The sequence below is a fragment of the Gossypium hirsutum genome, chromosome D09, assembly GCF_007990345.1.
Source record: "Gossypium hirsutum isolate 1008001.06 chromosome D09, Gossypium_hirsutum_v2.1, whole genome shotgun sequence".
NCBI classification, from domain to species: domain Eukaryota; kingdom Viridiplantae; phylum Streptophyta; class Magnoliopsida; order Malvales; family Malvaceae; genus Gossypium; species Gossypium hirsutum.
Genome location: NC_053445.1, coordinates 27864149 through 27936237, shown reverse-complemented (window position 1 = coordinate 27936237; position 72089 = coordinate 27864149). Strand labels below are relative to the sequence as shown.

The 72089-nt window shown below is 32.5% G+C and overlaps 1 protein-coding gene, 1 long non-coding RNA gene and 1 other non-coding gene across 3 annotated transcripts; 1 reads left to right on the top strand and 2 right to left on the bottom strand.

Annotated features, from left to right (window-relative positions):
- Nucleotides 1–17004: 17004 nt before the first annotated feature.
- LOC121221526 (small nucleolar RNA R71) lies at nucleotides 17005–17111 on the bottom strand. The gene has a single exon (XR_005918917.1). It is a non-coding gene; the product is annotated as a small nucleolar RNA R71 (small nucleolar RNA).
- A 21566-nt stretch (nucleotides 17112–38677) lies between these two features.
- LOC121221169 (uncharacterized) lies at nucleotides 38678–40576 on the top strand. Its single transcript, XR_005918642.1, has 3 exons — nucleotides 38678–38790; nucleotides 39492–39568; nucleotides 40056–40576. It is a non-coding gene; the product is annotated as an uncharacterized lncRNA (long non-coding RNA).
- A 16054-nt stretch (nucleotides 40577–56630) lies between these two features.
- Nucleotides 56631–58696, bottom strand: LOC107892806 (transcription factor MUTE). The gene is made up of 3 exons (XM_016817855.2): nucleotides 58510–58696; nucleotides 57990–58379; nucleotides 56631–56875 (listed from the first exon to the last, which is right to left on the bottom strand). Exons 1-3 carry the CDS (start codon nucleotides 58603–58605, stop codon nucleotides 56783–56785), a joined length of 579 nt encoding a protein of 192 aa, XP_016673344.1. The 5' UTR covers nucleotides 58606–58696; the 3' UTR covers nucleotides 56631–56782.
- Nucleotides 58697–72089: the final 13393 nt, after the last annotated feature.

Sequence of the window (72089 nt, the reverse complement as noted above, 5' to 3'; positions counted from 1 at the left end):
TGTTTTTGACCTTATTATAACTAAATAAAAAGAATTTTGGTACGGAATAAATAAGGCCAAAAGCAATATTAACAAAACAAGGGCAAATTAATTAAGTGTACAAATATCAGAAAAATGATTCAAATGTCAAAGTTTATGTCAGTTTGACCAGAGGAGAAAATCTTGTTGTCGGAAATATTTTTTCCCCCATCAAATCTAATAAAGTTGTTTGATCTCTTTATCTCTTACAAATCTCCTTTTTATAATCAATTTTTGTACATTCACATATTCCATGTGATATCGTTTTTAAATTCGATGATTTTGAATATGATAAAATAATTATAATTTTATATAATATAAACTAGAATCAAGGATTTAGAGAATTTGTAATATATTGACTTTAATGATCCTTTCATACAAACAAGTGTATGTATTATATCTACTAATTGGTTATATATAAACATTAAATTATTTTATAATTTTTATAAATAATATAAGAAATAATTTTAAAATATTATTCTAAAATTAAAAAAAAATGTTAAAACTACTAATAATATTATTGAGCAAAATGTAAAATAGACAATGTTACTTAAAAATAATTAATATCAATATTATAAATATTTTATTATTAAGTGAATATCCATCAAGATAAAATTAAGTTTGATACACTTTAAGATTCTAATATTTATTAGAAGTAGAGCTTTATTTTATTTATAATTCTTATCTCTATAAATATAGACTTTGGAGAAGTATTCATTAACATCCCTATTTGATTAATAAAATATCATACTTCTTTTGCTCTCCCATTTTTTTTACCTTTTTTATTTTATAATACGTTATCGGCATGATTATATGATTTCCTTTAAGTCTCTCTTTAAAATTTTTTCTGAAAAAAAAAAATCCCCCCTTTAACCTAAAAAGTTTCAAACCTCAGTGTCAAGAAAATTTGCTTAACTACTTCAGCCATTTGTGAAATTTATAAAATCCATTACTATCGGAAAAGAGAACAAAGCCAAAAGCTAGTAAACATAAGACTAGAACCCACGTCCTCTAAAAATTTCATCACCTTCTAACCACTCGGCTACCTTAGAGATCAAAAGAATGAACACCAAGGAATATATATAACTAGTTTTCCGTATTTGGTATGCTTTCGTCACCAACCTTTTTAGATTTTTTTTGGTAAAACTTTTCTTATATTTATCTATTAAATATATATTTCAAATATATTGGTTTATTACTATTCCTTTTTTAGTAAATTTATTATTTTGTAAAGATTCTTTTATTGTTTTGTTTTAGTGATAATTATGTCAAAAATTTCAAAACTCGAGTTTGCGGCTCTTGATATATCTAGAAAAAAACTATTTATCATGGATACTTAATGATGAAATCCATCTACATGCTAAAGGTCTTTGAAATACAATTGTGCAAGGCAATCATGGATCTAACCAAAACAAAGCTAAAACTATGATTTTCTTCCGTTATCATCTTCATGAAGGGTTGAAAGAAGAATATTTGATCATAAAGGACCCACTGAATTGTGAATAATCTGAAAGAAAGATACGACCATAAAAATGGTAATATCTCCTAAAGCTCGTTATGATTGGATGCACATTAGGTTGCAAGATTTCAAATCAAAGAGTATAACTCTGCATTATTCAAGATAAGCTCTCAATTAAAATTGTGTAGAGAGAAAATTATTAATGCAAACTTATTATAGAAAACTTTTTCAACCTTTCATTCATCTAATGTGCTATTGTAGCAGCAATATTGTGAAAAGAGTTTTCAGAATTACTCTAAATTAATCTCATGCCTTTTTATGGCCGAGAAAAATAATAAGTTGTTACTCAAAAAATCATGAAAGTCATTCCACTAGTTTTGCTCCATCCCTAAAAGTGAATGTGGCAGTACACAATACTTCCAAAAGTGAAAGAAATTATGGTTGTGGTTGCGACCGTGATTGTAATTTTGGACGTGATTGAGGATGTAATAATTATTGTTATCATGGTGGAAATATTGACCATCAAAAGAAGAATAAAATTGAAAAGAAAAAGAAAGACGGTCTAATCAATACTTCAAAAAGTATAGAAAATTTGTGCTATCAATGTTGTATGAAAGAACATTGGTCAAATACTTGACGTACACCTCATTATCTTGCAAAGTTATATCAAGCCTGCTGGAAAAATTCGGTTAAAGAAATGGTTTATAGTAATAGTGAAAGTTTAAAAATTGTTATAATCGAGCTAATTTGTGTTATTAGCAACAATAAAATTTTATCGAAAAATACATGTGTTTTGCGCGATACAGATCTAAGACGGTCCTGACTTTCAACCAAACGACCTTCTTCACCTCATACCCTAAATTGCTCTGAGTGGGGGCTCAAGCAATACGAACCAAACACATAACAAGAAATAATTTTATTACTTTTAGTAGGAAATTAATTCTCTCTATAGAAACTGATAAAGATCGCAATTCTCAAAAAATAGGATTTAATCTTAATTAATAAATTTCTACTACTTTTTGGCAGAATAACGATAACATAGATACTCAAGATGTGTGTCTTTAAGGTCAATCGATGTCATCTATTTATAACTTAGAAGAATCTTGGTTGAAAAAGGCTTAAATTGTAACGCCCTAGCCCGTATTCGTCCCCTAATTAGGGCTATAGAGTATTACCTGAGGATAACATCATTCAATGAACATTTTATTACAACAAGAAATCATAACATGAATCATAGCAATATCATCCAAAATCATTCATACAGTCCCTTTTACGAGCCCTCGAGGCCCTAAAAAGACATTAGAAAAGAATTGGTACTAAATTAGAAACATATAAAATTTTTCGAAAAAAGATAAAATTTTCAAACTGTAGGGGTCACACGGCTAAGGGACATGCCCCTGCGAACATTCGAAGTAGGGATACACGGCTATGCCCCAGCCCGTGTCCATGCCTGTGTAACTCACTGACTTGGGTTACATGGCCAAGCCATACGCCCGTGTGCCAGACTGTGTACCATTCGAAATAACCCCACACGCTCGTGTTCCGGGCCGTGTGCTAGGCCGTGTAATAGCTTGACTTGCAACCCTTTGAAAGCTACAGGGGACACACGACTAAGACACATGCCAGTGTCTCTGCTTGTGTGGACGAAAAATAGGCCATTTCCAAGCCATTTTTCTCACCTATTCAAGCATAAACCTACAACCACATTTGCACATATGATCAAGCATTCAAATTGCATTAAAACCAAGCATAAATAAGCAATCCCAATATGGTATATATACATCCAACCAATTTGCCCAAAGGGCACCTTAATCATAACATCAATTCATGTGCAATCATATACTTAAATTTGCCATAATGTTCACTAACTTCAAAACTAAATTTACATCAACATATGCCATTTAAATAACCTAAAAACCAAACATCAAAAAGATACCAATTGTATCATTCCACTACCAACACAAATAGGCTTATATGTCATTGATAGCAAAGATACCAAACCACCTCATATCAAAGATACCACAAAACATTTATAACATGCATTTTTAAACTAGCTTTTCATCTTTAATTTTTTTTCAACCACCTATCCAAGATATAAATGCTAGCATCACACTTAATTCGTCAACATTAAACCATTCACAAGTGATTGCATCCATATCATTTTTCAAGTCAAAAGATACATATATACAACCTAGAAAACAAGTGTTCAAACACATAACTTAATATTTTCATTATTATACCAAAATTAACTAGACACATACATATGTATACTTATATAGATACATATACATGCCACAATCCCAAAAGAGTTTAAAAGCTACCAACGATGATGGGTAGTGTGAGCCGAAATTTTGATCCGTCCCAAGTTAGCAAAAGCAATTTACAAAACGACACACAAAACGTATAAGCTTATAAAGCTTAGTAAATACATAGCAAATTAATTAACTTAACATTAATTGAATGAAACTCTTATTTTACTTGATTGATGTTATTGAAATGTAAACACTACACGAAAGTGCTATCAGGAGTACCAAAGTACAACAAGGGCACGTATATGCGAACAAGGGTACTGAAGTACAACAAGGGCATGTATGTGCGAGCAAGTATACTGAAGTATAACAGGGGCACATATGTGCGAACAGGGGTACCGAAGTACAATAGTTATCTACTAAATTATAAAGTACAAATACAAAAAGTAATTCAATTAAACAATTTACTACTATGAACTTACTTTAAAAACTAGTGCGTAGGAATATGATTGGTTAATCCGCGACTTTCGCCTTCCCTCGATTTAAATCCGGTTGAGGTTTATCTTGATCTAAATAAATAATTATACTCAAATAAGTGTTTCAATCAATCTCAATTATTCAATACAATCCATAAACCATATTTTTTCATAATTATAATTTCACCCTTAACATTTTAACTTTTTTACAATTTAGTCCTTAAGCTCGTAAATTGAAATTCATGCAATTTCATCCCTAACCATGTATAGCTGAATTATAAACATACACAAAAAAAATCATACATTTCATAGATTCACACATCTCGCCATGTATTTTATACGCTTCACAAATAAATACCTATTTGACAATTTCAACAAAATTCACTTTACAAAAGTTGCTTATCAATCAACAAAGATGCATTTTGTTCTTTCAAACATCAAAAATCACATGAACACATTCATGGAAAAACCCTAACCCCTTTAAAAATTTAACAAATTAGTCCCTGGGCTAGCTAGATTAAGTTATAACGATCTTGAAAACATAAAAATCATTAAAAACGGAACAAAAATCACTTACATATGAGCTAGAGAATGAACCGAAATTTCAAAGCCCTAAATGGTGTTCTTCCATGTTCATTTTCGGTGGAGGAAGAAGATGGATGAAAATGGGATTAATTTGTTTTGTTTATTTTTAACCTTTATTACTAAATTACGAAAATATCCTTTTAAATCTTTAATAATTTCATTATAACGTATCCCATAAATGTCCACTATCACTTAAATGGTCTAATTACCATATAAGTACTCTTACATTTTAGTTCTATAGCTATTTAATTCCTTTAACTACTAGAACACAAAATTTGCATCTTTTATGATTTAGTTCTTTTTATCGAATTAAGCATGCAAATGATAAAATTTCTTAACGAAATTTTTATACGATGCTACTATCATGCTCTAAACATTAAAAAATTAATAAAATAAATATTTAAAGTTCAAATTTGTCATCCAAAAACCACTGTTCCGATTTTATTGAAAACAGACTATTACAAAAATAAATAACATTATTTCAATAGAAAATATTCCCCTAGTCCAACTAGGAGATAGGTGGGCAGCACACCCTAATAAATATTACTAGAGTTTTCACCTCTCACTTTTCATATGAGGGAAATTGGACCTCTTATGTATTGGGTCTAATTATATGAGCTTTTTGGAATTTTGACCAAACAGTTTATGATTTAATCCAAACCAATATTTTTTTTCTATTTTCTAAAATAAATATTATTTATTTAATTAATGTAATTAATTACATTAACTAAATTAATTTCCCAATTAAAATTTTTCTCAATCCAATTGTATTTTTTTGTTAAAGTCATGACAACTTTACCATAAAAGAATCTATAAGGAAATATATTTAATTTCTTTATTCAACAGATTCATAATGACTAATTAATTTAATTTAATTTTAGAATTCCAGTTATTTAATTATAAATAATTAAATAATAATTCAAAAATCTTAAATTAATTATCAAGTCATTTCTATACTTAGTGAGAAAACGCATTTATTTGTGAATGCGACTAATTTCTCTAACTTCATCATTTCCATTCATTTATATTCATTTAGTTCTACATGCAATTCATTTTTGGCTTCAATGAGCTAGCAGAGGGATCGACTAGGCATATATAATTAGGTCTCAAATAATTTATAATTAAGTTCTAGCTTTTCGCCTATTAATTATAAATTTATTTAGTCACGAAGTCATTCCACTATAGTATCTTGACTGAGCTCTCCCTAATTGCATACCATTGTGAAAGCTACTTAATAAGTGTTCGTTCAATGACCTTGTCATAAGTGTGTTACCCTCATAGGATATCCTTAATCTCTTTGGGATAAATCTGTTCTCCCAATATGATCATATTTTATCTCATGGTAACCATTGCATCCTCTTTGATGAAAAGTTAATTACTATTAAATAGTAATCAAGTCATTTATCACAAAGACAAATGATCGGTGGCCACATTTACTTTTCATCTATCATGTAATGCCGATTAGAGGATAAAATTTACCTATTAGTTAGGCTATGAATTCCACTATTGTAAATGATGCTACATACTGCAGAAGTCATATACTCATTTGAACTTAGACTTTTACTTACATCAAAGCATATGAGTCATGCATACATAGTCCATCATCTACTCATGATTAAGGCATGTTATACTCTGAACACCACAAGTGAATAAATCCATAAATGATCTAGGATCTATTCTACTTGGATCCTATTTAATGTACTGTTAGTCCAGTCAGTCATATCTATGTCTCTATCTTTTGAGAGTCATCCGCTTCGATGCTCAAGGAAAAAATCTTCCCAATTGGACTTGATAGACATCATATTTGTCTTTAAATCGATTTGTTCATTTCCTATTAGACTAAGTACATGTTTAGTGTAACATCACAAAATAAGGCTTAGGAGTTTTAGCGGTATTTTAGGAATTTTGGCCTTAGAGTGCTTGAAGATTCATGACATGGTATATTAGTGATTTTTTATTATAGTTTTTAAATGGTCAAATCATTTTTTAGAAATGTGCTTTGGAAACCTTTAATTTTAGAAAAAGGATTGATTTGTAATAGAGTCAAAACTATAAGCATTTATGTTGCAGTTTCGCCAATTTTTAAAATTGAACCTATTTCTTCCCCCATCGACATGTTTTCACATTAGTTTTTCCACCTTCATTGTACTTGACGTCCCTTTGATTTCCCTAGATCTCCCCACTCAATTTTGACTCCCAAACCATGATTCTTTGATTTATACTATTATCTACGCCTTAAACATCCATAAAATCTATTTAAAAACACTCAATAACTCAATAGATTTTATCATCTTCTTTAATCGTGGGGTTTTCCGGGTTTGCATCAAAACTCATTTAATCTTCCATCAAAGCTAACCATTCATCTACCCATTAGTTTTTAATGTTATCTAGACTTCAAAACTAAGTTTTTAGTTATGAAATTGCATGTTTTGGTTAAAAGCCGAAAATTGGGTCATTAATGGTGGAATTCGAGATTGTGGATGAAAATGTGATTTAAAAGTGTTTTCAACTTGTTTTAACTTGATTAGAAGGTTCCTAAAATAAATTCAAAGTTTCGTTAAGGATTTCTCATGTTTTATTGAATTTTCGTTATTATGGCCAAAACTTGTCAAAAAATGTCGATACCTTGTAACATATAGTTTTGTGTGGTTTAAAGGTTAATGTATAGCCGTAGATGAATATTGGGATGAATGAAACTTGTTTCATGTGAAAATTTTAAGTGTAGATCAAGATATTTGTGTTTTAAGTCCGTCATGCTAGAAGGGTTTGGTTACATAAGAAGGTAGTTTAGGCTTGTGTTTTGATTAGTTTAAGTGGGTCCTTGGCTGTCATTTGGCTGTGTGTATTGTGTGATTGTTATGTGTGAAGCCTCAGATTCATTAGAGCCTTCTATGAGTTAAAGGAAGAGCTAGTTCGAGCTTTCAATTTTCTATGGAAGTTGATAAAGTGACGAGTGTTTGGAATCGCTACTCGTAGACACGAGTCATGAGTTTTTTGGGATTCCAGTAGTAGTCTAATCCCCTACTCTAAATTCTGAGTGTAAGCTTCCTTATACTTATGTTTACCTTGTGATTTATGAGCTTATGTGATAATAAATATGTATAGTGATGAGATGCTTTATCTTGTGATATGTGGTTATGATAATTGTTGTGAATCATGCAAATGTGTACGTGAAATATATATGTGAAATGATAGTGATAGATTTATGCTAAATATGTACATATATGTTGTAGTGCTGGGATAATTGGCAAGTGTTATGTGTTTGATATTGGATATTTTGGCATTGTGATCTTGAAATCATTGGATCTAGTTGGCATGCCATAGGATTGTGAGTACTCACTTATATGTATAGTGATTTTGGGTGTTGAGGCCCCGAAACATGTTGGAAGGATAAGAGAGTGTGATCTAAGCTCCATTCAACGAGACATGTGAGGGGAAATAAGGAGAGTGCTAGCTATATGCTTCACTTATGGGACATGTTTAACTCTATGAGTCCATGAGGTATGTTAGAGATTCGTGTATCCGATGAGTGATGATAGAGCTCACTTTATGTTTCATACCTTAAGTGCCAATTTATCATTTTATGTGACTTGTGTGAAATATGATATATGCTTGAAAGAATATGTGTTTCATGATATATGTTTGTGTGGGTATGTAAACACTATGTAAATGAACTAATAGATAATACATGTATAGGTACTATATGACTAGACGTAAGACTTCTGTAATTGTACTTATATATGGCTGTCTTGTGGATGCATGATGACACATTTGCAATGTGGTTATTCTAATCATTCACTGAGCTTGTTAAGCTCAAACATTCCCTTCTTTACCTATTGCAGATTAGTTGCGTACCGTTGTGGTTTTCTGAGAGGTGATCCAAGCCAATTTTATGTTATCCAGTAGGTGTTCTTTATTTATTTATGTTTTAAGGAAAAGGCAATATGGTAGACTTGTTATAGCCATGTTGGTTTCTTGACATTTTGCTGGTTTTTGATTCTGTTTATAAGGTTTACATGTTATTAATATGCTTGGTTTCATGAACATGAAATTGGTTTGATGTTACTTGCTTAGATGTGATTTTGTTATTTTGAACTGCTGATATGGTCCTTGGATGAGTACTTGCTGAAGTAATTGATGCATGATGCTTAAAAACTCATTTGAAATGAATTAATTGCATATGTATGCTGAATTTTATGGTTTGGAGCAGAGGTATTGATAATCGGGTTTTAAAAATCGATACCTCTGTGCTTGAAACATGCAAAAAGTCAGAATAGAGATTTGATATCGATACCTTTGCTTGAGTATCAATACTCGGGGTTAAAGTATTGATATTTCATGACAGGCACTAATAATTTTCGAGATTTAGGTTTTTAATCGAGAAATAGAATGCAATTTTGGTATCATTTTTCCAAGTGGTATCGATACCACTTAGAGAAAATATCGATACCCCAATGTCAGTATCGATACCTACGAACATGTTTTGGAGATTTTGCTAAATGGACCTTATGCATGTTTTAAAATGTTTATAAGACTAATTATTGTAAGATTTGCATGAAACAATGATAACTATCAAGTTTGAGTGGCTTCAAACCTTCATGAATAATGAAATGATCGATGATTTGTTTCAAATGAGCTTTTTCTTATTGTATATGACATGAAACGATGGTGTTACATCCCGTATTTGGGCTTGGCGACCAAGCCCGGTATAGGGTGTTACATTTAGGTTTATCTTTTAGTACAAGTTGTCATTTTGTATTACGATACAACCACATAGTACCGCTTAGTATTAGTTAAACGATAGATAACTGACCTACTGTTAAATGTAGTAGTTAATTCGGGTCAATTTCATACTTAAGGATCTTGTTTTCTAGGAAATTTAGGATTTAGTATTATGTTTCCAATATTTAGGTATTCAGATTAAAATTTAATAAAAATAATTGTTTTTAACACATTTTATAGTTGTTGTGACCCAATAGGCTGACACAGGCCTTAGGTTGTGCTAATTGGTTCAATTGAGTGTGTAAGATGGAGATATAAAGACCCAATTGATGTGGAGGCAAAGGTTGAGTGATGCACAAGCTTCTTAGGACATCAAAGCAACAAACGAATGAAACAAGGCAAAACTTTAGTTTCGTGTCGCACCATGCAAGGGATGTGGTGTGACACAAGGCCGACGTACTGCCCAAGTATTTGGGGTTATTTTCGTCTGTGCAATCGGACTTATTCAAAGGCTTAAGTCATGTCGAAGATCTAATTTAGGCTGCCAACACCTATATAAATAAAGACATTAGGGGTTGAATGTAATCAAGTCATCTAGACACTTTCAAAAACCATTGTAGTTTAGAATTAGTTTTAGTTTATCTTCTTTTCGGCTTTTTAAATACTTTGTTATTTTTCTTCTTGAATTAGTTTTGATTCAAGAACTTGCTTATTTAATTAAAGTATTCACTTTATATTTTTCTTTTCATTTGTTTTATTTTTTTTATTCCAATTGAGAGATTTTCTACTTTATTTCCCATTTGATATTCAATCCACGATCATTCAAATCTCTTTTCTTCTCCGGATTGGTTGTGTTTCTGTAATGGCCCAAACTCAATCTTAAAAGAGGACCCAAGATTGGCGTGCCATTGAATTTAATTTTTTTCTCTTTAAATTAATACGGGCATGGTCTTTATAAGACTACAATTCGAACAATTGTGATTTCCAAATCCTTTAAGAAATTAAATATGAATGCAGTTATACATTTCCAAGGAAAATGAAAAACAAGGTGACTCCCTTGGAAGATCTTAAAACCATGTTAGGCGTAACCCATATTTGACTACGGCGTCGTATACATACACAAATAATGAGACTGGTATTAATCATTTAACATAAATACCTTTTTACTTTGCAAGGAAACATAGTCATTTTACTGAGGTTTAATTGAACTAACAGTTTCAAAAAAGTAGTTTTAAAATAAAAAAATTCAGTCCCTGAATGACACCATCTTGACACCACCCCTATGCCATGCATAATACAAAATACTTAGAGTTCTCATGGAATAGATGTCCTCTGGCGTAGTCTTCAAGGAGGCCTTTACTTTGTCAGTGATCCTAAGAAGGAAATGTAACTAAATAAGTTCAAAGAACTTAGTGAGTTCTAGGGTAAACATATCAATAGTTATATATATAATACCAATAAACCTTTCCAACTCAACAAATCATACAATTTGCCCATTGGTGAATATCATTCCAAACAGACTTTACTACAGACACTATTCCTTTGGCGCATACACTATGCCCATGCAACCATGCGAACATCCTCCTTCGTGCTAGCCACACCCAAGTCCATGTTCAAGCCTTAGCATTTATTTCATTTATTTTATCATGATTTGTCAATTTGGTTTGTATTAACACATGCCCTAACAGAGCCTACATGATCTCTTTTCATGTATCGTGATCTGCTAGTTCAATGCTCATTTCATTAAAGACATCACCATGATTTCATTTTCATAACTCAGTTAACATAGTTCATTTAAAAAATAATAGGTGATGGCTTAAGCACGAAGAAAGGCCTTTTCTCCATTTACACAGATAGCTAACTTAAACTCATAACCACAAACCTTTATTACTCATGCACAAACACATCATCTCATGGGTTAAGGGTGCTTACCATAATCGACAATGAAAAATATAATACACATACATGGAAGTAAGAAGGAACTCACCAAAAATTGCAGCAAGATCAGATAACAAGACTCTTGCCTTTATCACATGGGTTTTCAAGAGTTTCTTGAGCTATAATATGAAGAGTTAACTTATCAGTTCATTTTACCAGAAAAATTAAACAATTTAAATATGAACATTCATAGGAAACCCAAAATCTAGAAGTTTCCTCCCTTATACCCCAAATTGACCTTAAAGCATAAAACCTTAGGGCCTCGTAAATAACCATGAAAATAAATTGAGTTTCATTGACATTTACCAGGTACCTCATGACAGTGGAGTTGGTTGAGCACAATGAACCCAAGTTATCAAGCAAATCTTAAGTCTAGGGCTTCTCGAGAGAAAAATTGTAGAGAAAGCTTGAAATGAAAATGTGGTTGCCAAAGAAAGCATAAAACTTGCTAAAGAAGTCAAAATTTGCTTTATATAGATTTACATGGATGGAAAAACTTAGTAGAAAAGTTTGATTTCCCTCGAACGCCTCATTCCTAATGGCTAAGCACTTCTCTCTCATCATAAATGCGGGTCTGATAAGTGACAGAACTTAATCCTATAGTAACCAATTCTCATTCGTCTAACTAGGTTGTTCAACCAAAAAAATAAAATAATAATTCATACAGTTCTTTCAGAATAAGGTTTTATCACTAAGGCTTAATGTTTCGTCTAATAATTGGGGTGGTGTATACTCTTCAGAAGAGTCCACCAAACCACTAGGCTCACCTAATGAAGACTTCACCTGAAGGCGCACTCAAAGAATCCTTATACTTAGTTGACTGTAATGCCTACCTACTCTGAACTTACTCTGTATGCCTTACTTCTATAAATAATATTCAATCAATAAGGCTTTGCTGGGTGAGATTTTACAGTTTCTCACATGGTTTATTCAATCAAAGTTGAGATTATGAATAACATGAGTGGCAATATCCCTTAGGGGAGATTAACGAATGGATGTGGATATGATTAATGGAAGATTTGGGGTTTCTCAAGAAGGATTAGTTGGTATAAATTATGTGTTATTTAACTGTTATGCTTGACAACCCTAATAAGTTATCATAGGGTAGGCGAGGTCAGAAAATAAGTTGAACTGAGTAAATCGTAATTTATCCAGATTGAGAAAGTAAGGTTGGGAGATAAGTGAGCATCAACTAATCGATTAGTTAATTAGAGGTTGGGAGGTAATCATTAGTTAATCAATTAGTAATCTACTCTAAAACCTTGATCTGAAGTTAGTTACAAACCCTGAAGCGAGTTAATCTTCTTGATTGGTGTATCAATTTAGTTCATTTGTTTATTTCTCGTTATTTATGTATTTATTTATTTTATTACTATTAATTTATTTTATGATTAATCGTAATATAGGAAATAATTAATACTACTTAGACTTGTTATTGTAAAAATATTTTCACTATTTATTCCATCATCTCTTAGGTACGGTCCTCGAAATACTTCCAAATATTTTATTGTAGAAACTATATTACAATTTGACTTGTGCACTTACAGACACCGTCGTTTTAATTCTTATATTTTTGGTGTTGTATTTATTCTATAAACAATAACTCGTTTATTCTATATCGGCGATCAAGTTCTTGGCACTGTTGTCGAGGAGGGTTCGGCAATAAATTTTGAAAATAAAAATTTTATAATTAATAAGATAAGTAGAAACATTTGGACCTATTTATACGATCTTAATTTTGGTTTATTTATTTTTTATCTTTAGCTGTAATGTCTTGTTAGGTCGTTTATGACCCAAAGCTTCAGCATTCCAATTGAACCTTACCTAGATTCGGAACAAATACACAGTTGCAATCACCAAATAATGGACAATGATCCACCTGCGGTGATAAATTTACCCCAAGAAAATCTGTTGTTTGAAGAGCCACGTGAACAAGAAAGAAATAATCAGGAAGAAGTCCCAATGGCTTAGCAGGTGTTGTGTGAGTATGCCTTACCTACTCTAGACAGTAGTGCAAGGAAGCATAGAACGGTCAGAGATTAACGCCAATAATTTTGAGATAAAGACGATCACCATCCAGATGATCCAAAACACACTGCATTTCTAAGGGAACATGGTTGAAGACTCGAATAAGCACCTAAAGTGGTTCCTGCAACTATGCGATACCTTCAAGTATAACTGGGTATCTAACGACGCTATATATCTATGATTATTCCCGTTTTCAATATGCGACAATGCAGCCAATTGGTTAGAATCATTAGAACCTAGTTCCATTACAACATGAAATGACCTAGCAGAAAAATTTCTCCATAAATTTTTCTTAATTAGTCAAACCATTTAACTTTGATGGGAGATTAGAAAATTTAAACAATTTGAAGGTGAATCTCTGTAAAAGGCGTGAGAGCGTTTGAAGATGATGCTAAGTAAGTTCCTACATCATGAACTGCAAGCATGGCTCTAGATACAAATATTTTACAATAGTGTCGATGGACATGTCAGATCTAACCTAGATGGAGCATTCGACGGATCTCTCATCGTTCTATACATACGAATGGGCTTATAAAATCATTGAAGATATGGCTATGAATTCGTACATGTGGGCTAAAGAGAGGTTTATGTACCAATCGAAGCCTTCAATAGCGGAAGTGGTAAACAAAGAAAATGAAGATAATCGATTTAAACGAATTTTAGAAATGTCTAACCGTTTGGAGACACCTGCCAAGCCGGCGAGAGCGGAGCCACATTCAAAAAACCAACTGAAAGAGATGAGCTATATAGGTAATAGGGGTCGAGATCCCTACTGAAAGCCCTACAATCCTGGTTGGAGGGATCATTTGAACTTTAAATGGGAAGGTAATCAAGGAGGAGCAATTCAAGCACAAACTCGACAAAACACTCCCCATCAACCTCCACTGCTACAACAATGTACCATGAGTAATGACCATGCTTCATGTGGTAAAAAGTTTGATCAATTAGAGGAAGAGATGCTAACCATGAAAATGAAAATTTGACAAATCCAAACTACGTGTGGGCGACTTGAATCCCGAATGGATAGCCTATGTGACCAAATGAGACAATTGATGACAATTTTCAAAAACAAAATAGTCAAAGTCTCCCTAGCAAAACGGAGAACAACCATTGGTAAAGTGGAAAGGAGCACGCAAAGACGATCACTTTGTGAGCAGGCAACACATTAAATTTCGGAAGATGTCAATGAACCCACAAAGGAGGAAGAAGCTAAACACCAAAAGTTGATTGAGGAGGTAGCATAACCAATGTCTGATCCGGAGATATCGAACCCAAGCATAACAAAGGTACCATTCTTGATGAGATTAGAGGACAGACAAAAGAGGGACGAGGTAGAATTTATAATTTTTCTTAATTTATTTAAATCCATCAATGTAAATTTTTTTATTAGGAATCATAGATAAAATTATGAAATATGCAAAATATTAGAAGGAAATCATGCAAAGGTGATAACTCTTGAAAATAGTTATATCTCAGACTTCTAGATTGAATTAATTGTTTGTAATTAAGTAAATATGTTTGCATTTTTAGGATATTTTTAAAAAATTGCATAACAAATCTTGGATTGTGGTATAAATATCATTATTTGTTACTGGGGAAGAAAAGTGTTTGTTATTGTTGGTAGCAGGTGTAGGATAAAGAAGAGAAGAGAAGAGAGAAAGGGGAAATAAAATGAAGGAAGTGAAGTATTGCCATGGAAAAATGATGGTTAGATTGCCAACAAGAATGCCATGGAAATTCCAGGAAGATGACGTAGCATTCAGTCCACGTCACTCTCAGTCAGTTGTACTTGTACAAGATAAACCACCCTGAAAAAAAGGAAGCAAAAGGTGTGTGCTAAGAGGGAGGGACTACCCTATAAAGGAGGAAAGAGAAAAAAAAGAGGGGACGAGGATTTTAGGGAGAGAAGAATTAGAGAGTAGTTTTTCTTTACATCGAATTCTCGTGGAAAATTTCAGAGAAAAGAGAGGAGAATGTAGCAATATACAGAGCATAAATCACAGACGTAAGGAAGGGGAAGAGAAATCTACCTTGGGTTTTGCATCAAATTTCAGTATTAAAGTGAAAGTTGGAGTAGCGAGAGCTTCCTGTAGTTCTGCATTTATTTTTTGATTTGAACTTTTTGTGATTCGTAAACTTGAATGATGATGTTGAATGGTTTTATTTTAGATTTGAATGTCCAATCCATGAGTTAAGTCTCATTGGATTGGAATTATTTTGGTGAATTTTTACTCTCTTTAATGCCCATGGTCTGATGTTGAGTAGATTATTGTTTCATTTGATTTGTGATTATTTTAAATGCATGCATGCAAGCTCTAGACATAGATGATTGTATGGTATGTTGTTAGATCTATCTTAATTCTAAAAATATTAAATAAATTGGATTATTATCTATTGATACAGGTGAGTATTTAAAAGAATATTCGTAACACTTTAGAAGTAGAAGTTGCGATCTATATAGGGAAAGAAAGAACAAATTAGATATCATTCTTGAGTTCTGTAGACATACAAAAACTTAGAATAATAGCTTAAAGTTTGGCTCTCGAAAGAAGCATACTGTAGTAGTGAATCTCTGAGCAATAGAATGATTAAGATTTTACCATGGCATTATTATGATATAAAAATAAAACCTGAGTAATTCCAACCTTTATCATTCAACAGTACAAATCCTCCCCATTTATTTTTTTGAATTGCCACAAAATTTCAATTGCCCTATCATTTTTTCATTCATAGTTAATTTTATTAATCCATTCATTAATTCTCTTCATTAATTTGTCATATGTTTCTTTTGCATAATTTAATTAGTCAAATTCATAGTAATAGCATAACAAATTTTTTTAATCAATTCTGAACCCTGTGAAGGTAATATTCATTACTTTATTACTTGATTTGACGTGTATACTTGCACATTCGCATTACACATTCACATGTGCCAAGTTTTTGGTGTCGTTGCCGGGGATCGTCAATATTGGTTAAAATTTGGTGTGTTAATATCTCTGCACTTGAAGAGTATTCTTTTGATCTAGAAATTGAGAGAACCTTGAGAAGAAGGAGAAAAGAATTGCGAGAAATGGAAAGAATTAGAAATGATCAAGTTAGAGAAGAGCCATTACATCAGAATGGAAGGGATGCTGATATTCCTCGAATAATAGATGATAGACACAAACCCATCAGAGTACATGTAGTGTCGATCTTGGATGATCTGAATCCATGAATTGTCAGACTGCATATTCAAGCTCAACATTTCGTGTTAAAGCCAGTGAAGTTTGAAACGTTACAAACATTAGGGCAGTTTAGTGGATTGCCTACTGAAGATCCACGGTTGCACTTAAGACTCTATTTGGAAGTCTACGATTTATTTAGGTAGTAGGGTGTTCTTGAAGATTGCTTGAGACTGAAGTTATTCCCTTATTCATTGTGAGATCATGGCAAAGCATTGTTAAATGCATTCCCGTCAGGTACAGTGGCATCTTGGAATAAACTTTATTATAGGTTTCTGTTAAGATATAATCCTCCAAACATGAATGCCAAATTGAGGAACGATATTACGTCCTTTCGGCTATCTGAGGATGAAACATTATATGAAGCATGAGAGGTATTCAAGGAGTTAATTAGAAAATGCCCAATGTATGGTTTTCAACATAAGATGCAAATGGAAATTTTTTACAAAGGATTGAATGCGCATACAAGGATGGTAGATGACACATCTACTAATGAGACTTTGCTCGATAAATCATATAATTAGGCATATGAAATTCTAGAGAGGATTGCAAAAAACAATTATCAATGCCCCATTACAAGAGTAGGGACTGGTAGAGGAGTTGCTGAAGCAATAGAACTTGATATGATTACTTCCTTAAGAACTCAGGTATCATCTTTAATGAATATGATTAAAACACTGAAAAGACCAGCTGCAGTGCGGAAACGAAAGCAGCTGAGTTAGCATGTGTTTATTGTCGAGAAGATCTTGTTTTTGATGAATTCCCATCGAACCCAGCCTGAGTTTATTATATGGGAAGTTTTAATCGTAACAATAACAACCCATATTCCAATACATATAATACAGGGCAGAAGAAAATCCCAATTTTAGTTGGAGTAATCAAGGGGTGAGAAATTCTAGTAATGCTATTCGACAGAATGTTGTGAGTGCACCACCTGGATACAATCAGCCCATGCCACGGCAAAATGCTCAGCAAAATTTAGTTTCAAGTTCTTCATCTATGGAAGCTCTATTGAAGGAATACATGGCCAAGAACGATGCTATCATTCAAAGTCAAGCTGCATCTTTAAAAGTTTTAGAAAATCAAGTGGGGCAAATTGCCAAAGCATAAAGCTGAAGATCGCAAGGATCACTGTTGAGTGATACCATAAATTCACGATCTCAAGGGAAGGAGCAGTGCAAAGCCATGACACTTAGAAGTGGTACGTAGCTACCAGGAGTTGTTAATGACACCGTTATTGAAGAAGGTAGTTCAAATTTCACAAATAAGAATATTTTAGAACCATTAGTTGAGTAGGCTACAAAAGAAATAAGCAACCATGAAAATGTTGGAATAGATTCATCTTGTATTGCCAATAAACATGCCACGAAAAAATAACCTCAACAAATGGAAAGAAGGCCACCGCCACATTTTCCTCAACATTTGTAAAAATCTAAGCAAGATTTTCAAGTCAAGAAATTCTTGGATGTCCTGAAATAATTATATATCAACATATCGTTGGTGGAAGCCTTGGAACAAATGCCCAAATATGAAAATTGTCGCTCTCATTGAAGAGAAGGTTAGGGGAGTTCGAAATTATTGCTCTCACTGAATGGTGCACAACAATGCTAAGAAACAAATTGCCACCAAAATTAAAGGATCTAGGGAGTTTTACTATACCTTGCACTATTGGAAATCATTATCTAGGCAAAACATTATGCGACTTAGGTGCAAGTATAAATCTAACGCCTATGTCTATTTTTAGGAAGCGTGGAATAGGGAAGGTGAGACCTACAATTGTCATATTGCAATTAGTTGGTCATTCATATATACATCCAGAAGGTAAAATCGAAGATGCGTTGGTAAGAGTTGACAAATTTATTTTTCCAACAGATTTTATTATTCTAGAATGTAAGGATGATAAAGAGGTACCAAACATACTTGGGATACCTTTTCTAGCAACTGGTAAAACATTAATTGATGTACATAAATGTGAATTAACAATGAGAATTAATGATCAGTAGATAACCTTTAATCTTTTTGATGCTATGAAGTGTGCAGATATAGATGAAGAATGTCAAGCTGTTGAGATTGTAGACACAGTAGTTTAGGAAGAATTTACAGAATTTTATCACAATAATTCTAATGATGATGCAGACTCATTTGCGTTAATTGAAGTAGAAATGATTGAAGAGCTTGGTGAACTAATGGAAGCTAAGCAAATTGAGAATGGATCAAGGAGAAGTTTCGAATCATTAAATTTATCAGTCCGTTCTTTTAAACCTCATCGACCATCCATAGAAGATCCTCCTATGTTGGAATTGAAGCCTTTTCTAGTACATCTAAAGTATCCTTACATGAGAGATAACAACACATTGCAGTAGTTATCTATGCAAAATTGACATTAGATCAAGAGGCTTAATTGTTGAAAGTTTTAAAGAAATCTAAGAAGACATTGGGTGGGTGATTGCAGATATCAAAGGAATCAGTCTAGCAATTTGCATGCACAAGATATTATTGAAGGATTGCCATGGTTAGTCTATCGAGCAACAGAAAAAACTAAATCCCATTATGAAGGAAGTTGTCAAAAATGAGATTATTAAATGGCTGGATGCTGGAATTCTATACCCAATTTCTGATAGTTCTTGGGTGAGCCTTATTCAATGTGTACCTAAAAAAGGAGCAGTCACTGTGTTAAGCAATGATAACAACAAACGCATTCTTACTCATACTGTCGTGGGATGAAGGGTTTGTATGGACTATCAAAAATTCAACAAAGCAATAAGGAAGGACCATTTTCCTTTGCCATTTATTGACTAAATGTTAGATAGATTAGCGGGGAAAGCCTTCTATTATTTTTTACATGTTTATTCGGGGTACAAACAGATTGCCATAGCTCCTACTAATCAACAGAAGACAACATTCACATGTCCTTATGGAACTTTTGTGTTTAGAAGAATGTTGTTTGGGTTATGCAATGCCCCTAAAAAATTTTAGCGTTGCATGATAGCAATATTTTTAGACATGGTGGAGAAATTTTTAGAAGTTTTTATGGATGAATTCTCGGTGTTTGGCAATACTTTTGAAGTCTGTTTAAAAATTTTTGAGTTAGTTATTTATCGATGTGAAGAAACCAACCTTGTTCTCAATGGGAGAAATGCCACTTCATGGTCTATGAAGGCATTGTTTTGGGGACATACAATTTCACAACAAGGGATTTGTCGCCGGTAAAGCAAAAATTAAGGTTATTGAGAAATTTCCACCACCTTTCATAGTTAAAGGTATTCGCAGTTTTCTTGGCCATTCAGGATTCTATCGACAATTTATCAAAGATTTTTCGAAAATATCCAAACCTCTGTGTGCATTGTTAGAACATAACAGATCTTTCCATTTTGATGAGATGTGCTTAGAGGCATTTGAGGAATTAAAAAAACGATTAGTCACAGCACCAATAGTCATAGCACCGGATTGGATTTTATCTTTCAAACTTTTGTGTGATGCTAGTGATTTTGTCGTAAGGGTAGTACTTGGGCAAAGAAAGGACAAGGTATTTCATGATATCTACTCTGCAAGCCGTACTTTGATAGACCACAGCTAAATTATAACACCACTGAGAAGGAGCTATTAGCTGTGGTATTTGCCTTTGACAAATTCAGAGCTTATTTAGTGGGCACCAAAGTTACGGTTTATACAAACCACTTTGCTATTAAGTACTTGGTGACTAAGAAAGACGCCAAATCCAAATTAATTCGATGGATACTACTACTACTACTATAGAAATTTGATCTGAAAATTAGAGATAGAAAAGGCATAAAAAATCAAGTGGCTGATCACTTGTCTCGAATTGAAGCAGGAAATGAAGACGGTAATATTCAACGCATTCAAGATGATTTCCCAGATGAGCAACTGTTAGTTGCAATGGTATTACCGTGGTATGCCGATATCGTAAATTTTTATGTTAGTGGATAACTGCCACCTGAGCTCACCAATCAAAGATGAAGGAAATTTATCCATGATGCCAAGCAGTATTATTGGGATGAGTCCTTTTTATTCAAACATTGTGCAGACCAGATAATTCGAAGATGTGTTCTAGATGACGAGATGCAAAGTATTTTATATCATTGTCATTCAGCATCGTATGAAGGACATTTGAGGGTATGGTTTTTATTAGTAAAACATGTTTAAAGATGCTAATGAATTTTTTCAAGCTTACGATCGCTGTTAAAGAACTTGAAATCTATCGAGGATGTATAAAATGCCCTTGAAAACTATTTTAGAAGTGGAACTATTTGATGTATGGGGAAATGATTTTATGGGTCCTTTTCCACCTTCTTGGGGTAATGTATACACACCTGTAGTTGTTGATTATGTCTCTAAGTGGGTTAAGGCTGTTGCTTTACCAACGAATGATGCCAAATCAGTACTAAAATTTCTACATGAAAATATTTTTTCCAAGTTTAGTACCCCTCATGCTCTGATTAGTGATGAAGGTTCACACTTTGACTGCAAATTAGTTGCTAATGCTTTGAATAGGTATGAAATTAAACATAAAATTAACACGGCATACTATCCTTAGACAAACAGACAAGTAGAAGTCTTTAATAAAGAGATTAAACAGATTCTGGAGAAGGTAGTCAGGCCCACCCGTAAAGACTTGTAATCTAGATTGGATGAAGCTTTGTGGGCATATCAAACTGCATTCGAGGCACCATTGGGGATGTCGTCTTTCAAGCTTGTTTATGGGTAAACCCTGCCATTTGCCCGTTGAACTTGAACATAAGACATATTGGGCGATTAAGAAATTGAATATTGATTGGAGTGCTGTTGGTACTAACCGCCTATTGGAGTTGAATGAGATGGAAGGATTCAGAGCACAAGTTTATGATAATGCCATGTTTTACAAAGAAAAGACCGAAGGATGACATGACAACAAGATTTTCCAACGGTAATTTGCATCTGGACAACAATTTAATTCCAGGCTTAAATTGTTTCCTAGAAAATTAAAATCTCGTTGGCCTGACACATTCGAGATTGTACATGTCTATCCTCGTGGAGCTGTAGAAGTCAAAGACAACAAGACTGGTTCTACTTTCAAGGTCAATGGCCAACGATTAAAGCATTACTTTGGAGCTCCTATAATTCATGATAAAAATTCCATCACTTTTCGAACTGCTTAATATTTCTCCCTTGCATTGTTTTATTCATTTACTTTGTTTGTAATTTCTTTGTTTATTTTATTCAATAAGTTTACTTAAATTTTATTTTCTTTTGTTGCAGGCACATTACATCCTAGGTTTGTAGAAATCAGCCCATTTAATATATAAGTTAATTTTAGTTTAATAACTTTTTCTATTATTTTTCTTTTTCCCTCTCTATTTTTCTTTTTTCTATGTTAGGGCATAATTTCAGGTTAATCATATCCCTTGCATCACTACTATATTTTCTCTCACATTTTACCCTAGTCGATTCACTTCTTTTCTAACTTACTTTCCATTTCATTTTCTTTACCATTCTCTACTTAAAGGTCTCACCTTTTTCATTTTATAGTTACTATTTTTTCTCAAATGGCTCGCCAAGCACCATATTCTTCCACCTCTGTGCATCTGCGGACATTATTTAGCAAAATCGTAAACGAAAAAATATAACAAAAACATATCAAAAGAACCTTTTTGTATGGAAAGAGGTTTTTTTTTCCAAAATTTCCCCTTTATGGGCTATTCTGAAGCCATCTCATTTTCGTGGAGAAACACGTGTGGCAAATCTTCTGTCTCCACCCTAATGACATCCTCACTAAGGTAGTAAAAAATTTATGCACATTTAACCTCTCCTAAAAATGCTTTCATATATGTGCGCGGTGTCTCGATGTTATTCGATGAAGACTCAATCAATACGCAATATGGGTTACCTGAAGGCCCTAATGAATAATCTCAATTTGTCAAGACAATGACGACTGAAGGACTGAAACAAGTTTTGTCAGATTTATGTGTAGAAGAAATGACATGGACAGTTTTTTAAAATGATTGCTACACCCTCAACCGAGTAATTTTGAAGCTTCAATGTAGTGTATGGTATCATTTCTTGAAATCTCGTCTTAGCCCTTCTACACACAACTCTTGTAATGCACCAGTTTCTAGGGTTAGAAGTTTTGAGGTTTATAGGTAGATTCAGTGGCTAGATTAGACAATTGGGTTTATTGTTGTGTTTTAATTTCAGAATGGGCCTGTTGGTCTAGTGGTGGGTTGTGTGTTAGTTCAGTCTGGGGTTCTGAGTTCGAGTCTTCAAGTGCGTTTTGAGGGACTATTTTTTATTTTTGTTTTATTTTGTTGTAAAAGTTTAAATATTTATTATTTTTATTTTTATTTTGAAAGAATTCAAATTCTTTTTCACGCTCCCTTCTTCCTATTCCACACGTTTTCTTATTTTCTTCTTCTCCCACATCCTCTTTAGCACAATCTTGTTTTTTTCTCTGTCAATTGGAACTCTGTTCCTTTGATTTTTCTCTATTTATTTTGGCTTTGTTTTGCAATTTCATCGACAATGGTTCCAGAATCGGTGGTTTTTAGGTACTGATTATTTTGGGTGTTTTAATAATGAATTAAGGCGTGGGTTTGAAAACTTTTCCTTTTTGTTATTGACGAAATTCTGATTTGGTTCTATGAATTTTGACATGGTTTGTGGGTTTTTGAAATTTATCAACTGAAGTGTTGTTGTTGCGAAATCGTTTGGAATTCTGTATGTTTTTGACTTATTCTTGAGTTAACGAGGGTTCGGGATTGTTTTGACATCAAAGGCACGTTTTGTAGCCTATTTCGGTGTGGTTTTGTGACCACACGAGTGGCCACACAGGCGTGTGCCCCAGATGGGTGGCTCACACGGCCGTGTGAAATTGGGAATAGGGTTTTGGGGCAAATTTTAGAGCCACACGGCTTCGCCACATGGGCATGTGTCCCTACACGGGCCTGTGAGCTCTCCACACGGTCGTGTCTTCTCTGCTATTTATTTTTAGCACTTTTGGACAGTGAGTTACACAAGTAGCTCACATGGGCATGTGTCCCCTCCACACGGGCGTCTGTGGCCTCCACATGGGTATGTCGCCAAATTTTGTACTGTGTTGATTTATAACCAGTTTTTGGTTCTGTGTGTTCCGACCCCTAGCTAGGTTTTAGTAAGGGTAGTCGGGACTTTGTTTTGCTTCGAACATATTTGTTATATTCAATTGTTGCATTAGTTAAGTGACTCGTTAATGTAATGTTGCCTAATATTTGAGTATTGTGATGTATGATCCTGGATTTGGTCGATTGAACATGCGTACTTTCGATCTTATTTAACTAGTGTGTGACTGTCTGGAAACTGTGTACATGATTCTGTAATTGATTGACTGATTACGAGCTTCTGTGTCTGTCTGATTGACATTGTTGGGTGTGCATTTTTGCATTTGCATTATGATTTTGGGTCTAGGATATGAAGAGAAGGAAGTCTGATCTGATTTGGCAGTTTCAATTGCAATACGTCTGTATAGTGGTTTACTGCATAGTACGATATTTCTGACAGCTCAGTTGCATACTACTATTTACGTGGATTTGCTTCACATGCGTGGTGTGTTGGGTTGGATGGGCCTTTCGAGGTCTTATATGGTGTGTAGGGCTGGTTGAGCTTCTAATAGCTCATTTGTGGTGTGAATGGGGGAACAAAGAGGTGTTTGGCTAGATGGGTGGGTTTCATGTTGATGCATTTGTTCCTCGTTTTTTCTGTCTGTCTGTCGGTTTTTCTGATTGCGAGATTAATAGTATATAGATCGACGTATTCAATACTGATGTGTCTGTTTTGGTTGTGATGATTATTTGGATATCGGATGGCCATCGTAATTTTTCTTTTATTATGGTACTTAATTTTCATTTTTCTGTCGTTTTGATCTAACATTAAGCTCGTGTGGCTCACCCCTTTTAGTTTATCCCTTTTCAGGTACCCTCATTTTCTGTAGCTGGACTTGGCACATCAGAGGTCTCGAACAGCCACGTTTTAGAATCAAGTTTAAAAGTATTTTCAAAAATTCTGCATTTATAAATAAACATTTTGAATTGTAAGTTTTCTCTTGAATATTGTGGTATGAATTTTGGATTTTACGCACGTAAGCGTCTTTTGGACTAAAATTTTTGTATTATCGGGATTTTACAACTGAGAGTTTAACGTAACTTAAATAACATTTGTTTTCTAGTCGATTAAACTAAAATTTTACCTACGATCACCTCGGGTTATCAATGTAATCTCCAAGATTCAGCCTAAACTCCTAGGCCGGGTTGTGAGGTGTTACAAGTTTATTACTGCCAACGAACGCATGTTGCTACACTGGATTATGACTGGAAGAAAGATAAATGTTGGAAAAACTATTTTTAGAGAAGTCCACCGTTGCACACAAAAGATCCTCCGGTATGTTAAACTTTTCGTCGCTCATTATAGCACTATGTCAAAGAGTAAAGGTTCCTACTCAGGCAAATGAAGACAAAATCCCCAATAAAGAAGCCATAAACAAGAAAATTGCCCTGAGAATTTTAGAGGAGGATATGCCAAAGCATCCTGGCTCTACATACACAACTTCTCTACCTATGACTACTGATGCTACCCTATCAACATCTTTAATGACTTTGAGCAGACAGTGATTGATGCTCTTGAGATGTTGCAATAACAATTTCGGATGATGGAAAAACAATAATTGAGGATAGTCACTGATCTTGGCCAAGCTCAAGAAGAAATGGCTCTATTTTGGGGATATGTCAGATGATGGGACAAAGCCATTAAGAAATCTCTTCAAACAAACTTTACCCAACCTATGCCTACATTCTCTACTTTTCTTAAAGAATTGTTGTTGGAGCCAGAAGATGCTGATGAAGATGGAGAAGAAGCCACTATATTGAAGAACACAGAAAAAGAGGGAGGGCGGAGAAAATTGAATCCATGCATATTGAATCTGATAAGGATGAAGCTAATATGACTCAAGCTTCTACACCAGCTACAACTGCCACTACACTGAAATCCACTGCACCTATGACCGAGCACGAGCATGTGATTCATCAACTGATTGATGATCTCACAAAATCAGATACTGATGATGATGAAGAGTTGCTAATTAACCAGTTAAAAAGGAAACACTACAAGGAAGCTCTAGGAAATCAGTCCGAGATGATGCTGATGAAGTAAAAAGGAAGCAGCGCTAAAAATGCGCTGCCAGAAAATCAACCCAACCCAATTTAATTTTCGTTTGCATCTTTTTCATTTTATAACATATGTTTCAGGAATTTATATTTGGTTGTCAGTGCATTTTTATATTTGTAAGTTGTTGTTTTTGGATTTTGAAATGTTTCATTGTTCATGCATTGAGGACAATGCATCCCTTAGGTTTTGGGGTGTGTTATGTTGTAAATATAGTATGCAATAGCTATATGTTTTAATATTCATGAATTTTGTCATTCATTCTTCCATTACATACAAATGCGAAGTAACTGCTAGACTATGACGAGTACATTGTTATCTATGATATTCGATGAGGATAATAATTCTTTGATAAAATTAGAAAATTGTGATGGGTGAATAGGTATGTTTAGTTTAGGATAATTGTGTGAAAATTGATTCCAAAAAGTAGAATGCCCTATTATAATTGTAATTAGTCTATACTAGGTTACTTTTAATACATTTAGGAATTTTTAAAATTAAATCCAGTAAACTGGCAGTGTGTAATAATGAATATCATGGAAAAACGATAAGATTCACTCCAATGTTTGAAAATGTTGAGTAGATCAATAATACTTTATTTGCTCCATCGTATTATAGATTAGAAAAACAAGTTCAAATAAAAGTGAGTAAAAAAAAGCAGTTGAGGGACACTCCACTTTAGTAATAGGCTAATTAGCTAAAGAGGTAGTTGTTTGCTCCATCCATCTTTTTAGTTAAAAGCCTTAACTTCATGAGTGAGTTACATTCAAATTGTGGCAAGATGTAATAACAAGCAATATAGTGTACGCTCCATTGAGATTGAGAAGTAAAGAAACCATGTGACAAGATGAATTCCCTAGAAAAAAAATATTTGTAATTAAAGTTTTAAAGTGACAGAATAAATGAGAATAGAGAAACTGAGTTTAGAAGAAAGATAACCTAAGTGCATTAGGAGGTATTTACTGTAGTTAGAATTGCATGAATATTTAGGAATTTTTATTTTTAGGTAACATTTTCTACACTTTGGTTGCTAAACAAACCAACAAAACTTGAATCAAATGTTTTTTTTTTTTGTTTTAATAGAAGACTGTTGAGAATGGAGGTATAGAATATAAGACAAATGGTTTAGAAATATATATGGTAAATGTGTGTTATGGAAAATTCATGCATTCATGCATACTCATACATATTTTGCTTGAGGACAAGCAATAATTCAGGTTTGGGGGTGTGATAACTCTTGAAAAGAGTTATATTTCTGGCTTCTAGATTGAATTAATTTTTTGTAAGTAATAAATATGTTTGCATTTTTAGGATATTTTTAGAACATTGCATAAAAAAGCTTGGATTGTGGTATTAAAGTCATTATTTGCTACTGAGCAGTAGAATGGTCAAGATTTTTCCATGACATTATTATGATATAAAAATAAAACTTGAGTAATTCCAACCTTTATTATTCAATAGTACAAATCCTCCCCACTTGTTTTTTTAGAATCTCTACAGCATTTCAATTGCCTTAGTTTTTTTTCATTCCTAACCAATTTTTTTAATCAATTTCGATCCCTGTGGAGACGATACTCACTTATCACTTTATTACTTGATTCGACGTGTATACTTGCACATTTACATTACACATGCACACGCGAGAAAAGGCATAGGAAAATGAAAAAGGGATAGAAAATTGACATTGATGCCTCAAGTAGTGCGCTAATTGCAAAGAAGATACCTCCGGATTTAAAAGATCCAAGTAGCTTGACAGTCCCAATGGAGATAGGTGATCAATATTTTGGCAAAGCCCTTTGCGACTTAAGAGCTAGCATAAATTTAATGTCCCTGTCAATCTATCAGACACTCGAACTTGGGGAGCTACAAAACATATCAATAACACTACAATTAGCCGATAGATCCTCCGTATAACCAAAAGGTGGACTGAAGGATGTATTGGTCAAGGTAATCATTCTCGTCGACTTTGTAGTCCTCAACTTCGAGGAAGATCAAGAAATCCCCATTCTTTTAGGTAGGCCATTTTTGGCCACTTCTAAGTCAATAAGTAGAATCCCATTTTCATAAATCTGGTTTGCAAATATTAAATATGAATATTTAAAAATTTGTTATAAAAGTTTGGTCTGATAACATTGTTGAGTCCATTGTTAATTTAGGTGCAAAGACTAAATTGTAAAAGTCCAATCACTATAGGTTTTTAATTGGCCAAAGACTTAGGGACATAAATTGCAAATTGCCAAAGGTACAAATGGTAATTAAGCCATTTTTAAATATTAGTTAGTGGATGATATTGATGAAATCAACTAATGTTAATTAAGATTAGTTTAATGTTAATTAAACCATAATTTTGTTAATTAACCTAGTTTAATTAAATCTTAATTAGTCTATATATTAAGTTAGTGGGAAAACATGAAGCCACAATCTCATCTTCTTCCTCTTGCCAATTTTGAAAGAAAGAAAACGCTTTTGAAACTTCAAATATTCAGTCCTTTAATTGGTAAGCTCAATTAAGTTCCTTTCTTGTAATTTTTATGTTTTGAGTTTGTGGGAGCTTGATTTAACTATCCGATGTATCAATTTATAAAATTGTTAAATTTTTTGAAAGTTTCCATTGTTTATTTCTTGAAGAAAATGGTGTTAATTGATAGATTTTAAGCTTAGATTATGAAAAAGAACTAAATTGTAATGTTTAATTGTTAGTTTTGTACATTAAGACTAAAGTGAATAAAATGTGAAATTGAGGTTAAATTGTGGTATAAATAGATAGTATGGGGTCTTTAATGAATGTAATTAAAGTTGGTTTTTAAACCAAGGCTCAAAATTGAATGATATGGTTATTTCGATATCAATGACTAAATTGAATAAAATGTAAAAATTTAGAGGTATCAAAAAATAAGATTTTTTAGGCTCATTCATGTCATGGTATAATGTGTACAAAATTGAAAGATATGGTTATTTCGATTTTAATGACTAAATTGAATAAAATGTAAAACTTTAGGGGTATCAAAAAATAAGATTATTTAGGTTCATCCATGTCATGGCATAATGTATAAATGTTTGGTACTGATGGATATAATGGAATAATTGTATAGGTAAAAAATTAGATCAAACTAAAGGTAATTGAGAAAAAAGCCAAAATTGTTTAATAGTCCTTGAAGATTTAACCTGTTTGGTGTTTTGGTCAGGTAAGTTCATTTGATATTTATTTAGATAGGTTTTTTTTGTATTTGATTTGTAATTATATATGTGGTTGGTTGTGAATTGGTCTAAAAGGCTAGAATTGGACTAAATTGAAAAGAAATGTTTATATGTGTTAAAGATACTCGTGTGAACTTAGTAAAGGTTAGGATACAATTTGCATGCCAATAGGGTATTGGGCGTGCTTGTATGGGATTGATAAAATATGTTACCAAGGTCCAAAATTTGTTGTGGATTCTCAAATATATGTGATATAGGTTTAGCGCAGACAAGTAACTTGATGTCGTTATAAAGGTTTAGCCCATACGGGTAACCTGACATGTATATATTTATATCATAGGAGCAACTAGTGTGGTGCAAATACTTGTGTATCTGAGCCCATTTACTAGGGTTCATTGAGTGAAACAATTTATATGAAACGAGAAATTGAAATGGAATGAAATGAGCTTGACTATCAAATGGTGAGTTATTGAATGAATGGTGCAAGAGATATTGATTTGAGTAAGGCCATTTGTATGTATATAAATGTAATAACCATTGAATGAGTATGAACTTGAAATTATTACCTATTGTGTTATAAATTAGAATATTGAATACTTGTCGTATTATATGTGGTTTGATTTTGTAAGACCCGATTTTCAATTAATCGAGAAACTTGAAATAATTGGAGGACTAAATTAAAAGTGACCACAAGTTGGTGACCACTATTGGAAGAAACAGGAAAGGTAGAAACTGAACTGCACATGGTTGAGATCTAAATTTTTTTTGGTTAAAAAGGAACTAGCTGGTTTCATTATGGGAGACATAATGATTTTGATTGCACGGTTCTTATGAAGTTGGTAATAAAGCGGGAATGACCATAAATAGTTGGAAAAGGCTTCTTGGGGATGATTTCCTTCCTGGATTTGTTTCATTTTCTTTTGTTCTTCATGTTCTTCGGTAGCTTGAAGAAGGAATAACCATGTAAAGTTCTACATGTAGTAGACTTTGTGAGGATTAAGTTGGAAAACTAGGGAAACTAGTAAGCTGTTGCCAGGAGAATTGATGCTCTGGCCTTCGTGGAGGCTAAGTTGAGGAGATGATAAAGCTTTAGGTGAGTTTCAAATTAATGTTTTCCAATTATACCATGAAAAGCATATTCACATGAGTATTCGTAGTCTTCAAGACAATATGCATAAGGTAGATGTGTGCGTGATTGCATGATAACTATGGGAAAAATATATCACCCTCAACTCGATCCGGTCAACCAAATTCGGGTCTTGAGTATTACCACCCAAATATAGACATAAGCTTAATTTACTTATATGATTTACAGATAATGACAACTTACTTAACTATAAAATTTCAAACCAAAATACATAAGTAAATACAATGAGTAAATACACTACAACACGAGGTAATTAAATTACAATGATATTTAACTTGGAATTCTAATCTATTACAAACGCTTCAAGGTATGAGATTCTCAAATGACTACTCAGACTATGAACACACTGCCAACACGCTCTGTATGCATAATAACCTGACACGCTATTTCTCTGGCACAGCCTTGACTTCATCCCTCCTAGCGCGAACCCTTACTACTCACCTGTAACACACAAACACAGATATGTTCACCAAATGTAACGCCCCAAAAATTTAAGTTTTTAATTTTTTCATGTTTTTACAAAACTACTTGTTTGCTTCAGTGGTTAAGTAATATGGGTGTGTTTGGGAGTGTTTGAAGAGCCTGTTGGCCTTGGCAGACTTTTTAGTTTTGCTTTTAAATGAATCTAGACATTGGTATATAGGCCTTATAATTAATAGTGTTTATTTTATGACACAAAAAGAGCTTGTGGTCTAGTGGCAAGGTGGCGTGTTGTGTAACTGGGAGGTATGAGGTTCAAGTCTTGGGTTGCGCAATGGAGTATTTATTTTGTTGATTGAGCTGGGTAGGTGGTGGAGTTGGACTAAAATACTGCTAAATGGAGTTTGGTGGAGTAAATCAAGGAGAGATAAGGGGAGAGATATTAGGAGAAAACCAAGGAATTTGATTAGAAGGGAGGTGTTGTGCTGTTTGGGGGACTTTAGCTTTGAGTTTTCGGCTAAGGGGGAAAAAGGTTGTCATTTTTAGCTTTTGGAGGAACTTTTTGGGGTAGCATCTACCGAAAATTGGTCTTTAGGTAGTAGAGTATCGATTTTAAGGTTATTTTTGTTTCTCTCTACCAAATTTAGCAAATTTAGGAAGTACCTCTCAGGTTGTCCACTTTCTTTTTTTCTCTCCCCTCTTCTCTTGTTGCCGAACCCTCTCTTTTCTCTTCTCTTCTCTTCTCTTCTCTTCTCTTCTTCTCCTCCTCATTCCAATGCTTCAAGTGTTGTTGACTATCGGTAAAATGTTATGCTCTTCACTCTGTTCTCTTCTTTCTCTTTTTCCTAAAATCGAATACTTTCCTTCGTAATCGTTGATTATCGACTGCTAATGCTTTCCTCACAATGTGCTGCTTGTTGCAGTTTCAGGGTTTTCCTCAAGGAGGGGTGGAATGTAAGTGATATTAAAGTCGTCGAACCACACTCTCAAGGAGGCTGAATGTTCCTATGGTTCTATAAATGATCATGTGTGGATTTCAACGACATGATTAGACAATACTGTTTAATGAAGTTCGTTTGTACTGCAGATTGAAGTCTACTTTTGTCGGTAGTATAGGTGGGTTAAGTCACTTTTGACTAATCAAGACAGGTTTTAATTTCAGTGTTGGTTAAGGGTGTAAAGAGGGAGTTTAAGCTTATTGTTCAGCGACTAACAGAAAACCTTATTTGAATGTAGGCTTTGGTGTTTGTGGATCTTGGGATACTGATATGGGGGAAGTATATTGTACTAGTGGTTTTGCCACATATACTGTTACTGGCAGCTTTTCTGCGATTCTATTACTAGCAGCTTTGCTGCGATACTGGTGTGTTGGCTGGGTGGCTTGATTTTATCCCCACATAGTGTGTTGGTGGTACGGAGTGGTGTGTTGGCTAGATTGGGATGGGTTGCATTGTTGCACTGTACTGGTTACTGTATTGGGCTAAGGCCCACACTATTACTGTATTGGGCTAAGGCCTTCACTATTATTGTATTAGGCTAAGGCCCACATTGTTATTGTTTTGGGGTAAGGCCCACACTGTACTGTTACTATATAGGGCTCAGGCCCAGACTGATACTGTATGTCTATTGATTGACTGTTAGGGGATTACACGTTGAGTTTCGTAAACTCACCCTCTCCATTTAACTGTGCATGTAATCCTCAGCCTTAGGCAATTCGGTGCTGCGCGAGACTCAGAAGTGGCCACACGACTACTGCTATTCACGCTTGCTTTTATTTTAGTTTAAATTATAAGTTGGGTTTTGTTTTTGTAATAAGGCCTTTGAGTTGGTTTAAATTTTTAATTTGACTTTTACTTACATATTTTAAATTGCTAGATAGGAGAAGACGACTTTAAAAAAAATTACTGATTTCAAAGACACGAGTTTTGAACAATAGAATTTAAAAAGCTTCCGCGATTTTAAACCAACTTATTTAAACAATATCAGATAACAAGACAAATGTTTTGTCTAGTTGATTTGTTAAGTAATTAATAAAGGGGTTTATTGTAAGCTTAGAAGCAAACTTTTACCAACAAGTTAAATTTTCGAAATACAGTTCAATGTGACACGTCAGATTAGAGCATAATGTTTAGGCCGGGTTTGGGGTGTTACACCAAAACTTAGTGAGTATTTCAACATTTACCTATGGGATAATTGCACACATTAGTTGATAAATCAAAGGATGATCTTGGTGTTCTCATCCTTTAACCTACCTCTGGCGAATGCCATTCTTATTTCCCCTTTTTTCACATAGCATAGATATTATACCTCACTCGGAAGTAATTCCTTTTCCTTTCGAATTCTTCGACACATCATTTACATTCTTCAATCTGATCTTTCATAAATCTTTATCCATCTCTTTTATAGAGGTTCATTCAATTGAAACACTGTTACTCTTGCATACATAATTCTAAGCCATCATTTTACCACAATTCATGAATGATCATGTGCACAGATATCATATACCTCATTCAAATATCAAATTTGGAATCCTTACTCAGAAAACACTTTTCTTCTTTTAACCTATCACCTCTCTATATATCTTCATTTCATTATTCACAATTGAATCATCATCTTGTATATTATTTTATAGTAACCATTAGAGACACTGTGCCTTACTGATTTTTTTGATCACCTTTGTGAACCATACGGAATGCGCCAAAGCGATTTAATATAGAATCCACTACAAGAATCATTCTTTTAGGGTACGCCATTGAGAGCCTTACTATGATACGCCAAAAGGGTGTTACTTTTAAAGTTCACCATATAAGTCGTTCCTTCAGAGTGCACCACAAGCGCTTATCTCTCAAATTATTTCCATAAAAGCTATCATTGCAAAGTTTGCCATAGAGGCTATCCCTTCATCATTTTCCACAAAGGCTTTCCTTTCACATTGTGCCACAAGGTGTTCTTTTCATATTACACCATAAAGACATTCTTTTCCTGATGTGTTTATGATATGGATTTTCTTAAAGTCATATTTTGTGAGGTTTTCCCATCATCGTCCTGGGACAAGCAGAGAACCCCATTGGTAATCACCATCCTTTAATCCTATTCGGAAGGTGCCATGACCATAGTCTATTTCCTTTGAGAATTCTTGTTCAAAGTCTCGATGAACCCCTTTAGACAATACCACAAATATAGACACAGACACACTTGACAAACCATTTGTGTACTAACACAAACCATATTTATCTTTAACAACAACTTTTTTTAATAGATCATACCCCATAGCATACATCCCAGACACACATATATGATCGAACCTAAATTTCTTAGGTTTTACACCATAACATGCATTTTATTTTCAACAATTAGTCATACAATTACATAACCATAATACTATGCTTTTCTAGCTTTAGTTTAATTATTCAATCCGTTTCTACCAAAATATTTCATACGAACAGTATTCATACAAGAGTCAGCTTAGGGACTCACCTGATTCTCACCTACTACAGTCTAAAACTCCAAATCCAAACTTCTATCATGTGAACCAGCAGCAACTATTATTATAGAACATATAAACCTACCAAGATGTATTCATATACTCCATTTTCCCATCATTTCTAACATTGGAAATCCCTAAGCAATGCCTTATATCTTCACCTTACTGATTTACTAGATCTAATAGACTTACTTTTTCACAACGTAACAGGCGGAGTTATAAATCTTACCATGACATGGTGTAATTAGTAGTGAAGATCTAGATCTACAACTCTAGCTTGAAGGAGAAAGAAATATTATAAGTGCTTTAAGATTTAGGTAGCAATACTTCTTGAGCAAGGAAAAAGAAAACTTTCCTTTTTTCTAACTTGAATATCTTTATAAATAACCTAAGCCCTTATTAGAACTTGACACGTGTCTCAAACTTTCAAGGCTGCCTCTATAAATGATTTGCAGTTTTAAATGGAAATCCAATTTTTTTAAAAATTTTGGTTCATCCGTTTGTCCTTTCCTAACTACCTCGTTAGAATGTAACTAGCATAATAACTCAATAAAATGGGAGCACAATACCTTTGGCGATAACACAATTCACCCAAAATTCCTCAAAAGTCTGATCAATCCATTCTTTTTTACAACTCAACACATTCAGATAATGATCCTTACATAATACTCTAACGTCAACTGTGCGACCTATGCATCGGAATTATCAACCGGGCAAATAAGATTGTGTTTCACAGATTTCTCTCATTCTACTTGACTGTATATAGGATTCACCAAAATTGGGTGTTACAACTCTCCTCCCATTAACAAAATTTCATCTTCGAAATTTTCTAGTCCCAAAGAATACAAAATCTACTAATAACTAACCATCTGCGCCAAATGCATACTAAGAGATGAGTAGTTTCGAATTTCAAACGTCACCCCATAAATTTCTAAACTTTACACTTACCTCTTTTTGACAGATGTAAATTTTACATTGGAGAAATCCATCAAAATAAACTTCTTGCGCAAGTTTGTTTCTATAAAACTTGTACTCAAATACGTCATCAGTTACTTTTGCAAAATTGATCGAAACCCTATTCTTCCTATCCTAGACGTTACTGCATTCTTCATCTTCCATTTCTAATTTTCTCAAAGGTAACTCATTTCTTCTTTCTTCTTTCTACTTTTAACTTTTTATTTCCAACATGAGAATAACTACTATCCAAGGGAGGGATCGTGATTAGACTTTTCAAACCATCACTCATGAGACTCCACCATGCGTGGAGATTGAGATGTGTATGAAGAATAAATAAGATTCCTACCTCTACAGTTAAGAGAATCTTTCTCTTCTTACCTTGATTTTGATTCCTATGAGGATCCTATATCACTTATGGCTCAAATATCAAATATCATGTCTATCGAACATGACCTTTGGAGTGAGGCCTTCAAGAATGCTAGTGAACATTACAAAAATAAGATGACTATTTTAGAGAAGACTGTAAAGACTGAAGAAGATTCTTTGGTTGCACTTCCCCAAAAGTACAAGATTCTTACAATCTGATTGAAAGATTGTATGTTCAAGTCAAGACTCTATAGGTTAGGCGTAGAGATATTCAAAACAAAAATGAACAGCTAAAAGAGGAGGTGAATCAGTTGAACTGTGAAAAATCTATTTAGAAGAGAAACTTAAAGCTTTGGAAGAAAGTCACACAGCAGAACTGGAAAACCTACGCTGCTTTCATGAAGAGACCTTCAAGAAATATCAGGAGGATACCATAAAAAAATATCAATAATGCTCTACAAAGTGGAAATCAAACGTACTTCTAGTCACCCAAGTGGCCACAGTTCCTTTAGAGTGGAATATCAATGATCCTTAGCTTCGTCTCTCCTGGCACAGACCCTTACTACTCACCTATAACACACAAACACAGAAAAGTTCACCAGAACTTAGTGAGTATTTTAGTATTTACCTATTGGATAATTGTACACAGTGCTAGTATTTTAGTCTTTTAGTATTTTAGTATTTTAGTGAGTATCTTGGTGTTCTCACCCTTTAACCTACCTCTGGCGAATGCCATTCTTTTTTCCCTTTTTTCGCACACCATAGATATTATATCTCATTCAGAAGTCATTTATTTTCCCTTTGAATTATTTGACACATCATTTACATTCTACAATTGGATCTTTCATAAATCTTTATCCATCTCTTTTTCAGGTTACTATTGCATACATAACTCTAAGCTATCATTTTACCACAATTCATGAATGATCATGTGCACAGATAGCATATACCTCATTCAAATATCAAATTTGGAATCCTTACTCAAAAAAAACTTTTCTTCTGTTAACCCATCACCTCTCTATATCTCTTCAATTAATTATAAACAATTGAATCATGGTCATGTATATATTTTACTGTTACCCATAGAGACAATTTGCCTTATTGATCTTTCTAATCACCTTTGCAGACCATACTGAATGCCTAAAGCGATTAAATATAGAATCTACCACAAGAACCATTCCTTTAAGGTACACCATTTAGAGCCTTACTATGATACACCGCAAGGATACTTTTTCAGAGTTCGTCATGTAAGTCGTTCCATTAGAGTTCACCACAAAGACTTATCTCTCAAATTATTGTCACAAAGGCTATCATTGCAGGGTTCACCACAGAGGCGATCCCTTCATCATTTTCCACAAAGGCTTTCCTTTCACAGCATGCCACAAGAGAATTCTTTTCATATTGCACCACAAATGCATTCTTTTCCTGACGTGTTTACAATATGAATTTGCCTAAACGTACATTTCGATAGGTTTGCCCACCATCGTCCTATGACATGCAGAGAACCCCATCGGGTAATCACCATCCTTTAATCCCTTTCGGAAGGTGCCATGGCCATGGACTTTTTCCTTTGAGAATTCTTGTTTAATATGTTGTAACCTCAAAAATATAAAAAATTACAAGAAAAAGGACTAAATTGAACTTACCATGCAAGAACCAAAAGGTTTAAGATTTAACAATGAATTCCTTACGTTTCTTTGGTGGTTTTCATGGAGAAGGGAGCATAATAAAAGATTAAGACTATTAATTTTAGCTTATATATTTATAATTAAATTACTTAGTCTTAAGTTAATCTAATTAATGTTAAGCACGTTTAACAAATTTAATGGCTTACAACTAGCCTCCACCACTAGTTTTCATAATATAGAGGGTCTAATTGCTCAATTGGTCTTTCGGTTAATTTAAAATACATAGCGATAAAATTTTACCAGTTTTACAATTTAGTCTTTATACCTTAATTAACTACCCATTTGACAAAATTAGGGGATCAAACTTTAATTAACCTTTTTACTAACCCCTTAAATATTCAATAATAATATTTATGAACTTGAACACCGAAATATGGGGTTATAAAACTGCTATTTTTGACACCACTGAAAAATAGGATGTTATAGGTATACAAATTGAGATTATGAAGTTATCAGACAATATTGAATGGATTTTTGGTAACTATTATGGACCTAATTTGAAATAAATTGTGTGTATAAAAGGAAAATAAAATGAGTATGACACCAAACAAACTCTCAAGAAGATAATTGAATGCCTCTACATTGAAATGAAGTAATAGTGCCATGAAACCATTAGATTAGATTTGATAATTGAGATTTTTTCTAAAGTAATTATGTCGATATGTCTCTTTGCTATGAAGAATTAGTGACATTGACATGCCATTGTTGTAATGAGAGAGTTTGATGATCATCTTTGGAATGTGGACTAAGGATGTTTAGGTACTTGTGGAATGTGGATAATGACTCTTCTAGGTAAATATAATGCTTGGATGAAAAGCTATTCTAGAAATAAGGATGTAAGTTTAAGTCTACCAAGAAGTTATGATTTTGAGATGAAATTAATTCGTGATATGACATTGCAAGGATAAAAGAAGAATTGATTTCATGCATATGGATTTAAAGTGTGGTATTATAAGTACAAACTATAATATTTATTTTAAGAAATGTGTACAATAAGCGGTATGATACTTAGCATGGCGATTTTACTACAAGGTAAGCTAAATACAAGAAGTTAAGTGAATATGATTTGTTATAATGTCTAGGAAAAAATCAAATGTACTTGATATTTTATAATGACCCAATTTTTTTCAGTGTTATAAAACTCGATTTGAGGTCGATCATTTAATTAAATCTAATGGGTCAAAAAATTGAATTGAATAATTAGGTATTGAATATGAAACTGTAGGGTCGAATTATTAAGTGGAATTAAATCTGATTGGTTAGTAATTATAGTACAATAATTAATTTGTATAAATATAAAGTGAGTAAGGTAAGGCCTAAGGCTTGAAGTTGTAATTAATCCAAGGGTCTTAATGAGATAAAACCATTATTTCTAATGGTTAGTGGCTAAGTATGATCTTAGCCGTTAACTTTCCACTAACTTTTGCTATAATAAATCCTAACCATTGATTTATTTAGAAAGGTTAATTACAGTAGATATATTAATTAATTACACACGCACATATATATAACATGAAAATGGGTGAGAGAATTAAGTAAAAGCCATCATCTATCATATTTTCTTTCTACAAGTTCTTGTCCATTGTTAGAGAATAAAAGAAAGAAATTAGCTTAGGTTCTTCTCCAATTTCAACTCATAAATTGTAAGGTAAAAATGATCCTCCTTTGTTGAATTTTTATAAATTCTTAATCATCCAATCTTGGGTTAGAAAACCCAGGTGTTAGTTTTTTCTATTACTAAGCTTTGAAGAAATTACCATTGTTAAGTTGTAAGAAAATTGACGCTTGGAATTGGGGAAAATTATTAATGTCAAGTTAATTATGCTAAAAACATGTTAGTAATTAATGGGAAGTGTTAGTTTTAATTAGAATCAAGTTTAAGTTATAATTAATTTTGTTTCATTCAGGACCTAATTGTACGAAATAAAAACTTTAAGGTACGAGCGTTTAAAGTGCATTTCATATTAAAATTGTGGCGTGTTTATGTTAATATATGAAACTAATAAATATTCCTAATTGAATTTTATCATACATAGCTAAAGACGATTTCGAGACGTCTCGGGTTAAATAAAAAGATGAAGCCATATACGAGTAATTGATTCCGGTTTGTGCTCTCATAATTTGATTTCGGTTTTTTTCTTAAATAGTTAGTTTCAAGCGAATAAAAGCATTATCAATTGTGAAGTCAGGTCATACGAGTTTGACTATTCAATTTTGTTTGTGATTTGTTGAAATATATATAATTGTGCTTGAGATTATGATATCAAAATATGGTAATGATATGTCATTGGATTACAATATGTTTGGATGAATATTTAATATTAAATTTTTCCCTATTAATGATATCAGATAAAGTTGCGGGTATAATTGGCATGCCATGGGATCCATTATTCAGGGGTACTTCAGTTTATATCGATGAGCACTGGGTACGTATTACTTCGGACATTCCAATAAGCGCTTGGTGCATATTACTTCAAACGTACTGATAAGAATTTGGTGCATTTTATATTGGTTTGATATTGGTTTAATTCGCGTACCGTCCTCGATTCCTAGTCAGTTAATAAGGGCCATAATAATAATATGGATGTCAACTATAGAAGGAAATTGATTATGTTATAAGCATGGGAATTAAGATAGATTTGTATTATGTGAAACGAGACTTGAGGGTGAGTTGTTATTTTTGATAACTGGTAATGTAAATCAAATGTTCTGAAAGTGTCTTTAAACTGAAATAATATAGGAACTTACGTAATTTGAGAAATTAAGTAAAGCTTGTTTATATGTGATATGATGACATTTAGTTATGTACTTCATTTAGTTTAGTTATATCAATATATATATCGATTTCAAATTATGTTAGCACCACTTAGTATGCAATACTCAGCGTACAATTCTGTTTGCTTTTGTGTACAGGTATCGTACAGGTCAGCAGATAAGGTCGAAGGCATCCAAGACTCAACAACTTAGCTCAAACCAAGTTTATGCTCACTTAGTATGCATATAGTTTATCATATGTGCTTAGGTTGGGTGTTATGTTCTAAAAGTCAATTTGGATGCTTCTTAGTAAATTTTGATAAGTGGTTCTATAAGTTTATATGGCAAACTTTAATGCTTGATATGGTAAGTTAAATATTTACATTTAAATGTTGTTTAGTGTAATTAGCTTTGTTAGGTTTTGATGTGTTGATTGTCAAGTTTTCAAGGTGTATAATCATACTGAGTATGTTAATTTGATGCGTATAAGTTTGAAAATAAGTTAGTATAAGTTTAGGGTGAAAATAGGTAGTAAATTGCATGTTTAAAAGTGTGCATTTTAGACGTTCCAATGATGTTAGTGTCTCGATACAACTAGAATATGTCTTGAGACCACAAGAAGAAAATTTACCATTTGGAGTATTTTGTTAGCTTGAGTCTTTCAAGACAATCTAGCTTTAGTCTCGAGATAATGTGGCCTTTGGCTCGAGACAAGGGAACTTTGTAGTTAAAATAGTCTTTCCCTATTTCTTGTCTCAAGAGAAAAACCCTATGTCTCGAGACAACTATACATCGAAGAGAAAATAGTGGAATAAGGGATGCTTGTCTTGAGACACACTATTGAGTTTTGTGAATTGAGTTTGGATTCGAGTCTTGACTTCATATTTGACCTCAAGTAACTCGAATATGTGTTTTATAAGTTATTTGACATCTATAATGCTTGATTGTATTTGTAATTGAAAATGTTTTGAATTATACCATTGCTATATGTTTAATTATTTTGTTATTTGATGAGATAGTTTGAGTTGCTTTGGCAACATAATGTGATATCACACATTCGAATCTGACGATATAGTCAAGTGCGGGGTGTCATAGATTTAGTTGACCATTTTGTGTGTTAGGAACTTCTAGAAGAGTTGTTCTGTAGTGATGTCCAAAATTAATAGGAAGAGTTCAAACAATAACCTTATGAATGTTGTGGAAAGAAATCAAGCATTGAAGTTTTGAGAGGTGGCATGAAATTCATTTCTGGTTGGTACACACTTATGGTATACTCTTATATTTTTTTGTTCATTTTTGTGGCTGATTAATAGACTCGAGCCAATGTTGGTATAGAATAGGATCACATGTATTGACAAGGGAAACAAAAAGATTAAAGATCGAACCGTTTTATGTTTATTAATTACATTTTCAGTTTTATTAGTTTAGATTAATTTTTTTGCAAAATAAGCGTTTATATCCAATTTTTAGTGTGTTGGTGACTCGTAAGGTCAATTCAGGCCTCAGGAATAACTAATAGGCTATTTGAGTGTGTATGGTGGCATTTCATGCCAAAGAACACAAAGGACGACGCTAGTGTCGCGACTTTAAACATCAAAGCATCCAGGGTTGAAATAGGGTCGACGTCGCGATGTGGGAACCCTTGATGTCATGATGACATGACCAAAACTTGGATATGCAAAGCTACGTTTTGGAAGTCGTCGAGCGTGTATTTGTCTATTTAAAAACCTAATTAGTTCAAGGACATTTTAAGCACTTAAAACCCTTAATTGTAGCCTATATAAACTTGGTTATAACCTCATTAAAGAGGAGTCGACCTAGTGATTCCCCCTAGGGAGCTGTCAAATAATATTTTCATACTTTTTAATTTTCAATTCTCTTTAGTTTTAGTTTAGTTTTTCTTATGTTCTCTTAGTTTGAGTCTTTCTATTTCAATGTGAAGACGATTGCGAGCGGAATTTGTTCCAGAACTGTACTTCCATGCTTCCATTATATATTTATGAGCATTCTCTTTTCTTTTATTATTTTATTCTATTATTTATATTTCATTAACTTGATCAACTAACGTTTGTATGAATATTGGGATAAATTCTCGTGCTTATTTTATATCTTGCATGATTCGATTATGGAACTAACTAATTGATTAAATTACTATTTCTCCAAAATTGAGTGTTTATTAAAGAGTACTTAGTATATTAAGGAGTGACACTCCTAGTAGAATGTCTAGACATGTGAGATTGAGAGGGTATTCTGTTGAGAATAACTTGTGCCAAGCAGTGAGACTGAAAGGGTATCTGTATTCTTAGGAAGAGACTGAAATGGTGACTTAGGTGGTAATCCTTAGTTAAGATGAGACTGAAAGGGTATTCATAGCTAAGGTTGGTAAATAACTCAGTTGAGGGTAATTAGCAATTGAATTGATAATTCAGGACTTAATCGATCATAGGCCAAAAACTCGCATCATCAACACTAGGAATAGGAGAAGTCGATAGTTTAACTTAGGTAGTTTTAGTTAATTAATTTTCTTATTTTAGTTTAATTTAATTAGTTAATTATTATTGTTTTGGAATTACACTACTAATTCATAACTCGACTAGATTACTACTTATTTTCTGTAATTAATTTAATAATAAATTTCTTCATTCTACAATCCCTTGGGTACAATCTTCAGAATATTTTTCAAGTGTTTCGTTGTAAACAAACTATATTACAATTTGATCTGTATACTTGTGGACACTATTGTTTTATTATTTATCTTTTTGCTATAATATTTCCAGTCTAGACGTTCGCACATCTGGCGGTGGTCAATTATAAGTTAAAATATATTTTGAAATTGAATTTTTATGGTTTGAAATATATGGACATGTTTATGCATGATTTTAAGTGTTTTTGGACTAAATTTCAACTTTAAGGCCCAAGGTTCAGTACCCCTATCAAGGTTATTACACCCAACTTAGTAGAATGCCGAAATAAATAGTATAGGAATCTAGATACTGATACCTAGCCCTAGGTACCAATACATAAGCCCTGGATATGGCCACTATACTGTTTTGGCCGTTTTGAGCCATCTAAGGCTTGTACTTGACCCCGAACACTTTTGATGACCCAATAACTGTTTTAAAATGGTTTTAAGTTTATTTTAAAGCTTTCAAAATATTTTTATATTATATTTATAATTTTATTTAAATTTTTTGACAATTTAAATTTCGATAAAACTCCTATTTCCTTCAATTTGAATAACTTCGTTTTAAGCCGATAGGCTTTGAACAATTGTTTTATGATTAAGATGTGCCTATATTAGTGATCAATAAACATAATTGGTTTGTAATCAAATTAAATCTTTCTAAACTTTGCTAATTTGTTTTAATGTGCATTAATACAATACGAGATGATTATTTTTATAAAAAGAAATTTTTTTGTTAAGATTGATAAGTATTTCAGTAGCTCCTATTCGTATTGTACATTTGGATGGATGTGGGATGTTACACAATTCAACTCCCCCATTATAAATGTTTTTTATTACTTTAATCATATTTTATAATTACATTAAATTAAAAGAAAGTAATGGAGATAATTTTTTGGATGAAAATAGCGGCAAAATAAACACCAACCTATTTCATATAAATTAAATTAAAATAAAACTTTAAAATCTTAATTGAAGAATTTTATTGAAATTGTGTTACATATTGTGCTTTCTTTTAACGTTTTAAGAAAAATCTATTCTTAGATTAGATTTTCTTTTTCATAGAAAAGTTCATCATTCTTGAAATCAACATTTATTTTTAGTATTATTTATAATTCAAAACATTTATTCTAGGAATTTATTGTGCTTACATAAATAAAAAAAGTTGTACTTTCTCCATTTCTCCATTTTAGTTTATGGTTAAAATATGTGTTTGTCCATGCTGGTTTGCTTTATATTTTTATAAGCTTTGAGATTTTAGTGTGTATAAAAGGTCCATAGTTACAATGCTTTGTTGTTTATTGTTTTACCCTTTTTTTGTTGATAGATTTATTTTGATATTATCATCGTAGTTAGATGTATTTTTTCAATTATGGTTTAGTGTAGGTTTCATCTTTTTGTTTTGTGTGTTGTCTTTATTTGTTTTCTGTTGTTGAAAATTGATTTTTTTTGTGGTGAGGGTTTTTGTGTAAGTCTACTATTTAGAATGTTTAGGTTTAGGATATTAACCTGACGTGATTTTTAATATATGTATGGGATATTGTTGACCTAGGGTAAGCCTATGGCGAATATGGAACTACTCTTTTTGAATGGGTGAAAGGAATAGTAGGCCATGGTGGTGACTAAAGCTATTTGTTGTATTGATTATAATTATTTTTGAGTTTTTGGTGGTCTTATTTCTATTCAATTTCAATCGTTTTTAGTATTTGATTATTTGATTTCATATTCAATCTCAATTGTTAGATCAAGAGTCGTGACATTTAATTTTATTTATTATTTTATTTCATTTTATGGCTGGTGGTAATGTTAATTATCTATTTATATCGATGTATATTTAATAGACCATATTGTTTGCTTATTAGTGCCATTTTATTTTGTAGGTACAAAATTGTCATTATTTTGAGACATAAACCTTTGCTAATTCTATTACTCAAAAAAATGTTGACATGATGGAAATGAGACTCAACGTACCCTCGATAACTCAAGTAATAGTAGTTTAGAAATGCCAATTATTGCATCCACAGGTTATATGATTTCAAAAAATATATACCAATCTTTTATTTTTGTTCGATTAGTATATATAATTATTGTAACAACCTATACCCGACCCAATCGCTGCATTTGAGCCATAATGTGTCACATTCATTTTCGGGGAAACTACCAATAAATCACAATCCAATTCACGACTTTAAGCACTAAACTATAAGTAAAATTGGTATATAAAATGATAAATATTCATTTTTGGGTCTTATACAAGCTTACAAAAGCTCTAACGCCAACCAAAGGTCATATTAGGACTAAACTGTAATGTTTACAAAATTCCAGGTTGACGTCGCGACGTAGGTGGTTCCTCATCGCGATACAACATACTGACTTGGCCTCTTTGCAATGACTCGTGCTCGACGTCGAGTCCTAGCATGGTGGCTTGATCTTTTCGCAATGACAATTGCTCGATGACACGATGTGACATACTATTTCTGCATGTTACTAAATAGACATCAACATGCAATAAGAAACCAACCAATTTACAAAATATAACACATTTTTAAGCCAAACTCATATCTCTAATGTGTTCAATTTCAAATCATAGAACCTTTCAAACATATATACATTTCATCACTTTCATCACTTTCATCCAAATACCTAAGCTATTTCACTAAACTAACCATTAAACTACCTTGCATAAAAATACATGCATATATATATACATTACCATTTGCAATAGTAGTCATCTCACATTTTATACCTTAGCCAATATTGTGACAACCTAAATTGTATAAATCAAGCATGTTGTCACTTTCAAAATACCAATTCCAACTCCAAAAGTTCATAAGTATCACACTATGAAAAAAATTGACTCAACTTAGGTACATGCCATACTTAAAACAAAACGGAATTATACAAACTTTGCTGAGTCGGGGATCACCTCCTGGATGTTGGATCTATAGTTCACACTAATAGGAACCTACTATAACTATGCATGGAGAAAACAAATTGTACGCTAAGCGAAAATGCTTAGTGTTAATTCCAAGACTTAAGATAAAATAACATATGCAATAGTAATTTGTCACAAGATATATGATATCAATGATTATTCAAATATGTTCTATGATGTCAAATAATTCTATTAACATCTTCATATTGGAGCATGCCACAAAAATAGTAAAATCAATTCAAGTCACTTAAAAAATACCTATCTAAAAACCATTCCTAGTTTCACTAAATTCAAGTCCATTTTCCTTTAACATCAATATATCATTTATCCTACCATTCAATCACTTTCTAGAGTCAATAGACTCATTCATATTCACTTGGCCCCCAAGGCTCGTTTTCAATTGATTCATACAGTAGTTTATACACCTTATCTGTCTTAACACACATATAAGTACAATATATTAATTCATCAACATTCTATAACTTCTTATACTACTTTTGTCATCCCAGGTTGGCCAGCAACGATGACTTTTGCCATCAAAACTCATTATACCATCTCGGGTGGCTTAATAATGATGGTTCGTTCTATTAAATAAATTATCATCCTAGATGGCCTTAAAACAATGTGTTACTCTAATTCAATATTCTACCATCCCGAATGGCCCAACAATGTTGACTTTCACTATGCTAACATTTTACCATCTTGGATGGCCCGAAAATGATGGTTCTCAAAATTTACATATCCTATTATCCTAGATGTCCTGACAATAATGACATTCAATATCTAAACATTCTACCATTCCAAATAGCTCCACAATAATGGTTCTCACTATATACACATTCTACCTTCCCGGATGGCTCAACAATTATGATTTTCTACCTAGGGTATGCCAACTAATTTGACGATACTCGAGTTCTTAATAAGGTATCATTGAATCAGTAAACGTCATAACCACATATCGTAGTTTAATCTCATCACCAATTCATCATTTTATCACATCATATAGTATATTTCAACACAAATTCATACCAAATAACACATATCAATTTAATCATACTATTTTCCATTCTATTCAATTTAGTCCCTATCTCGAAAATTCTATTTCAACAAAAAAAATTCAGTTCAAATAACCTTTGGTAACTCACTTCAATGTTATATCATGCAAAACATCATAAATATGCAACAATTACATTGATCTTGAATAATAGAAATACAACTAGGGTCCTTTGTCACTGAACAGTTAATTCGAGTCAATCTTGCACTTAAAGAGAAAGTTTTCTAGGAATTTTAAGATTTTATATTATGCTTTCAGAATTTAGGTCATACGATTAGAAGTTAATAAAAATAAGTGTTTTTATACATTTTCTGCTATTTCAATGACTCGTAAAGCTAATTTGGGCCTTGTGAGTGACTAATGAGCTAATTAAGTGTGCAAGATACCAATTCGGGTCCAAGAATATAATGAGGATCGAGTCGTGAGACAAGGAGCCAATAAGCCAATGAAGCAACCAAAGGCTTGGAACACAGTCGACGTCATGACAAGGAGCTACCTCTCATAATGACAACGCGGTGAAGCATGAAAAGAAATACACGAGGGTGATGTTGGGATGAGAAGCATTCCTATGTCCCAACGATGCAATGATGGCAACTAAGATATTTCTGATTCTCCTCATAACACTTTTGGGGATATTTCAATATTTAGACCCTAACTTTTAGCAGAATATTTTATTCATTGGTATCTAAGTGTATCTCAGGATGCTTGGTCACCAAGTATGCCACTATATGGCAACCTTAGGATCACTAGGATTGTAAGTAGTTTTAGGCCTAGACAGTTTTCTATTCAGTTTAGTTTTCTTTTCTTTTTTATGTTTGTGTAATTAGAGCTTTTCTATTCTTATGTGAAAACACTCGCGAGAGAATATTGCTCTAGATCCACGCCTTAATATAATATTCATGAGCATTCTCCTATCTTTTTTTTTCTATTTTGTTATTTATATTTCGTTATTTCAACCGATTAATCGTAGTGTAAATATTAGAATAGATTATTGTGTTTATTTCATATCTCGCATGATTCGATTATTAAACTAATTTATTTGTTAAGTAATTATTTATCTGAAATTATTTATTTATTCAAAGGTACTTAGTATATTAGGGAGTGATGCCCCTAATAGAATATCGAGACAGGTGAGACTGGAATAATTATTTATCTGAAATTATTTATTTATTCAAAGGTACTTAGTATATTAGGGAGTGATGCCCCTAATAGAATATCGAGACAGGTGAGACTGGAAGGGTGACTTAGGTTGTAATCCTTAGTGAAGATGAATCGAGAGGGTAGTCATAGTTAAGGGTGATAAATAACTCAATCTAGCGTAATTAATTATCTAATTAAATAATTAGGGAGTTAATCAATCATAGGCCAGAGGCTCGCATTGTCGACCCTAGGAATAGGAAAGTCTATTAGGTTAATTTAGGTTAGTTAATTTAATTAGTTTAATTAAAATATTAATTTGGATTTGCACTAATAATTCGTGACTCGATTAGATTAGTAATTATTTTCTATAATTGAGTTAATATTAATTTCTCCAATCTACAACCCCTTGGGTACGATCCTCGAGATACTTACCGATATTCTATTGTAACACAATACTATATTACAATTTGACCCGTATGCTTGTGGATACCGCTGATTTAATTTCTTATATTTTTGGTGTGATATTTATACTATAAACAATAACACATTTAGAGGCGGTCAATTACGTGTCGATAACTCTCACTTTTGCTCTCCCTCTCGATGACTTAGCATCAATGTTAGCTATGAAAAATTATAAAACATATATCAATATAAATTTCCAACTAATTTACAACCAATTTTTAATTCATGCATATTTTGTAATTTATTCAATTTAGTCCATAAAATTCGGACAAACATACTTTCGATTCCTAGTTTCGGATTAAAATTTGATTTCACATATATTTGTTAGGGACCCTCTACTTTCTATTCCTACCAAAATTTCATAATAGTTTTGTAAAATTAGTTTGGTCCCTAATGTACGAAACTAACAGTTAAGCTAAATTAACTTTACAATATAGTCCTTTTCAAAATCTAAGCTTAAAATCTATCAAATTTAAGCCTAATTATTCAAGAAATCAACAATATCAACTTTCTAAAACTTTAATAGTTTTACAAATTGGTACATGGGCTAGCTAAATCAAGCTCCCATGATCTCAAATGTATAAAATTACAAGAAAAGGACTTGAAATTACCTACTAATCAACGGTCGAATGTTTCAACATTTTCCTTGGTTTTCTTCTTCAAGTTATGACAATGAAGAATGGTGAAAGATGAAGATGACATCTTTCCACTAATTTAACATAATTATAATTAGATAAAACCTAATTAATTTAAATTAATTCATTTTAACATAGTTTAATTAACTTAATACAACATTAATCAATCTTACTAGAATCCCCCATCATTATCCACTATCGTATAATTAAAATGGTTTAATTACCATTCTTGACTTTTGGTTAATTATTATTTAAGTCCTCAAGTCTTTGATGAATTAAAAACCTATAGTGATTGGACTTTATTATTTAGTCCCTAGGCCATAATTAACTATTAATTCAACAAAATAAGTAGACCAATCTTTAATATATTTTTATGTAAGCTCTGTAAATATTCATATTTACTATTTACAGACTCGATTTACGAAAATAAGGTTTCGAAATCACAATTTTTGGTACCATTGAAAATCGAGTCGTTACAATTATAATTGATATTATATTTCTTTAATTAGAGATTTTTTTATATATCAAATGGATTTTCTAGGACGGGGACTGATTAGAAATGTGAAGCACACTAAAAAGAAGGCCAAATGTAGAGAACTCAATATTCAGCTCCCTGCTTCGTATAATAAGGTATGTGGTAAGCATGGAAACCTTTTCAAAGCAGAAGTAACAAATTGCGTTCAACAAATTACATCACTGCAAGTCAATAGATGGAAAGAAATTTCTGAAGATGACATTAAGACAATGTGGATCTTCTTAAAGGTATGATTCCATGTATATTAGTTTGTCATCATTTAACTGAATCTATTGTCTATTATATGATAGGTTCTCAAAAATGACTTAGTTATTCGTCACATATATGATAAGTTTTGAATGATTCCATGTATATTTTTAAGGTAGAGAACACGATATATTAATTTAATTTTGTAAAATTTTTGAAATTTTAGTCAAATAATAACAACAATTCTTTAAGCTTATTGTAATTGCACTTAGATTGCAAAGTTATGTGGCTTAAGTTGGTGTCTTTATTTTTGATAAGGTTTTAGCTTTGTTTTTCTCTTATTACAAAATGTTTCTTGTAATTTTGGTTCTATGTTCAAATGTTTTTTTTATATTAATTTTACCACATGCTTTTGATTATTTGTAGCATTTTATGATTAATGTTCAATTAATAATTTTGTTGATTGAGAAAAAAGATACTACTAAATGATATTTTTCTATAATAAAATTATATAAGAAATATATATAGTTTAAGTTTTGTGTATATTCTCGAATGATGTAGGTTTTAAATATTTTAAATTTATTTAAGCTACATAAATAAGTTATGTCTGAATTTTTTTCTCCAAATTTTAGGACAAGTTTGATTTTTCGAATACGTTTATTCTTTTATGATGAAACAAGTGCAAGTTCAATATAAGAATAGTCATTACCATTTATACCAAAGCTATCTCAAAAGCAATGATCGTCCAAAATATTTGGATCCAAATGATTGGCAATGGTTGATTTCCAATAAATGGAATACAAATAAATTTAAGATAATTTACTTATTTAATAAATTTGAAATTTTTAGCTAACTGCTTGGGGGAAAGGCTTTCTAGTGGCATTTGTAACACCCCTTGCTTGACTCGATCACGGGTTCGAGCTACAGAATGCCACATCCGTTGTTGGAGAAACTACCATAAAATATATAGTAAATATATTATTCAAACATACATTCATGTCTTAAAAACATTCAAAATATGATACACAATCTTTTTCGAATCTCAATCGAGCTTACAAAAGCTCTTTTGTTGACCTGGGCATGAAATATGACCAAATTTTAAATTTTTAAAATTTCAAGGTCGACATCATGATGTCAGTTCTTCCATGTCGTGATGCCGCTAAACAGTTTATCACGTGATGTCACATACTGTCGACCGATGTTGCGACGAGAAAAATTGCTTGTTGAGATGTGGACTTTGTTTTTGGTAAAAATTAGGTCATTTGGTACATATTTCATGCCACCCTTTCAAGTTCCAATTTTGGTGCATAATTGCACAATCTTACTTACATAAAATCATCCTAAACACATACCAAAATATTGTATTTAACCATTTCAAATCAACCAATCCAATATACCTCAATTTGGCATCATAACAAATCAAATCAACTTATTCAAACTCAACCTATTCGATCATGACTTTAGCCATTCAATGCCATCATCTTTACTATAGTATTTCATACTCAAACATACCATTTTAATGTCATTCATAGTGTCTCAGCATGCTACCAAAACATACATATACATATGAGTATTAACCTTCTCAAACTAAAACATCATATAAGATTCAACTGTGCTAACATTCCAAGATAACATATATAAACACCTATGTTCATGCCACATAACCAAACTTTTAAACATTTGAAAGACTATCAAATCAATAATGGGATAGTGTGAGCTTCTAGTCGATCCACTAGACACGTTCCGCAAGTCAATAATCTACAAGGAAAAATGGAGGCAATAGAGTAAGCATATTGAATGCTTAGTAAGTCCATAGGTATTTAAACAAAAAATTACCTTAATTTACAACTAAATATAACAACTAATTAGCTTGACAAAGTTTGTCTAACATAACAAATCACAACAACAAGGTGAGCTTATCACATAATCAACCATAATATCATATAATCATGTACCAATTCAATCCATTTCAACATCAATATCATGTTCTTATTCAATTCTACATTTATCATTCAAACATCAAATTCATATTATACATAGGTATCTTGATACCCCTAGTTGCTTGATTGAACTTGATATATATAAACACGTCAGGTTACCCGTCCGGCTAAACCTTTAAAATGACACCAGGTTATTCGTCTGAGCTAAACTTGTGTCACATGTATCTTCAAGTCCATAAAAAATGTTGGATCTCAGTAATCAATCCGTATCAATGTGCACAAGACCTTTACAAAGTTCATCCAAGCATGTTCAATATATACATATACATTTCTTTACAATATAATACAAATCTCACCTTTTGTACCAAATTGCAAACAATCCAACTTTCATCCAAATGTACACATATTCACAATTCAAATATGTAACAATTTAAATACAATTATACCATATGAACTTACCTAAAGAAACAACAAGCAATAGTATCTTTAAGGACTAATCATAAATTTTTCTTTTCCCTAATTATCCTCAGATTGGTTTAATTTCTGATTTATACAATAATTCGGTTCAATTTATCAATACCAGCCATTTTATATTAGTCTATTATATGCATATACCAGTTCAATTTCATTTTTCAAATGCCCCTTCACTTTTGCATTTTATTCAATTTAGTCCCTAAAATCAAAATTGCAATATCTTTCAAATTTGATCTTCGATTTTGAAATCAATCTCAATTAAATATTTTTAAGACCCTTTATTATATATAATTACAAAAATTTCACCTCAAATATTCCATTTTTACATTTTAGTCCTTTTGACAAAAACTAGCAATTAAACTTTACAAACGAGTCTTTTTTCACTTCTAAGCTTAAAATCTAACAATTTAGTACCAATTTCTTCAAGCATTCATCAATAGAAACTTATAAAAACTTTAACAGTTTTGCAAATTGGCACATGGGCTAGCTAAATCAAGCTCCCACCACCTCTAACACATAAAAATTACAAGAAAATGACTAAATTGAACTTACCAAATTGAAGCCGACAACTTGAAAGCTTCAAAATCCTTTTTATTTTCTTTTTCTTCGTGGAGAAGATGAATAGGAAATGTATATTTTATTTTCATTTTATTTTATCTTTTATACTTAAGTTAATAATGAATTAATCTAGATTAACTTAATTAATTATAATTATGTGACCTTAAGCATGCTTAACTCAAAGTTGGTGGATTACAATTCACACCCACCACTGATTGTCAAATTAAAAAAAGGTCAATTTGCTCAATTGGTTCTTTGAATATTTAAAAATCCAGCTTCGTACAAATTTTCACCTTTGAATTGCTTGAAATTCGCAATGTCACATCAGAATTGAATAGATATACTTCTCAATTTGTGTAGAAAATTTCCTACTAAATCGTCCCACGTGGTTATGGAACCTGGTTCTAATGAGTCCAACCAATTAGCAGCATTGTCACATAAGGAAAAAGGGAATAACTGAAGACAAACAACATCACTGGTTACCTCGTTATATTTAAAAGTGTTCACAATTGGAGGAATCGTTTTAGGTGTTGGTTTGGATCCTCTTTCATATTCCCTCAAAACTCCAAAGTATTTTAGATAATTTGAATTGTATCCATCTTAATCTCAAAATTATTGGCATTGGTTGTCGGTCGTTCAATGTTGCCTCGCACGACATCTAGTGTTGGTAATGCATACTCGCACTAAATCCTTTGAGCCATTAGTAGCTCTCTACGAATTTATACTTGTGGTTCAGGTGGATTTTCAAATAGTGGATTTTCCCGAGGTAAGTCAGCTACCATGGGTGGATCGTTTTGCATTAACTAATGGTTGCGTCTTAAAAATCACCCCGGATCAAAATGTGGCTCGATTGGAGTGCTTCCGCTTCGAGCCATAAACTGACATTAGAGATAAAGAATAAAAATTAGAAAATCAAATTAAAAATAGCAAAAATAAAATAAAGCAAAGAAATCGTATCTATAATTTTCAATTTTCCTATTTATCCTACTAATTGCAGAAAATAAATTTAAATTGAATGCTGAAACCTCCCTGACATGACACCAACAACTTGACTACCTCCAAACATGTGAACATTTAGAATAAAAATCGTGCAAATAAAGTATCCAATGAAATGCAGTATCTGCAAGTGAACATGTCAAATTGTAATATAGTTTTGTGTTACAATAGAACACCGATAAGCATTCTAAGGATCGTACCCAAGAGAGGTTGAATTAAATCAAAAAATGTCTTCTACAGTAGCAGGTCTAAATCGTAGTCACTAAAAAATATATTACAATAATTAAAACTAAAGATTAAAGTCATAGAAGAAAAACGAAACTACTAAAATGAAGTTGACAAATGAAAAACTATCGAATAACATGCAGAAGATTAACTCACTTTAGTGGTTGCAATTAACTTCAAAAATCGAGTTTTATTAGTGAATTAGTTATTAACTAACCAATATTACCTCTCGACCTCTACTAATTAATTAATCAACTAATACTCACTTATCTCTCGACCCGACTTTCTTGACCGGGATAAATCACGATTTACTCGGCAAACTTATCTCTCGACCTCGTTTAACCTAGATTACTTCCTAAGGTCGTCAATCCTAGGGTTTAAGCACACATAAATTTTTACCAACTAATTTGTATGGGAAACCCTCATTCTTCCATTAATCACTCCCACATCCGTTTGTTAATCTCCCTAAAGGACTTAACCACTCATCGATTCAATAGCCATCTTTCTTAAAATAAAAATAATCATGCAAGAACAAAATTTAAATTAAAAGAGAGAAAGATAGAAATTGGTTCGTTTGATAAACTGGATGTGCTCAGATCTGTGAAATCCTTTAACAATGATTGAGATCATATCATCCTTTGCAAGAGAAACATAATGAAAATTATGAAAATACTAAATAACGAAGACTTGGACTCAAATCAAATCCAAAGCGAAGAACAAGAAATAAAATTTTCTTTAAAATAAAACAAAACAAAATTAAAATCCTAAACTACTAAACTAAAACCCTAAAGGACTTGGCAAAAGCTCTCTAAGCTTGACCTATGCTTAACTATTTATAGGAAAAGTAAGCAGCCCAATTTATGTCAAATACAAGCTTCAATCAAATTAAATATAGATTGTGTGGACAGAAACACCCTTAATTAATTGTTGTTCTCTGCTAGACCTGTGTCGTGACACACACTAGGCTATGTCGCAACACACAACTTCGAATGTAAAATCTTGATTTGGCTTGGTTGTGTTGCGATTGATTTCGAACAATTCAGTGACTGAATTGGAAAAATTAAAAGTTCAGTGACCAAAATAGAATGTAGGAAATAATTTAGTGACTATTTCTGTACTTTACACTAAAACCCCTTAATTTTACTATTTTTTTAAAATTCTTATAAGTTAAGTATTTGTTTTTTTTTTTATGAATAAAGAAGGATATCAAAAAAGTATAGATAACAAGATCTCAAAACACCTTGACAAAGCAAATTCCAAGCACCAGCAGGAGGGAAAACAAAAATTTGCAATTCGAAACCCATGTTAAACCCCAGTTTTGCAATAAATCAGCCACTTGATTCGCACTCCGTGAGAGATGGACAATGCAAATATCCCAACCACGTCCGCACTGTTTCAGTATATTTCTAACCAATGCAAGTTATCAGAAGCAGCCTGGCCATCCTTCAACAGCTGGACAGCTTGAGAACTGTCACATTCCATCACTACCTTCTTGAATCCCTTCTCCCAAGCAATGGAGAGACCATGAACTAGCATTAACTCTCCCTCTATCGCAGGGAGATTTTAAGTTATTTATTTAGTAGTAAAAATTAATTTCAATTAAAAATTTATTTAATAATTAAAAATTAAATTTATTATAAATATTTAAAACAAAATATTAATATTAAATTGATTCACGAATTAATGTGTTGATTAATTTCTTCAAATAACACCATTTAAAAATAAAAAATATATTATTTTTAGTCAAATGTGGGTTACACAATCAACTCGCGGATGCATGTATGGATCATCACTTTTAAATACATTTAAAATAAATAGAAAGGTTTTATAAGTGGATTTGATATGGATACTCAATCGTTTTGTTCAAAAGAGCATTGAAGCTTATTCTCCTTCCCAGAAGTTTGATGATTACCATTTGTCACATACTCTCCTCATCACATTTAGAACACCAAATTGTAGACATCCCATTTTTCATGATCTTCTCAACATCACCCTCTTGTAATTCGATATCATCATTTCCCATGAGTTCCATCACATTGGTAGCGTTTTTCATGAGTTTAGTAGTTTTTCAAAAACATCTCCTTCACCATATAGCAATATCTGAATCATCCGAGGGATCTCTTCTTGTAATTCTGTGATTGATTTTGCGTTTCAACATTAATTCTTTCTAATTTTATATTTGATATTCTAATATTTTACTAGAGTGCAATTCATCTTTTTAATTTCAAGTTTAAGTTTATATTAATTATTCTTTAACTGCAAGATAAATAATTGAAAGAAATTATTTAGGGTAACCTACAATAACAGTCACTCAACTATGAATTTTTTTCCTTTCTAGTCACCCTACTATTAGTAAAATTTTTTTAATCATCCAATTATGAAAAGTTACAAAATGATCTCCTAATTATTCAATTTTGTCTTTTTTGTTTTTATCATCAGCTGAGTAACGTAAAAATGGAAACACCCAAAAATTTCAAGATAGTTGGGTAACCAAAAAAGACATAATGGAATAGTTGAGTGGCCATTTTGTTACTTTTCATAGTAAGGTGACAAAAAAGAAAAAAAAGTCCATAATTGGATGACTACTAATGTAGTTTATCCAATTATATATTTCAATAATTTCATAATAATTGTTGTTTTTATTCAATTTTTTTTCTTTTTTTTTTGGTAATGTTGTATTAATGCACCACAATAGAGATATATCCATGCCACACACGCACACATTATGTTCAAAGGGAGTTGCTCAAATTAAATCTTATCACTTTTTCTCCGAAAGTTCAAACAGTTAATTCAAGGATCAAATCAACTTTTCAAAAATCAGACAAAGTATCATGATTTACTTAAAAAAACAAAAAAAGAGGAAGCATTGCTGTAATGGAGTAAAGGTCCGTAAAACTCTCTCTCCATATCATGGAAAAAGTGGATAAGTTGTTAGATTTCATTATTTAGAAGTAATTATGTTTTAACCTTAAAAGAGAAATGAAATTATATATGTTTCACTTCTTGTATGCAGCGATATAACAATAAACCATGTAAACACGAAAATCTGAAAGCTATCAAAATCTATATTTCGTTTAGAAAAACAGGCTCCGAGAAGAAGCTTTGCTGAACTTCAACAGCAAGTTCCTCCAAGCTCAGCTGACATTCTAGACCAATCTGTCTCAAAAAAAAAAAAATAGCATTATGAAATAAGATAAGCCTTCTTCATATCTAGTTATATACATATATGAAGATTAATAGACCACTTATCAACTTCAACCTATATTACTCCAACTTAAGAAAAAGTCTTAGGAGTATGTATCCAACATGTGTATATATATACTCAATATCTTTAAGTTCTTTAAATATTTGGAAGATTATATCCGTATATCCATGTTTGAATATACATTGAACACAAACAGCGGGCATAATAAAGAGTCCATTTATAAAACAGGCTTTCTATTGTGAAAATAAAGTAAATCTCTGAAAAATTCATGTTATATCATATTGTTCAGTATAAGAAGCTAAATAGTTACTATTTTCAGTGTTTTAGTTGGGTGCCCTATTTCTGATGTTTTCTCATGCTTTACATCTTGATGTATGAAATTCAATCTCAAGCCAATTTTGTTTATATATTTAATTTACCCTACTTGACAATGCTTTCCATGAGGAATTTGGGATGAGATCTGCTTCAAATGAACTTATATATGATTAGAAGCACATAATAAATGCATATTGGAATGTAAAGTCTCTTTCTATCAAAATAATAATAACATCTCTCATCTTCTACACATATATTTAACATTGTGTTATATATATATATATTATAAAGCATTTGTTAGTGGCCGGAGAACATTAGTTATTTTTTATTAATCTAATATCCCATTGATAATTAGTTAGAGTTGAAACCATAGTTCATGAATATAATGGAAAATAACAAATTTTCATTGATTATTTCTTGATACAAAGCACACGTGATATTTATTATCAAATTAATTCTTTGATACATTGACAAATTTATGACAAAAAGAGTATAACCCCTAAACCCTAAATTACCAGTAATATATTAATCAAATTAGTACTGAAATATTATCAAATTCGTGTTCCATGTCCCGTATTACTTAATATAATGGACATACCTTTATGACAAAAGGGGTATAAACCTAAACCCCACGACGCCAACAATAGTATCAAATTAATTCCTAGCAAATTCAAGTCCATTAAAACTCTGACGCATTATTTAATGCCGGCAATAACAACTGTGATTGAAACAAATAGATAATGATCATACCTTGATGATAAAGGAGTATAAAACAGTGTCTTCCATGCTGCTGATGTTGACGTGAAGAACCTCGAATGAAAATTTCTCAAGCACAGCTGTTATCTTCAGAATTTGACCGGGTATTCGTCCGCACACGATCTTCAGGACGACGTTGGATCCGGCGATCCTTGCTTCGACATCCGCAAGCGATGAGTTGCAACAAGCACCGACATCTCCCACCGTTTCGAATCCAATGGGAGAATGGTTAGGTTTTGCGGGCAAAGGTAGTGGCCTTGGGTTACTTGGACTAGGGTTAGGGCTTAAGCTCTTCCTTTGTTTCTTCGATTCCAAAGCTTGTAAAACTTGTTGCAACTCCTTGATGAACTCTATCACACCGCCTATGACCGATGCTTGGTCACCCTATAAAAACAAAAAAAAATGAAACCCTAAAAATTAAGAAATTAAGAAAGAGAAAGACAATTAGGGTTCAATCTCACAATCTTGATATCGATCGAAAATAGAAGGAAAAAAACAAGAAGAGTTAAGTTACCCTCTTAATATAGAAACGAGGGGTTAAGGAACGCAAAACTTTGAGATGCTCATTCATTTGCCTTCTCCTATTTCTCTCCACAGCAATATGAGACATGTTCACAAAGAGTTCAATACTCAACTAGGGTTTTTATCTTTTATATATGTATGTGATGGATCTTTCAGCTGTAATGTTTTGACATGAAGTTGTGTTTTTGTTTGGTGGGGTTTATATATATAAGAATATTAAAATATAGTTGGGAAAGTGGTGGCTGATGACTTAGTTGGGAAATAAATGCTGTGGGATGCAGTCTCGTGAGGGTTGCTTTGGTTTACTCTTTAGAAATAAGTGTTATTACGTAGAGCTCACGTTTATTATCTTGGAACAATTACAGGCCTTTCCTCATGTAATTTTGCTCATCTTTTAACTGCCTTTACCTATTTTTCATGCATTTTCCCCTCTTCTTACTACTCTATATATGTCTTTCATGCATGCACTGTCTTTATAGTGAGTAAATAAATTGTCTAATAAAATAAAATAAGCCATGAATGTAATTTATATTACTTGTTTTGTCCACGTGTTGTTTTATGATGACATGTTTTGATTAAAGGGTCAGGAGTTATTCCCTTCATTCTAAATTCTAATAAACTTATCACGCTTTTGACTTTTGGCGATTAAATTCTTTTAAGTACTTATCATTAATAATTTTTTAAAATATTACTTAATACTTTAAATGTAGTAATTTTTAGACTTAAATCGTAAAATGATATCTACATTATATATATTTTTAAGTTGGTATCTAAATTTTTTTATCGCAAATGGTGTCTAAAGTACTATACTCCATTACCTAAAGTTATACCTAAACTATACTATTTTTTTTCTTACAAGAGATGCCTAAACTAGACTTTGTTGCCCACAGTGATACCTAAACTATAGTATATTGTCCAAATTATCCCGACTATTAAAAAATCTTTTTAAGCAATATTTTATAATAATAAAAATAAAATAAATTAAAAATTTTCAAAAAGTTTTTACACTTCCTCCTCCCGAATCATTCTTTCTTCTCTTTTAATGAAATTTCTTTTAAGCTACAAACATATTTATTGAAACGGTCATTGTAAATGCGGTGGTACAATATTCCAGATTACAAAACCAAGGGAAAAAGATCTGCACCTATAAGAGACACCGATCATCCAATAACACCAGGCTTGCACCTATAGAAGGTCATACAAGCTTATCAGATTTGACTTGCAGACCACCCCACAGAAAGCCTTGATTAATCGCCAACAATTTAATAGAACAGACAATTCAACACAGCTACGAATCATTTCGCCTCTCTACGATCTAACAAGTCCCAACCAACGCAATCATAAGTATAATCCCCCTTCATTCTCCTTGGATTTAGTCATTCAGTGCAAGATTTCCTTAGCCAACAAGATTCCATAAAAAAATTGTCTACCTTCCACCAAGGCACATTGTGTTTCGCTGATAATCTTTGGTATAACCCTTTCTTTTGCAATTTCCTCAATCTAGCCACCTCTTTCTTTGGACGAGTAGCTTTATATTCACTGTCAATATCATCAAGAGTACTAACTCCTTGTTAGTATATTAAATTAGTATATTGCTAATTTAATTAGTCGAAATAGTCAAAGTTTGTTAGAATTAACAAACTATAGTTTAGTTTGTTAATAGTCAGTTTAGTCAGTTTTCTTCTCTTGTAATTTGTATAAATACATTCATTGAACGAATGAAAATACAAGTAAAAATTTTACCAAATACACAATTTCCACATGGTATCAGACGTTTAAAGATTCTTCCGCATTTTCTCTGCTTTTCTGCATTTTCTTGGCATTTTCCTGGATTCTTTTTCCATTATGCCTGTTAATTCATCAACGATTGAGCTTTCTGATCCTACAATTCCTATTTCCAGTCCTTATTATTTGCATCCAAATGAAAATCCTTCGCTTATACTTGTTTCACCAGCTCTCAATAGTTCCAACTATCATTCTTGGTCTCGTGCAATGCGTCTTGCACTTCTCTCGAAGAACAAGCTTCAGTTTGTTGATGGAAGCATTACAGTACCATCTGACACTGATTCTCTTTATCCTGCTTAGGAACGATATAACACCATGGTAATTTCTTGGCTTAATCACTCTATCAGTTCCTTCATCTTTAGCAGTGTTCTTTGGGTTAATACTGCATTTGATATCTGGAATGATCTTCGAGAACGATTTTCTCAAGGTGATGTTTATCGAATCTCTGATTTGCAAGATGAGATTTCATCTTTTAAACAAGATGATCGGTCAGTTACAGACTATTTTACTGAACTCAAGATTTTCTGGGATGAGTTGTTACATTTTAGGCCTCTTCCTCGCTGTTCTTGCAATACACCTTGTTCTTGTGGTGTTTTGACTACTATCAAGCGTTATCATGATGATGACTATGTGATTCGCTTTCTTAAAGGTCTTAATGATAAATTTACTGGTGCGCGATCTCAGATTATGCTTTTAGATCCTTTTCCATCCATTAATAAGGCTTTTTCTATGGTGATTCAACAAGAAAGACAGTTCAATACTGGAAGTTCAAAGGTGTCTGTTAATAATCTGTCTTCCTCTGATAATACCTCTAGTGTGAATGCTGTTACTAAGCGATTTGATGCTTCTTCTTCAACTGTTGACAAAAGATGGTGTATTTTCTGTCAAAGGCCTCGTCATACAATTGAAACATGTTTTCGCAAGAATGGTTATAATAATGGATACAGGGCAAAGGGTTAGGCTCGTGTCAACAATGTTTATTCTGATGATGTTGCTGAGCCTCCACCTACTTCAACACTAAGTGATTCCTCATCTAATAATTCTGGTTTTACTTTGACTCAAGAGCAATATTCTCAGCTTCTTGCTTTACTCAAACCATCACCCTCTCCATCCATTCCCTCTTCTACCTCTTTAACCAACAATGTTATCCGTGACTCTCACTTTACTCTTGCTACCACTGAAGGTATATCTTTAACTCCTTTTTGGATCATTGATACTGGTGCTACTGATCATATTACCTATTCTTTATCATCTTTTGCCTCATATAAACATATTAAACCCATCCTTGTTACTTTACCTAATGGTACCAAACTTGAAGCATGTATATCTGGTACTGTTATTTTTCATGAACATTTATGTTTACATGATGTTCTTTATATTCCAGCTTTTACCTTCCATTTGCTTTCTGTAACCAAACTTACTACTACTTTGCCATGTTGTTTTGCCTTTCATTCTAATGTTTGCAAGATACAGGCTCTCCCATCCTGGAAGATGATTGGTACAGCTAGAGCATATCGAGGTCTTTATCTACTTGACTATCCATCTCAAACTTTTACCCTTTCTACTACAACCTTTACTGCTACTCCTACTACAGATGTATGGCATTCTCGTCTTGGTCATCTTTCAGACTCGAGAATAAAACTCCTTTTACCATAAATACCTACTTTACAACTTTTTGATAATTCAGCTTGTAAAACGTGTCACTTGGCAAGGCACAAAAAGCTTTCTTTTCCTGTAAGCAATTCTGTTTCAATAAAGAGATTTGATCTTATACATGATGATATTTGGGGCCCTAATCCTCTTGTTTCTATTAATGGCCATAAATATTTCTTGACAATTGTTGATGATTACAGCCGTTATACCTGGCTTATTCTTTTAAAAACAAAGTCTGAAGTTCGAGAACATATTCAAAATTTTTTCCAAATGGTTGAGACCCAATTTTCAGCCAAAATTAAAGTGATTCGATCTGATAATGGTTCTGAATTTGCTATGCCTTCTTTTTATGCTTCTAAAGGAACCATACATCAAACATCTTGTGTGGAAACACCACAACAAAATGGCTTGGTGGAATGAAAACATCAACATATTTTAAATGTTGCTCGAGCCCTCTTGTTTCATTCTCATACACCTCAATATTTCTGGGGATCTTGTTTCATTCTCATACACCTCAATAGTTCTGGGGATATTCAGTCTTACATGCTGTCTATCTCATAAATAGAACACCTACACCTCTCCTTTCCAACTTTACACCTTATGAAAAGTTTCACCAAACCAAACCAGATTACTCTATTCTAAAAGTTTTTGGTTGTTTGACTTATGCATCTACTTTAAAAGCTCATAGGCATAAATTTGATTCTCGTTCTCGAACATGTATTTTTCTTAGCCTTTCACCTACAGTTAAAGGTTATGTACTTTTTGACTTAGATACCAAAATCATTTTCATCTCTCGAAATGTAACCTTTCATGAACATCATTTTCCATTTCTTCACAGTTCCTTGTCTCCTTCATCACCTTCATTACCAGTTTTAGCTTCCTCTCCTACCTATAATGAACCTATATCAGATTCATCTTCTTCTATTGAAACACCATCACCACCCACAAATACTGAACCACATATTGAACCACCACCCATAAATACTGAACCACATAATAAACCACATATTGAACCAACAACTCCAAATGTAACCCGTCCTACAAGAAACAGACAACCACCTCGTTATTTGAATGATTATCAATGCTCTTCTCTGCAGGCTGGTACCAATCTTCTCCCAGGTAATAATTACTCTCTTACTCAAACTTTTTCCTATTCAAACCTTCCAGCTACACATTTACACTATACTTTAGCCATTACTGCCACTACTGAACCAAAAAAATACACACAAGCCGTAAAACATTTACATTGGCGAGAGGCAATGCAAGCTGAGATTACTGCTCTTGAACAAACTAAGACCTGGATTATTACTGAGTTACCACCTGGTAAGCAAGCAATTGGTTGCAAATGGGTTTTTCGAGTCAAACATAAGGCTGATGGTTCAATTGAGCGATACAAAGCTCGCCTGGTTGCTAAGGGATACACACAACGAGAAGGTGTTGATTATTTTGACACTTTCTCTCCGGTTGCAAAGATTACTACTGTGCGACTTCTTCTTGCTTTAACTGTATCTCAGAATTGGTTTCTCCAGCAGTTAGATGTTAATAATGCGTTCTTACATGGTGAATTGAATGAGGAAGTTTACATGAAGTTGCCCCCTGGATTTGAAGGATCAGACAAGAGCAAAGTCTGCAAATTACAAAAATCTCTATATGGCTTAAAACAAGCTAGCAGACAATGGTTCTCCAAACTTACAGCTTCTCTTTTATCCCTTGGCTACAAACAATCCTCCTCTGATCATTCTCTCTTTGTCAAAAAGGAAAATGATTCTTTTACAGCCTTGCTTGTTTATGTTGATGATATGATATTGGCTGGTAATAATCAACATGAAATTTCTAGAGTTAAGAGTTTTCTAGATCAGGCATTTAAAATCAAAGATCTTGGTGAACTGAAGTATTTTCTTGGTCTCGAGATTGCAAGGTCAACTGCAGGAATTCATTTATTTCAAAGGAAGTATTGTCTTGAGATATTGACTGATAGTGGCTTCATGGAATGTAAACCAGCAAAAACTCCAATGGCAACCAAATCAAGCTCAAAATTGCGAAGTGATGACAGTGAATTACTTGCTGATAATACACTCTATAGACAGCTGGTTGGTCGACTCATTTATCTTACATCAACACGACCAGACATTTCATTTGCAGTTCAGCAGCTAAGTCAATTCTTAGATAAACCAACTATGTTGCATCTTCAGGCAGCTCATCATGTATTGCGCTACTTAAAGAACTCTCCTAGTTCTGGAATATTTTTCTCAGCAACTTCTTCTTTGCTACTTTGAGGCTTTAGTGATTCTGATTGGGCTGGTTGTCCAGAAACCAGACGATCTATAAGTGGTTTTTGTATTTTTCTTGGTGACTCCCTTATTAGTTGGAAAGAAAAGAAGCAAACCACAGTGTCTCGCTCATCCTCTGAAGCTGAGTATCGAGCATTAGCAGCAGCAGCTTGTGAAATTCAATGGTTGCACTATCTACTTGATGATCTTCATCAACCAGTTTCTTCATCAACAAGATTGTATTGTGATAATAATTCTACTTTACAGATAGCTGCTAATCCAACATTCCATGAAAGAACAAAACACATCGAGATTGATTGTCATATTGTAAGGGAGAAAGTTTCAACTGGTGTGATACAATTGTTGCCTTGTTCTTCTAAAGATCAGTTGGCTGACATGTTTACCAAATCCTTGGCTACTGCTCCATTTCGAGAAAATTTGTTCAAGCTAGGCATGTTGAATATACATTCTCTAGCTTGAGGGGGATGTTAGTATATTAAATTAGTATATTGCTAATTTAATTAGTCGAAATAGTCAAAGTTTGTTAGAATTAACAAACTATAGTTTAGTTTGTTAATAGTCAGTTTAGTCAGTTTTCTTCTCTTGTAATTTGTATAAATACATTCATTGAACGAATGAAAATACAAGTAAAAATTTTACCAAACACACAATTTCCACACTCCTCTCGATTGAATATTCTTGCCAACCGCATTTACATTCTCTAATTGTGAAGAGGCATCTTTAGTGTTAAGGTTGTTCTTAAATTCTCCTTATTTCTCTCAGTTCTTAACCCTTCGTTACTGACTTCATTGGAGGATTCATCACTTGTATTAGGAATTTGGGCTTCAAACCTCATCATTGCCCTAATTTCCTATTTGGACTGAAATGAAGCGGACTGTAGCCCATTCCCCATGGATTCTCCATAAGCCCAGTTCTGGTCATCTTCTTCCCCTATATTAGAGGAGTCTTGGATATTTGACTCTATTCTTTGCCCTGAATCTTCAACATAATGTCCAAGATTGTTTAAGTCCTGGGTTTAGATATCATTTTGCGTAATGGAATATAATTTAAGAAAAAGGTTTAGGTACTAATTTAGGAAAAATAATATATAAACTATATATTATTTTAGGTAACAAATATGGTTTAAATATTAATTTGAGAAAAAAATATAAAAATTTTATTTTGTGATTTAAGCCTAATTTTTAAATACTTGACTTTTTAAGAAAAGATTAATTAGTTAAAATATTTGAAATAATAGATACCAGAACTTAAAAATTCGACCTTAGAAAAAGTCAACAGTGATAACTTAATTGAAGCAACAGAAATAATACCATGTGAAACTTGAGGATTTAATCCCTCTCTAATTTACTCAAATTTCAACCCTAAACTTAAATTTTTTTGTTAACTTCGTTAAAGAAATTTGATGTGGCAATTTGTTTTTATGGTAAATAATGATGTGAAATTACAAATAATACAAATATATTCCCATGTAAGATTTAATTTAAAAAACCAAAATTTTTTTAATTTAAAGTGAAAGTTAAAAAATGAATGGTATAGAAGTCCCTCAAAGAATTAAAAAAAACAATTAAGCCCCTCTCATTTTTTTTGCACTTAATTGAACCCTTAAACTGATAATTTTAATAAATGAGACCTTTTAGCCAATAATCACCATTAGAAAATAAGTTCGAAATGAATCTGGATAAATTAATTGTCCAAGTTTATTTGAATTTGGACACCCATTTATTTATATTCATTCTGAAATTATAAAATTCATAAATATAAATAAATTATAAACAAATTTATAAGAATCATTAGAAATTATAACAAATTTAAATCTTTAAAAATGATAAAAAAATATAAAAATATAAAAAAACCATTAAATTTATAATCGTACCATAATCTTTTTCATTTTTTCCTTTTTTTTTCAATTTAAAAGCATTCATTCTTTCATTTAATTATTTCCCCATATTTTAAATTTTGTTTAACTTAGCTACGCAGTACTTACTTTCCATATTCCTATATTTCAATCGGAAATGTCGCATCTTAATTTCGAATATATTTATATGAAAAATTAATTTATTGGAAATACCAATCAACATGTTTGTTAGGTAATCCCTCTTAAAAATGTGTTCTTGAATGAAGAAATAAATAAATAAATAAATAATAATTAAAAGAGATCGAACATAATAACTTCTTTCCTTTGTTTAGTTTTAGTTAATTCATTAATGTTCAATTTATATGGAAAAGATGCAATTCATGTTTTTTTTATATATAAATTTTATTATTTTAATTAATTTTTTAAATATTTTTAATAATTTTAAAAAAAATTAAAATTTTTAATGTTTTTATTCTTCTAGAATAAATCTGGATAATAATTTGTCTAAGTTCATTCTAAACTTTTTAAAAAATATTTTTTTTATTTTTTCTTGAATTTTTTTTTTGCTAACATGATACTATCATATCAGCAACTGGTGTTGACGTAGATTACTATGTCAACATTTGTTGGTTGACGTGTGACATCCATTAATGACCGCATAAATGCTATCATTAATCTTATAGATTGCTACGTCAACATTTATTAGTTGATGTGTAGCATTCGACCATATAAGTGTAAATTCTACAAACAAGTCATTAGATGGTTGTTCCCTAGCTTGTTGAAGTTGCTTGAGTGACTTGTGGTTCATTAGTTGCCTATTCCTTAGATGCTTGTACCTTTGCTGTCTTTTGTGCACTTTCAAGCTTCTTGTTCCGTATGATCTATATCTAGGTAAAATGTTTTTTCTGTTTAATTACTACAGTAGTAGCATAAAAGGTTGTGCTTATTTAATAACTAACTTAATAACATAATAACATAAAACTAAAAAAATTTTCCCATGGTAATGCATGACTCAGGCCTCACAACTCCTCTGAGCTCACCAGTCCTCTTAGGCTATGTCAAAATAAAGGAAATTAAAACTCCTCCAAAAATTCATATAACAATCCCAAACATTATTTAAAAGTTTGAAACAACATTAGAAGTCCAAAAATAGTCTAGACATATTGCCATATTGTCCCAAATAAATAGTAAACAATATTTAACAGTAAAAAATTACATTTAATAGCTCCAACCCACCATTTAGAGCCCAAATTAAACATTACGTACTACCATATTGCTTCAAATAAATTATTAATGAACATTTCATTGCAAAAGTTGCATGTAACAACCCCAAACAACAGTGAAATGACTAAATAGACATCACATACTACCATATTGTTCAAAACTAAATACTAAGCAACACTTAACAACAAGAAACTACATGCTAAACCACAAACAATAATAAAAATTCCCCAACAACATTAGAAGCCCAAAACATATAGAACATACTACCACACTATTCCAAAATATCTACTAAGCAATATTTAACAGGAAAACACTACATGTAACAACTTAAAATAGCAATTAAAAGTCCCAAAATAGACATCACATACTATTGGAAGGAGGTGGAAAGTAATAACTTTTAGGGAAGAAATGAACTCACTTTGTATATATTAAACTTTGTCTTCTTTCACTCTCTCTTACCATGCTTCATCACATACAACTATTTATATAGTAGTTGTAAGTAACTATTGGTTTCAACGAATTCATGTATCCTAGTTAAGTATATGCATGACTACTAGATACATCTACTCTAAATATATTCATTAAACTAGATACATGTAAGTAATGAGCAAGTATATTCTAAAATGTTACAAATTATAATATTCAACATTTCCCCTTAATTTGAACTTTTTTTATTACGCCAAGTTTTCCACACATTCTTTGAGAAACCTCAACCTTGAAAGGTTTTGTAAAAATATTCGCCACTTGATCTTAAGTCTTCACAAACTTAAGCTCCACTTCCTTCTTGGCAATATGCTTCCTGATACAATGATATCTTGTGTCTATATGTTTGCTTTGATCATGGAACACAAGATTTTTCACAAGTGCTTGTGCAAACTTGTTATGAATGCAAATTTTGGTTGCTCTTTCTTGTGGCAAGTGAAGTTCTTTCAACAATCCTCTAATTCAGATAGCATAACAAGTACAAGAAGTTTTTGCCACATATTCAGCCTCACAAGTTGAAAGTGTCACAATGGGTTATTTCTTAGAACTCTAAGAGATGCAACAATCTCTCAAGAAAAACAAAAACGCAATGGTGCTTTTTCTATTATCAATGTCACCAACAAAACCACTATAAAAAAATCATGTGAGTTGAAAGTCATGAGAAGATGAGCAGAATAACCCAAATCCAATCGTACCTTTTAGGTAACGAAGAATCCTTTTAGCAATCTTCCTGTGAGTTGACGTAGGAGCTTCCATGTAGCGGCTCATTACACCAACTACAAATAGGATATCAGGCCTTGTACATGTCAAGTATCTCAAACTTCCAACAAGACTTTTGAAAAGAGTTGAATCTTTCTTTATTCCATCATCAAACTTTGACAATTTCACTTCACACTCCATTGGAGTTTCAACAGGATTGCTATCAAGCTTTTTGAATTTCTTTAACACCTATTTTGTATAACTTTCTTGCGAGATGAATATGCCATCATCCGTTTGTTTCACTTCTAGTCCCAAACAATAAGACATGAGCCCCACATCAGTCATCTCAAAATCAAGTGACATGTGCTTATTGAATTCTTCAATTAAATTCAAATTGTCTCCTATAAAGATCAAATTATCCACATAAAGACAAACTATCAAGATATCTCTACCACCATTTATCTTGATATAGAGTGCATGTTCATGAAGGCAACGAACAAATCCATTGTCTCGAAAATACTTGTCGATACGGGTAACCATGCACAGGGTGCTTGTTTTAACCCATATAGTGCCTTTTTCAACCTTAGGCATTTATCTTATTGTCCTTGGACATTGTATCCCATCGGTTGCTCAATGTAAACTTCCTCTTCGAAGAAACCATTAAGAAATACCGATTTCACATCTAGTTGATGTATTTTCAACTTCATTTAAGTTGCAAAGGAAATAAGCAAATGAATTGTTTCAATTCGGGTAACGAATGAAAAGACTTCATCATAATCGATCCCATGCTTTTGCTTGTAGCCTTTAACAACAAGGCTTGCTTTTTACCTCACCACTTCACTTGTATTCTTCTTTTTCTTGAAAATCCATTTGACCTGGATAGCTTCATGGCTTTTTGGAAGTTCAGCTAACTCTCAATTGTTGTTTTTCTCAATGGATTTTATTTCTTCATCCATGGTTAGTCTCCATCTTTCGTCTTTCACAATATCATCGAAGTTAAGTCGATCACTATCTACAAATAGACAAAACAAGTCATTAATAGCTTTATTAGCATCATACAAGTCATAGATACTTCTCATTTTTTGAGGTCTTTAACTTGAGCTTTCTTTAAAAGTTACTTCATGGATTGGAGTAGGTAAAGATGGAAGAGCCACGTCTTGCACCAGTGCCACAGTGTCTTGTTCTTCCTCGAAATAAGGAAAGAAATCATAAGATTGTTCTTCTTGTGCCTCTAAATTCCAACTTGCTTGTTCATTGAATACAACATCTCGGCTTATAATAATCATTCCATTACTTGTGTTGTACAACTTGTAGCATTTGGAGTTTGAGTTATAGCCAAGGATAACATATTTTGAACTTTGATCTACCTTGGTTGGATACATGTGCATCGACAATGCTACCAAACACCCGTAGATGTCTAACACTTGGCTTTCTTACACTCCGTGCTTGTTGAGGTGTTAGACCATTCAAGTTCTTTGTTGGCGAGCGATTGGACAAGTAAACTGCACAAGATACAACTTCAGCCCAAAATTTCTTGGGCATATTCTTTACCTTCAATATACATCTAGCCATGTTAAGAATATTTCTATTTTTTCTTTCCGCTACACCATTTTGTTGTGACGATCTAGGCGCCGTTAAAGATGACGAATTCCATGTAGTTTACAAAATTCATTGAATTCATTGAAAGTTAATTCGCCTCCTTTATCAAACATTAAAGATTTTATCTCATAGCTACTCTCCTTTTAAACAAGTGCTTTGAAATTTTAAATGCAAAAAAAGTCCTTAAATTTTTGCTTTAAGAAGTAAACCCAAAGTCTTTCTACTATAATCATCAATAAAAAAATAAGAAGTATTTACTTTTACCAAATGATGGCAAATTGATTTGTCCACACACATCGGTATGAACAAGTTGAAGAGGCTCGGATGCTCTTGATGTTGCTTTTTTTTGGAAAGCTTAATGTTGCATGCTTGCCTAGGAGACATGCCTCACACAATTGATTAGGATGGTTAATGGTTGAAATTCCTTTAACCATCTTCTTTTCTCCGAGAACTTTGAATGCTCTATAATTCAAGTGGCCAAATCTCATGTCCTAACACTATGCTTCATCGTTCAAACTAGCCTTCAGTCACTTTGCTTCAATTGTCTTGAGATTCAACATAAACATTCTATTATTCGACATAAATACTTTAGCTGTAACACTTCAAACCTGATCCTTAAGAAGGATCCAACAATGATGTGTCACTGCCTTAAAATAATTATCTTTAAAATCGTATCTAGCGTAAACCAATTTAAACTACAGTTTAAATTAGTTTAAAATATAAAGTATTTATCATTCAAGATTAAATAAGATAATACCCTTTGAAATCCATAAATACTTCATTGAAATTTCATTAGAACCATATGTTCATGATCATGAGTTTAGATACAAAATACATTCTTCAAAATGTAAATTTCTTAACAACACCCCCATACCATGCATAATACAAAATATAAGAAGTCTCACGGCAACGGTAGTCCTTTGGCGTAGTCTTTAGAGATTTCTTTACTTCATCAGCAGGCCTGAAAAGGAAAGGTAACTAAGTAAGTTCAGAGAACTTAGTGAGTTCCAAAGGAAAACATTACAATAGTCACATATAATGCAAGTAAATCTTTCCAACTCAGCACAATCACACAGTTCGCCAGTTGGTGAATACTAAACACAGATAGACTATACGCCGAACACTATTACTTTGGCGTGCACACCACGCCCATGCAATCATACAAACCACCTTCTTCGTGTTAGACACAAACCCTAGTTCAAATTCAGAGTGATATCAATCGTTCATTCATTTTCCTTTGTCATGATTTGCCAATCTGGTTTGCAATAATACTTGCCCTACAAAAGGTTACATGACCATTTTCATGTATTGTGATCTGCCAGTTCAATGCTTATTTCATTGAAGGTAACACCATGAATTCATTTCCACGTTTCAGATCACATTGCTCATTTTAGAAGCAAGGAGTAGTGGCTTAAACATGAATGAAGGTTCTTACATCTTTAACACGGACAGACCAAACCAGACTAATAACGACAGACATCCATCATTCGTACATAAATATTTTATCTTCACAGAATATGTAAACTTACCTTAAATGAAACAAAAACAAAGACATTACACACACATGTAGTAAGAAGGAACTCGCTAGAAAGTGCAACAAGTTCAAACAACAAGACTCTTGCCCTTATCATAAGAACCTTCAAGAGTGTCTTGAACTATAATATAAATAGTTAAAATTATTAGATTTTATACCAAAAAATTAAACAAACTTGTAAGTAACATCATTACAAAACCCATATTCACGAAGTTTACTTCCTTAGACTCAAAATTGACGCTAAAGTATACAACTTAAAGGTCACGTAAATAACCATGAAAATAACCAAAGTTTATCGATATTTACTAGGTGCTAAAAAATGAAGAAGTTGGCTAAATAGAGCGAACCCAAATCTTCGAGCAGACTTCTAGTCTAAGGCTTTTTCGAAAGAAAGGTGTAGAGAAAAATTTGAGAAGAAAATATATATGCAAGAGAAAAAGTACTCAAGC

Excerpts from the sequence above, each read along its gene's own strand:
- LOC107892806 (XM_016817855.2), bottom strand. The coding sequence starts at position 58,605 with ATGTCTCATATTGCTGTGGAGAGAAATAGGAGAAGGCAAATGAATGAG. Across the intron at positions 58,380-58,509 it reads CTCGTTTCTATATTAAGAGG|GGTGACCAAGCATCGGTCAT; the intron begins GTAACTTAACTC and ends TTGTTTTTATAG. Across the intron at positions 56,876-57,989 it reads TATACTCCTTTATCATCAAG|ATTGGTCTAGAATGTCAGCT; the intron begins GTATGATCATTA and ends TTTTTGAGACAG.